The sequence below is a fragment of the Numenius arquata genome, chromosome W (genome assembly GCF_964106895.1).
Source record: "Numenius arquata chromosome W, bNumArq3.hap1.1, whole genome shotgun sequence".
Classification (NCBI taxonomy): domain Eukaryota; kingdom Metazoa; phylum Chordata; class Aves; order Charadriiformes; family Scolopacidae; genus Numenius; species Numenius arquata.
The window spans coordinates 24,061,155-24,133,243 of record NC_133615.1 but is presented as its reverse complement, the minus strand read 5'-3'; the positions used below and the strand labels follow the sequence as shown (position 1 = coordinate 24,133,243).

At 42.5% G+C, this 72,089-nt stretch overlaps 1 protein-coding gene across 1 annotated transcript; it reads right to left on the bottom strand.

Annotated features, from left to right (window-relative positions):
• Positions 1–25,300: 25,300 nt before the first annotated feature.
• LOC141476800 (3',5'-cyclic-AMP phosphodiesterase 4D-like) lies at positions 25,301–62,221 on the bottom strand. The gene is given in 11 exon segments (XM_074165601.1): positions 25,301–25,708; positions 26,283–26,465; positions 30,316–30,438; positions 31,543–31,658; positions 31,661–31,687; positions 49,734–49,833; positions 51,810–51,974; positions 52,064–52,162; positions 53,157–53,329; positions 57,372–57,465; positions 62,174–62,221. Coding segments are annotated over 11 exon segments (1,536 nt in total).
• Positions 62,222–72,089: the final 9,868 nt, after the last annotated feature.

Genomic DNA, 72,089 nt, shown 5'->3' with positions numbered 1-72,089 from the left:
TCGTTCAGCAATGTCTAGGGCCAGCTGGAGAGCTTTTACCTCTGCAAATTGACTTGATTCACCTTCTCCTTCAGTTGCTTCTGCAACTCGTCGTGTGGGACTCCATACAGCAGCTTTCCACTTTCGATGTTTTCCTACAATACGACAAGATCCATCAGTGAACAAAACATACTGTTTCTCATTATCTGAGAGTTCATTATATGGTGGGGCCTCCTCAGCACGTGTTACCACCTCCTCTGGTGGCATTGTGAAGTCTCTGCCTTCGGGCCAGTTTGTGATCACTTCTACAATTCCTGGACGATTTGGGTTTCCTATTCGAGCTCGCTGTGTGATTAAGGCAACCCACTTACTTACTCCAGGTAGCATCGGTGGCATGATGAGTAGAAGGAACTTTACCTTTGAACATCCAGCCCAACACTGGTAATCGGGGCGCCAGGAGGAGCTGTACTTCAGTACCAATTACTTCTGAAGCAGCTCTAACTCCTTCATATGCTGCCAAGATTTCTTTCTCAGTTGGAGTATCGTTGGCTTCAGATCCTCTGTATCCCCGACTCCAAAATCCTAGGGGTCGACCTCGAGTTTCCCCTGGTGCTTTCTGCCAGAGGCTCCAGGTAGGGCCATTATCTCCGGCTGCAGTATAGAGCACATTTTTAATGTCCTGTCCTCTTCGGACTGGTCCAAGTGCTACCGCACGCACAATCTCTTGTTTAATTTGCTCAAAGGCTTGTCGTTGCTCACGACCCCACGCAAACTCATTTTTCTTTCGAGTCACTTCATAGAGAGGTTTCACAATCTGACTATAACCTGGAATATGCATTCTCCAGAAACCCACAACGCCTAAGAAGGCTTGTGTTTCCTTTTTGTTAGTAGGTGGGGACATAGCTGTTATTTTGTTAATCACATCCATTGGGATCTGCCGACGACCATCTTGCCATTTAATTCCTAAGAATTGGATCTCTCGTGCAGGTCCCTTGACCTTACCTCTTTTCACAGCAAAACCTGCTTTCAGAAGAATCTCGATTACTTTCTTACGTTTCTTGAAAACTTCTTCTGCTGTGTTACCCCACACAATGATGTCATCAATGTACTGCAGGTGTTCTGGAGATCCACCCTTCTCCAGTGCAGTCTGGATCAGTCCATGGCAAATAGTAGGGCTCTGTTTCCACCCCTGGGGCAGTCGATTCCAGGTGTACTGGACACCCCTCCAGGTGAAAGCAAACTGTGGCCTGCACTCTACTGCCAAAGGAATAGAGAAAAAGGCATTAGCAATGTCAATAGTAGCATACCACTTGGCTGCCTTTGACTCCAGTTCATATTGCAGTTCTAGCATGTCTGGCACAGCAGCACTCAGTGGTGGTGTGACTTCATTCAGGCCACGATAGTCTACTGTTAGACGCCAGTCCCCATCAGACTTTCGCACTGGCCATATCGGACTGTTAAAGGGTGAGCGAGTCTTGCTGATCACTCCTTGGGTCTCCAGCCGACGAATCAGGTTCTGAATGGGAATCAGGGAGTCTCGGTTCGTGCGATACTGTCGCCGATGCACTGTGGCAGTAGCAGTTGGCACCTGCTGTTGTTTAACCCTCAGCAATCCCACAACAGAAGGGTCATCTGAAAGGCCAGGTAAGGTAGACAGCTGTGTAATGTCCTCAGTCTCTACAGCTGCTACACCAAAAGGCCATCGATACCCTTTTGGGTCTTTGAAATACCCTCTCTTGAGAAAGTCTATGCTGAGGATGCATGGAGCATCTGGGCCAGTGATAATGGGGTGCTTCTTCCATTCATTCCCAGTTAGGCTCACTTCAGCCTCCAGTACAGTCAGTTCTTGTCACCCACCTGTCACACCAGAAATAGTGACAGATTCTGTCCCTCTATGATTCGATGGCATTAGGGTACACTGTGCACCAGTGTCCACCAGGGCTCTATACTTTTGTGGCTCTAATGTGCCAGGCCATCGAATCCACACAGTCCAATAAACTCGGTTATCCCTCTCCTCCTCCTGGCTGGAGGCAGGGCACCTCTAACGTCTGTAATCGGCAGATGAGTTTCTACCTGGACCGGAGAACCGCCCCCTACAAACTGGAGCAGCAGTCCTCCTGGAATGATTCTGTCTTCTATCTGCTTTACCTTGCAACTCACTTACTCGTGCCTGTAGGGCCGAGGTAGGTTTTTTATCCCACTTACTCATGTCCTCTCCATAGTCACAGAGGCAAAACCACAGGATATTTCGTAGTGTGTTCTGTCTCCTCTGAGTCGGTCTCATAGGAGGGTGTCTTCTCCTGACAGCTGCAACATTGGTCCATGGTGGGGAAGAATAGGATCTTTCCTCCATCCTAGACAGTTTATCAAACAGTTTATCAAACAGTTTCTCATTTTTCTCAATCATTTTCTCAGTTTTATCAGTCAATTTTTCTACAGCTGCTACAGTTAGGGGACGAGAGAGACTGTCATCATACTGTCGCATTCTGCTAGCCACTTCACTTACAGTTAATGAATCATCATCAACTCCTGCCCAAATCAGTACCGACAAAGTGTGGGAATACATTGGTGGTGCACTCCGTGAAAACTTCTGCGACACAGGTTGTCTGCATGGCATCTCATCAGGATTTACAGTTTTATCCCAGTCACCATAAATCACCTCTTTCACAGCCAATTCTCTCAGGTACTTAATACCTTTCTCTATGTTGGTCCATTTACTTGGGCAGCATTCAATATCATCCTTAAAGGGTTATCATCTGTCCTTTACAGCTGATAAGAGTCGCCTCCAGAGACTGAGAGTCTGTGACTTTTCCCCAAGAGCTTTACCTATACCGGCCTCTTTGGACAGGTTTCCTAACTGCTTAGCTTCTGCACCGTCTAATTCCATGCAGCCAGCTCCATTATCCCAGCATCGGAGCAACCAGGAGACGGGTGTCTCACCATCATTATGGCTAAAATCCTTTCTTATATTCTGCAAATCCTTCATAGAGAAGGATTTAATGATTATCTCTGTGTCTGAGTCCTCCTCCCTTGCTGGCACAGGAGCCTCTCCCTTATCAGCTTTAGAAGGACCCTCCTCTGCATCTCCGTCAGAAAAGTCCTCTCCCCTGCTGTCTGGCCTTACTTGCTGTTTGTCACTAGGGACAGAGGGCTGAGCTGACCTCCTCCTTTTCCTTCTGGTCACCGGAGCAACTTGTACCGGTGTGGATGGAGTACGAGTAAGGTCAGTGTCAGTGCATGTCGCATTTCTGCGCCAAGATTTAAAGAGAAACCACCCCTGCAGCCCATTTAGCAATATCGACACTAAAATAATGATTTTAAGAATGCAACTGTCATTGATGCTATCCAAAGGGGCTGCATCCTCTGTCTCTGATGATGACATATTCGCATAAGCAGTAAAGGGTGAAGTAAACATTCCCAAGGTAAAATTCAAAGTATAATTAGCAACAGAATTCAGTACGAAATGCCCGAGGAATCTAGGTAAAGAAACCAGCCATTCAATCACGGTATGGATCAGGATCAAACACAATACCAGAATACCACGTTTGAACCACCGCATACAGACACAAAGAGCAAGTAAATTATACAACACATAAGGCAAATTATACAGTGCCGGATCAAGTAACCTGGACGAAATCCCCATCAAGATATGATACAATATCCTGTCTAAAAACACGATGTGAGCTGTCTGTTTTAATCCCGGAGAAAGCTGGAATTCAAACTATTTAGACAATCTACCAGAGCTCTAGTCGTACCACAGTCGACCCCCACGTTGGGCGCCAATAAATCTCTCGCGGTTTTGACCAGATTGACCAATCAGAGCGACAGATGGCCCCTCCCCCCCCCCCAAGGAAAAGAGAGGAGAGGAAGAGATAAAAGAGATTTATGAGTTTAGAAAAAACTAAACTACTTTAATGAAAACATTAATAAATAATGAAATAATAAATAATAAAAAAAAAAGGAAAAAAAAAGAAAAAAAAAATGTACAGTATATACAAAACCGTATCAAGCTCCCAGGGTGATGATCACGTCACCAGCAGGCACAGGGGAAAGTCCCAGGCTGGACTCGGTGATGGACAGGAGCTGGATTCCGGATCTGGAGTCAGGATTGCTCGGATCGGGATCAAAGGCAGACGAACAGACAGGGTCCTCCTCAGATGTCGGCCATTGAAGGAAGAGAGATGACCCTTTGATCCCTCAGCTTTTATACTGAGCATGATGCAGATGGGATGGAATACCCTGTTGGTCAGTTTTGGGTCACCTGTCCTGTCCGCTCCTCCCTACAGGTGTGACCCCTCTACGCTTTTCCGCTTCCGACCCTCCAACGGGGCAAATAACAAATTTACCTGACCTTGGTTGTTATAGCAATAAGTATAAGCAAGGGCCTCTCTGCATACCATTCCTTGGTATTATCAGGTCTTATCACTATGAGAGCGAGCAGTTTCTGAACAATATGCCGTTAATTTCAGAGTTTAGTTAGTTAGAAGAGGCCCAGCTAAAAAGGAAAAATTACTGAACAGAAAATTAGTTCTGTTTTACCTCAAACCAGGACACAACCCTAGGACAGGTCCCAGAGTCCAGTTTGGCCAAATAGGGAAGGGAAATTATCCGGGACGACAATGGCAAATTGATTTTTCAGAACTTCCAAGAAAAGGGGGGTTTCGATACCTATTGGTGTTAACTGATACCTTTTCAGGATGGCCAGAGGCATTTGCCTGCCGAACCAATAAAACGAGAGAAGTCGTTAAAGCATTGTTGCAAGAAATTATACCAAGATTTGGGGTTCCTGCAGTGATTTCCTCGGACCGAGGATCTCGTTTCACTGCAAAGGTTGTTTCAAAAGTAAGCAGATTATTGGGTATAGATTGGCAACTTCACACCCCATACAACCCACGATCGAGTGGTCAGGTAGAAAAGATGAATCATTGTAAAGCTAGGCCAGGAAGCTAACTTGGCCTGGCCTCAGTCATTACCATTAGCCCTTCTCAGGATAAGAACAAAACCCAGAACCAAAGAAGGTTTGAGCCCCTTTGAAATACTATATGGGAGACCATATAGTGTACAAGACGGGACATCCACAGAGTTGGGGAATGAAATATTGACAGATTACCTGATAAATTTACAAAAACAGCTCCGAGAGGTAGAAAAACTGGTTCTGGGAACAAGAGCTCGTGGGCTGGATGGACCAGTACACGAGATCGAACCTGGGGATTATGTATATGTCAAGTCTTTTACAGATTCACCACTGAAGCCAAAGTGGGAAGGTCCCTTCCAGGTACTGCTGACCACTCACACAGCCATAAAGATTAAGGAACAAGCCGCTTGGATCCATTGGACTCGAGTCAAGAGAGCTCCAGAACCCCAATGGACATCAACGCAGGCCAGACCCTTGAAACTTCGCCTCCAATGAAAAGATGGACACTAATGACATTAATAATCGTCAACATGCCAGGACTTTGTGTTTCAGGGGGAGGGACATGGGATATGAATACATATTCACGAAATCTGGAAACATTGGTAAGGGCTACTAATCTGTCAGATTGTTGGGTACGTACTACCCTACCCAAAGGAGAAATGAAATTGCCTCTATATGGGGTGGCAGCAAGCGACTGGAACAGTGCCAACGGGACCTGGCCCAAATTTTGGGCAAGAGGGGGAAACGAGTTGAACGGGTATTGTGAGTACGATGATAATATCTACCCCTTAGGACCCAGATTTGCTTTACAAGTGTTGAAAGAAGAGCTTGTTGTGTTAATTAGCAGTAACAATTGTACCTGGGAACACAGGGAATATAGACGAAGGGAGCCGGTGAATAAGACAATAGCCTGGGGATGGAGCAAGTTCATAGCTAAAACTCAGATTTTGCATCAGACTGCGCAAGATGACACCACACTCAGGTTTTCAGACCTTTGGGAAAAGTTAACCTCGTGGTTACCTAACCTGGCTTGGCTTAAACAACTGTTTATCCTTCTAGTAGCAATACTTGTGTTAGAAATCTTAGTGTGTGCATTAGCTAGATGTCTTATGTGTTGTACCAGGGGGGGCCAAAGATGAATACATTCAATGGAAGAAGCATCAGCTCCGTGAACGAGTGGAGTCAGGGAAGTATTTTAGAAATCAGATGGAGAAGGAAAGTGTGTTATAGGCAATTGTAAAAGAATTTACAAAGGTGGAAGAAAAGGGGGGACTTGATTCAGAGAATGAATGGTTAAAGGTTGTTAGTGTGGATTTAGTACAGCCTGGCAAAGAACAGAGCTCGGAGCCCAGGAGCCCAGCATTCCAAGATAAAGAAATGGCCTTGTGTATAAGATAGCGGGAACAGCCTGCATGCTAAGGAGGAACCTAACTGTCTGGGTAAAGTGTCCATCTGGTCGGGACCAGTTTCGCCGTTTGGGGTCCAGCCAACCCAGCATTCTAGGACAAAGGTAAAAGTACACAGTGAAGAAGACTGCAAGCCTTCCTCCAGAAGACCCTGGCCCACGACCACCAGGCGACAGTACGCATGTGGCAAGGGGAGGAGACTTATGATAATGAGTTCCTAGAAATAATTAGAATAGTAACGCCTTTTCTTAGAATCAATTATAATAACCCAGCCCACATTAATGAATATGTATGCTTTTCATCATAAATAGACGCTTGTTTTACAACCCGGTGTGCAAGTTTGGAGGAGCGATCCCCTTTGCACCCGGCGCCGCAATAAACATACCTGCTTTATAACTCTCTGCGAGTTGTAAGGTTTGTTTCCGCGCGTCATTAATTTTTTGAATTGTTCTTTAATACATAACAATCCTCCGATAGTTCGACATTTTAATGCAAACGCTTCACTCGAGGTACGAATTAAAGCCCCGGTTTTGGTTCGTGATCCAGAAACAGGTAAGATCATAGGACCATATCCTCTTGTTACATGGGGAAGAGGTTATGCTTGTGTCTCCACAGAAAAAGGTCCCAGGTGGATACTAGCGAATCCCTATCACAATCATCCAGTGACGACTCTGATCATCTCTTTGATCAACAAACTCCTGAACCCTCTGGGACTGTGAACGACTGAGACACTGACGACTAAGACACTGAGGGAGCCTCGAAGCACCTAGATAGGACCAGACTTTGACTCTTGTTACTTTGAAAGAACTTGAGACCATGATTGGGTGTCTGGTTTTGATAACAATAGGTATAAGACCCTTACCTCTTTGAGGCAGTCTTTCCCCCCCCCCTCTTCCTAAAGTAAATGTGTGGGTCACATTGGCAAATTTGACCGGACAAGACACTTTGTGTCTTGCTACTGCCTCTCTTTTGTTACCTGGAGTTGCTGCTGGGAAAGCATTAGCGACTTTAGATAAGCTTGGCTGCTGGCTTGCTAAACAGACTAATGCTACTAGTAATGCATTGTCTGGCCTTTTATTAGATGCTGATAGTGTTTGCCATGTTACATTGCAAAATAGAGCTGCTATAGATTTTTTGCTTTTAGCGCAAGGCCATGGCTGTGAAGATTTTGAAGGCATGTGTTATACTTGAATTTTAAGACAAATCGAGTCCGAAATAGATTTATTAAATATTTATTAAGGTAGGAAAGCAAAAGCAGCGCTGGGCGGCCGGGGAGTTGCAGCTCCACCAAAGACTCGCAAATTCAGGCAAGCTAAACAACTCCTTTTATCTTCACAGAGGTCGATTGCAACATCTTCCGTACGCCCCTCGGCTTCTTCCGAGGGGCTTCTTGCTTGGGGCAATTTCGATAAGATATCGTCACAGAATCAGCTTATACAATCTATTCTTTTCAGGGTTGATTGGTACAATGGCACACGTTAGCAAGACATTAACGGTTTAACATTCGCTCAAGGTAACATATTCTGATGACATTGTGGTTAAGCCTTTCTTGTCAAACAGGGTGTTCCCATGTTTGGTGTTGCCAGATAACATTGTGGACGTGTATCTTCTGGTTAAATAGGAAGTCCTCAAGACTGCTACAATGGGTTTGTTCCTCTTGCTTAACCTGTTTGATCAGCAAATTACCCTTAGTTACTTATTACAATCCCCCCTTCTTTTATTTATAAGTGATTTGCTGATCAAACCTAGACAATACCTCACAAGCGGCATCTAATTCAGGATTTTCGTTCGGTATAATTTTCATTTCCAGTTCTGATTGCTTCATCACCATTAGCTGCACTTTTTCTAACCTGCCTTTTAAAAAAGGTTACAAGTTTATTAATGACACAGGGTCCAAAAGTCAGAGCCAATAGTAACATTATGAGGGGTCCCGCCAAAGTAGAAATTAAGGTAGTCAGCCATGGTGACGGATTAAACCAAGATTCATACCAGGAGGACTGAGCCTCTCGTTCCCGTTTTCTTTTCTCTAATCCTTCTCTCAGCTTAGCTAACGAATCTCTTACTACCCCTGTATGGTCAGCATAAAAGCAACATTCTTCACCTAGGGCAGCGCATAATCCTCCGTTTTGCATGAACAAAAGGTCCAATCCTCTTCGATTCTGTAAAACTACTTCTGACAATGAGGTCAATGATTTCTCTAAATAGGAAACAGATTTTTCTATTCGGGCCAAATCTTTGTCTACTGCAGCTCTTAGAGATGTTAGACTCTGTTGTTGTTGTACCAAGGAGGTTATGCCAGTGGCGGTCCCGGCGACCCCTAAACCAAGTAGAGTAGCTATAGTAATTGCAGATATTGGCTCTCTTTTGTTGATTTTATGTCCTGAATTGCTCCAATGTAAATACATAGTTTCTTCCCCATGTAAGAGGATTCTAGGTACCACAGTAACTTGTACACAAAATTCTGAGGCATTTTTCTTGAGAACAGCAGTGGACAAACAAGGTGTTAATCCGGTTATGGAACAAACCCACCATGCCCCAGGACTAGGCAGAATCCATTTAATATCAGATGTAAAGTTTTGAGTTTGGTTAGTACATAGAGCTCTTTCCCCATTCATCACCTTTCCTATACACCAACCGCTCCCTCTGACCTGTTGGAGAGTAATCCCTGCTTTCCGTTCTTTCCAATTACATCTGGAGGGATTCTCCTCGGCAGAGGTATTAAAGGGAGATGGCACAGCTATCCCTTCATAAAAAGGGGGTTTTACATCATAACATAACCAACAGGAAGTGGTAAAATTTGGATTTGTTGCATTTAGAGCTTGATAGGCTGCCTTCATTACAGCCCATAAGGGTTCATCATCTTTGGGTATTTTCTCCACTTTATTTGTAGAGGTTAGGTATGTCCCTGGGGTGACTGAGGCTGTGGAGTTTCCTCCCTTTGGCTTTGTGATGACTCGATTGGGCCCTACTGCTTGTGGTATTTTAACTTCCCGTTTTTGAATGAATATTAGTCCTCCTCTATCAGTTCCAGATTCCCAATATCGCATTCCCCAGGTTCGTCCAAATAACCATCCATGGTCATTAGGCTGCAGGATTTCTAATATAACATGCTTACAGTTGCCAAGATGGGAGCCCTCTATGTGTCCATCCCAGCTAGAAGCTGGCGGGTTGCATCCTCTGGGCCCCCATATTATATTTAAAAATCTATCTTTACTGGCTACATCCCAGTTTGAAGCTATGGTTTCACATCCCCAATATGCACAGTAATAGTGATTAGGGAAATTGCAATAGCTTTTCCCTGGATTCGAACTGGGGCAGAGATAAAAAGGTTTTATTGCTCTTTCTTGTCGACCGGGTGGGTCTAGTTCATAAAAGACTAATTCTTCCAATTTAACTTGGAATTCTGGGGGTCCGGCTGTCACATTATACCGAACTTCTATTGAATCTTCCCATCGACCTAAGGTCCAATGGAAGGGTTGATGTTCATTTTCTAAAGTCGTGGTAATTAATACCATTAATAGGATACCAGCTTTCATTTCCCCCACTGTTCAGTACCTCTCTGCCTTCCTCGTCTACTCTTTTGCGGAGAGCAACGGGATATTAATATCTTCTCGGCAGCAGCAGGTAGTCTTCAGGGGGATTTTGCTGTTATCCTGTCAATAATTTCCAAGGTCTAAAGAGTTAGTTACCTCTCAAATATATTTCCACCTGTTTGGTTGTTGTGCCCGTTTCCAGGCAAATCTTATAACACACTGTCTTAAAACTCTATACCAGTCTGTTTCATATATTTCCCAAAGCTCGGGTATTGACAATTCCCACCCACAAAATAATTTACGAATCTCTGCTTGAGCCCGTTGTTCCCTGGTATGTGTCAAATTATTGCGACATTTCATACAATAAGGTTGTCTCTTAAATGAAACACAGGACCATTCTTTATCGCAATTTAAACATCGGCAAACAACCCAACATAAATGTCCGGAAGTGGGGTGTTTCACGCAGGGTATTCCACGGAGATCTCCTATACTGGGCGATTCAGGTATTTCTGTCTCCGTCTCACAGCAAAAAGGAAAAACCTGAGGAGTTCCTGTCAGTTTGTATAATCCAGCCCCCCCCGTTTGGTCAGGTATTCTCTCCTCACTCCAAGGTGCAAAATATACTTTTCGTAGGGTATTTCCAGGTGGTATTTGGAACCATTGATGTAAACTATTTCTTGCTTCCCTTCTGGAGTGGTTCATTTACCGGTCTCGTTTTTCCTTATCTTCATTCGGAGGTCTCCTGGTTCTGACGTTACGGTCCACCTTTCTGGGAAGATAGGTCCCTTAATTCTGCTGGCATGAGTCCATCCTTTTTCTGCTGTCCGTACAGCCGTATCTGTGGTAAGTAAAACAACAAAGGGTCCTTCCCAACAGGGTGTTAGGGAGGTTTCTTTCCAGGTTTTGATTAATACCTGGTCTCCAGGCTGGATTTGGTGTATGGAAATGTCCAAGGGAGGTCTTTGTACTACCAAACCCTTCTTTCTTAGTTCCTGTCTCCTTCTTGTAAGTTCTAAAATATATTCTGTTAAAATTTTATCCTTGACCTTTGGGTGCTCTACTAATAATCCAAAGTCATAAGGCATCCCATACAACATTTCAAAGGGGGATATACCAGTATCTGTCCTAGGTTGAGTTCTAATGTAAAGCAAGGCCAGCGGTAGACATTTAGTCCAATTCATTTTTGTCTCCACCATAAGTTTGGTTAGGTGTTTCTTTATTTCCCCATTCATTCTTTCTACTTTCCCGGAACTTTGTGGGTGCCAGGGAGTATGGTATTCCCATTTTGTACCGAACAATTCAGTTGTTTCTTTAATTATTTTGGATGTAAAATGTGGGCCTCGGTCTGAGTCAATTACCGCAATAGTTCCATACCTCGGAATAATTTCTTCCAAGAGGATTTTAATAACTGTCTTTGCAGTAGCCCTTATCACTGGGAAGGCTTCTACAAAGTGCGTAAGGTGATCAACCAAGACTAATAAATACTGATATCTCCCAACCTTCGGTAATTCAGTAAAATCCACTTGTATTTTCTCAAAGGGCCTTTTAGCCAGTTCACGACCCCCTTGAACCTTCTCCCTAAGTTGTCGTTTATTCACTTTGTGACAGGTTAAACATCCCTCTAAGATCCTTTTGGCTAATCCGTATATTCCGATGCAGGCATACTTTGTTTCAAACTGATCCACTAAAGCCTGAATTCCCCAATGGGTTTTATGGTGTAATTTATTTAGTATTCCTCTGGCTAATCCCTTTGGAAGAATTTCCCTACCATCTGGTAGCAGCCATTTATCACTATCTCTTTTTGCTCCAATTTGTTTTAGCTTATCCAATTCTTGGAAAGTGAAAGTCTTCTCTATTTTTAGCCTTTCAGGTTCCTCTCCCAAGGTCTGAACCATTAACAGGGCAGCCCGTTTTGCCTCTGCGTCGGCTAGATTGTTTCCTCTTACTGTATGGGTTAGTCCCTTCTGATGTCCTTTTACATGGACTATGGCTATCTTTAGTGGACCTCTTAAGGCCTTTAAAACTTCTTGGATTAGCTTTTCATGGACTAATCCCTTTCCCTGGGTGTTAATTAAGCCCCTCTCTTCCCAAATTTTTCCAAAGGTATGCACCACCCCAAAGGCATACTTTGAATCTGTATAAATGGTTCCAATTTTATTTTCTAAAAGTTTTAATGCTCTCATCATAGCATATAACTCACATGCTTGTGCGGACCAAGCTTTATTTAATGGTCCTGACTCTTTTATCTGAAAGGTATACCCGTCCACAATAGCATATCCCGATTTCCGTTGTCCTTCAACCACTCGTGAGGAACCATCCACAAATAATTTCTCCCCTTCGCCTAATTCATCTTCCTCTAAATCCTCCCTTATCTTAGTTTGCAAATTTATTAGTTGGAGACAGTCATGTGTCAAATCTTCCCTAGGTTCCCCATATAAAAATTGGGCAGGATTCTGAACAGAGGTGGTTTCCATTTCTAACCATGGGGAGTTAATCAAAATTCCCTCATATTTTAGTAATCGACTGTCTGTAAGCCACTTATCAGCTCGTTGTTGCAATACTCCTCGAATGTTATGGGGGGTGTATACCTTTAGTTCACCTCCTAAGGTGACCTTTCCAACTTCTTCTACCAATAATGCAGTGGCCACTATTGCTTGTAAACAAGTGGGCCACCCGCAGCTTACAGGATCTAGTATTTTAGAATAATATCCTACAGGCTTTCTCTGCCCTGCCCACCCTTGGGTCAGAACCCCATAAGCTGTCCCGTTATCCACATTGATAAAAAGTTGAAAGGGTTTACGGATATCGGGTAAACTGAGGACAGGTGCTTCCACCAGGTTTCTTTTCACGTTCTCCCAGCGCTTCTCATCTTCAGGGGTCCATTTTACTAACCCATTTTTAGTTAGTTTTTCGTACAAGAATTTTACTTTACTGCTGTAATTTTCTATCCACTGTCGACAATACCCTAACAATCCCAACAGCTGTCTTATCTGTCTTTTATTAGTGGGCGCTGTTAGGGATAAAATTCCTTTCACTCTTTCGGGATCTAATTTCTTGTGTCCCTTTGTGAGCCAATGTCCCAAATATTTTATCTCTTCTTCAGTGAACTGCAATTTGGACTTAGAAACCTTTAACCCCTTGAGGCCCAAAAAGTTTAATAATTTGATGCTCTCATTTCTGACTTCTTCTTGAGTTTTTCCTGCAATCAATAAATCGTCTACGTATTGTATCAGGATTAATCCCTGACTTAATTCGTAGGATTCCAATAATTGTTCCAGAGCTTGTCCAAACAAATTTGGGGATTCTGTGAATCCCTGGGGCAAAACAGTCCACCGTAATTGTTGTTTTCTATGGGTTTTGGGGTCCTCCCACTCAAAAGCAAAATAGTCTCTACATTCTTCTTCTAAGGGACAGGCCCAAAAAGCATCTTTTAAATCTATAACACTATACCATTTATATTCTGGACTTAACCGATTAAGTATAGTGTGTGGGTTAGCCACCACAGGGAACCGGGTAATGGTTCGTTCGTTTATGGCTCTCAGATCTTGTACTAAGCGATAGGACCCATCCGGCTTCTTTACGGGCAATATGGGAGTGTTGTGAGGAGACATACAGGGTTCTAAAAGTCCTTGGACCAAAAGTCTCTCAATTACTGGCTGCAACCCTTCTCTCCCTTCTCTGGAGATGGGATACTGTTTTATCCTAATTGGCTGGTCTGGGTCTTTTATAGAGACTGTGATCGGTTTGATATTTAATTTTCCCACCGATCCAGGGCTATACCAAGTTTCTGGATTAATCTTGGCTTCATCTTCAGCGGTTAATAAGCATAACTTTACTTTTAACATCTCTTGGTCTACTTCCAAATTAATTCCTAATTCCACCATCAGGTCTCGTCCCAAAAGGTTATATTCAGCTTCTGGGACCAATAAAAATGTTCCCACCCCATCTTTATTTGGGGCTTCTATTGCTACATTCCTTATCAGGGGCACCTTGAAAGGTTCCCCTTTTGCACCAATTACTTGGAGTTTATCCTTTGATTCAACACATCCAGATGGTAACTTTTGGACGGTTGATCTTTCGGCACCCAAGTCCACGAGGAACTCGAACACTTCATGCTGAGGACCCAATTTCAATTTTATCAAGGGCTCGGTAACCTTAGGGGTCCCCAGCAAATAGAGCCCCTGACCCCCCTAATCTTCCTTAAAAATCTCCTCATCCTGCATTCTTTTCCGACAATTTCTCTGCAGATGTCCCTTCCTGCGACAATAAAAACATTCTATGTCCTGCGAACCAAATCTCCTTCTTCTCGGTTCTACTGGGCCCTTCCAGGGACTTTCTCTTCTCTTTCCCTGACTTTGCCCTTCCCTTACAGCAGCCATCAGGATTCTGGCTTGTTTCTTCTGACTTTCTTCTTCCCTTCTCACATACACCTTCTGAGCTTCTCGTAGTAACTCATCTAACCCCCTCTCCTGCCAGTCTTCTACTTTCTCTAACTTTCTTCTTATATCTGTCCAAGATTTAGCTACAAATTGAGTTTTCAGCAGGGCTTGACCCACTTGGCTATCGGGGTCTAACCCAGAATATAGCTGTAAACTCTTTCTCAATCTTTCCAGCCATTCGGTGGGGGTTTCATCTTTCTTCTGTTGTTCATTAAAGGCCTTATTGATATTTTGCCCTCTAGGTACAGAATCCCTAATCCCCTGAATTATCATATCACGGAGATCAACCATGTTATTTCTATGTGCGGGGTCTTGATTGTCCCAATTGGGCCTCTGTAAGGGCCATTTTACATCCCCGGCGGGACCATGCTGATGCCTCTGATCCCAGTGTCTCATGCCTGCCATTCTGATCATTCCTCGTTCTTCGTTTGTGAACAAGATCTTTAAAATAGACTCCATCTCGTCCCAAGTATAAATGTTAGGCCCGAGGAATTGATCAAAACGTTCTGCTACCCCTAATGGGTCCTCTAACAAGTGTCCCATTTCTTTCTTAAATTCCCTCACATCCCCAGAGCTGAGGGGTACAGATACAAATCCAACTCCGGGTTGTGGTCCCCCCATAGCAGTCTCCCTTAAGGGATACAATAAATTTTCTTCCCTTCTTTCTCTGATTTGACTTCTAGTTATTCTTCGATTAGAAGGAGGAGTCTCTTCCTCAGGTTCTGTAGGTGCTATTGGAGGGAGATCTTGCTCAGGACCTTGTGGTGGCGGAGGAGGGGGGACATAGGGTGGGGGGGACACTGGAGGTTCGTCTATGTCCCACCTTTTCTTTTTATCATTTTTCTTTTCCTTTAATGGAAACAAATTAGCGGCCTGAGCCGTGCTCAGGATCCATAAAAAGGCATATTCACTCTCCTCCTTATTAAATGGTCGTTTGTTGTTAACGTATATGTTTAATTGTTGGCATATCCAATCCTCTAAGGATCCATGAATTGGCCAATATAAATCTTTTCTTATCTGTTTTCCTCCCCATATTTCCATACAATAATAGATCAATTTCTCCTTGGATTTCCCTTTTAGGGAAGGGGAACTATCCCAATATCGAATCATTAGGCCTAATGGGCTATCTTGGGGTATATCAGGGAGCCCACCCCCACCCCGTATCTTCTGTATGGAACCAGAAGCCTTACTTTTCTTCTGTCCCATCTTCCGGGAGTGCCTTCTCTCACTCAAGTTTCACTCGCTTCCCTCCGTTCGTGGCCCACGCCCTCGCGGACAATGGGAACCGCACTATTAGGAGGTCCACACTCACTTCGTCCGGTGGGCTACTAAGCCCAGTGGACGTCTCAGTCACTCGCACCCCGGGTACCCAATCCCCGACCGAACGGAACCGCAATATACTTACTCACTCCCGAGTCTTCGTCCGGCTCTTTGTGCACAAAAATTACGGGGAACTGCAGTTTCTCCTTTCTCTTTCTTTTTGCTTTCCTATCTCAGTTCGGAAAATCCAGGTGAGCTAAGTCGGAATCTCCTCCAGGACCATCCGAAGATGGGGGCGCCCTCCCAGAGTTGAATTCTGAGTTGGCTGTCTGGATCCGAGTCACGGCACCAAATTTGTTATAGTTGAATTTTAAGACAAATCGAGTCCGAAATAGATTTATTAAATATTTATTAAGGTAGGAAAGCAAAAGCAGCGCTGGGCGGCCGGGGAGTCGCAGCTCCACCAAAGACTCGCAAATTCAGGCAAGCTAAACAACTCCTTTTATCTTCACAGAGGTCGATTGCAACATCTTCCGTACGCCCCTCGGCTTCTTCCGAGGGGCTTCTTGCTTGGGGCAATTTCGATAAGATATCGTCACAGAATCAGCTTATACAATCTATTCTTTTCAGGGTTGATTGGTACAATGGCACACGTTAGCAAGACATTAACGGTTTAACATTCGCTCAAGGTAACATATTCTGATGACATTGTGGTTAAGCCTTTCTTGTCAAACAGGGTGTTCCCATGTTTGGTGTTGCCAGATAACATTGTGGACGTGTAACTTCTGGTTAAATAGGAAGTCCTCAAGACTGCTACAATGGGTTTGTTCCTCTTGCTTAACCTGTTTGATCAGCAAATTACCCTTGGTTACTTATTACACGTGTTGTGTCAATCTCTCTGACCACTCGGAATCGATCCATGCCAGCATTCAACAGCTTAAAGATGGAGTCTCTAAACTCCGACAAGACGATAGTTGGGATTGGTTAGATAAACTTTTTGAAGGATGGGGTCTATCGGGATGGTTAAGAAGTTTGGTAAAGACAATTGTATATGCTTTAGCCGTTTTTATTTTTTTGTTGCTTTTTTGCCTTGTCTGTTACAATGTTTGCAAAGGATAATAGCACGCTCGATGAAGAAGGTTCTTTTTGTACAACAGGAAGGGGGAGATGTGGGATGAGGCCTGAAGAGCAGAACCCCGAGTACTGCTCAATTAACAAGCCGGGACATGTTGGAACTTGTAGGCCATAAACCATGGGAAACTGAGGGTGGTCCTGACCATAAAGGGTTAGACAAGGACCTGAAAACAGGTACTTGACAAATGTTGCCACACTGAGATGGGCAGCATTGAGATGGGCAAGTTCCTGGCACCCTGCCTAAAAAGGCCTTAAGGATAAGCTATGGTTGTTGGGGTGATAATATATCACTGACCAATCAGATGCAGCCGCGCGAGCAGTGTGTGTTCAAAAGGACCAATCAGTTTAAAACACGCAGCCAAAGTAAGCATATATAAAGGAATGATGGTATACAATAAATGAACATTTTGCTTGCATCAAGCTGTGTCCCATCTCTCAATCACCGCAAGCATTGGCCACTTTTCTCATTCAGCAATGTCTAGGGCCAGCTGGAGAGCTTTTACCTCTGCAAATTGACTTGATTCACCTTCTCCTTCAGTTGCTTCTGCAACTCGTCGTGTGGGACTCCATACAGCAGCTTTCCACTTTTGATGTTTTCCTACAATACGACAAGATCCATCAGTGAACAAAACATACTGTTTCTCATTATCTGAGAGTTCATTATATGGTGGGGCCTCCTCAGCACGTGTTACCACCTCCTCTGGTGGCATTGTGAAGTCTCTGCCTTCGGGCCAGTTTGTGATCACTTCTACAATTCCTGGATGATTTGGGTTTCCTATTCGAGCTCGCTGTGTGATTAAGGCAACCCACTTACTTACTCCAGGTAGCATCGGTGGCATGATGAGTAGAAGGAACTTTACCTTTGAACATCCAGCCCAACACTGGTAATCGGGGCGCCAGGAGGAGCTGTACTTCAGTACCAATTACCTCTGAAGCAGCTCTAACTCCTTCATATGCTGCCAAGATTTCTTTCTCAGTTGGAGTATCGTTGGCTTCAGATCCTCTGTATCCCCGACTCCAAAATCCTAGGGGTCGACCTCGAGTTTCCCCTGGTCCTTTCTGCCAGAGGCTCCAGGTAGGGCCATTATCTCCGGCTGCAGTATAGAGCACATTTTTAATGTCCTGTCCTCTTCGGACTGGTCCAAGTGCTACCGCACGCACAATCTCTTGTTTAATTTGCTCAAAGGCTTGTCGTTGCTCACGACCCCACGCAAACTCATTTTTCTTTCGAGTCACTTCATAGAGAGGTTTCACAATCTGACTATAACCTGGAATATGCATTCTCCAGAAACCCACAACGCCTAAGAAGGCTTGTGTTTCCTTTTTGTTAGTAGGTGGGGACATAGCTGTTATTTTGTTAATCACATCCATTGGGATCTGCCGACGACCATCTTGCCATTTAATTCCTAAGAATTGGATCTCTCGTGCAGGTCCCTTGACCTTACCTCTTTTCACAGCAAAACCTGCTTTCAGAAGAATCTCGATTACTTTCTTACGTTTCTTGAAAACTTCTTCTGCTGTGTTACCCCACACAATGATGTCATCAATGTACTGCAGGTGTTCTGGAGATCCACCTTTCTCCAGTGCAGTCTGGATCAGTCCATGGCAAATAGTAGGGCTGTGTTTCCACCCCTGGGGCAGTCGATTCCAGGTATACTGGACACCCCTCCAGGTGAAAGCTGTGGCCTGCACTCTGCTGCCAAAGGAATAGAGAAAAAGGCATTATCAATGTCAATTGTAGCATACCACTTGGCTGCCTTTGACTCCAGTTCATATTGCAGTTCTAGCATGTCTGGCACAGCAGCACTCAGTGGTGGTGTGACTTCATTCAGGCCACGATATTCTACTGTTAGACGCCAGTCCCCATCAGACTTTTCCACTTCTGACCCTCCAACGGGGCAAATAACAAATTTACCTGACCTTGGTTGTTATAGCAATAAGTATAAGCAAGGGCCTCTCTGCATACCATTCCTTGGTATTATCAGGTCTTATCACTATGAGAGCGAGCAGTTTCTGGACAATATGCTGTTAATTTCAGAGTTTAGTTAGTTAGAAGAGGCCCAGCTAAAAAGGAAAAATTACCGAACAGAAAATTGGTTCTGTTTTACCTCAAACCAGGACAGAAGTCAACAACCCAGCGTTATTCGCACAACTTAAAAAATTATGGCATTATGTTTCCTATCGTAAATTACCCTATTATATCATGCATATACACAGAGGTCACACACCTCTCTGCTGGGACCCCTAGCCGAGGGCAACCGTGCTGCTGATAAAGCCACAGTCACCCTCGCCACACCGCAATTATTTCAACAAGCACAGCTCTCACATAACTTTTTTCACCAAAACAGGAAGGCTCTGCAAAAGCAATTTCAGCTAGCCACAGACCAAGCACGTAATATCATCTTGACATGCCCTGAATGCCAATCTATAGCCCCGTTGCCACAATTGGGAGTTAACCCACGTGACACCTCACCACTGCAAATTTGGCAAACGTTACACATTTTGGAGAATTTGGCCGCCTACAGTATGTACATGTCACTGTTGATACTTTTTCTAATTATATCTTTGCCACTGCACATACAGGAGAAAAGAGTCGAGATGTCCAACGACACTGGCTAGCAGCCATCGCTGCTATGGGTATACCAGAAACCATCAAGACAGACAATGGCCCTGCGTATGTATCTAAAACCACGCAACTTTTTTTACAGGAATGGGGCATTCGTCACATCACTGGAATTCCACACTCCCCTACAGGGCAGGCAATTGTTGAGCGTGCCCATCAAACGCTAAAGCAATTGCTAATTAAACAAAAAAGGGGGAGTCTGGAAGTTCCACCACAGGAACGACTATGGAAAGCCACTTTTGTTTTAAATTTTCTAAACAGAGACAATAGCGATATGACACAAGTAAGTCGACACTTCGGAGCTTCCCCAATGTTCAAAACACGGCCAATGGTCCATATTCGTGATATGGCCACCGGACAATGGGAAGGCCCTGTGCCATTGACAACTTGGGGGCGAGGATATGCTTGTGTTTCCACAGGAAATGGTCCCAAGTGGATCCCAGCATGATACGTTCGACCGTATCTAGAAGCTGAGTGTGTGAGCCGATGCAGGCAGAACGCAGGAACAACCACAAAACCATGGATTAAGGGCAAAGAACAAATTTAATCTCAGTACCTCATGGATCGGGGAACCTCTGAAGCAGCACCCGGGCAGAGGCAGGCAAGCAGGGGACACAGGCACCGCGGAGCGAGAGTCCTTATTAGCACAAGAGTCCTTATTAGCAAGAGAGTCCTTGTTAGCAAGGGAGTGAGAGAGCGAGAGAGCTCCCACTTGCTGTTTGGGCCTGTATTTCAAGGATTCTGGCAGGCAGAGTTTTCCGCTGTGCTTTGATCTCTTCAACAGCAGGGCAGGAATCTCAGGCGTGTTCGATAAGGTGCCCCTGAGTCCATCCCAGGCCTGTGTTATCTAAGTGCAGATGTTCTACTTGTTGAGCACACAAAACTAAGCAACAATTAGTGTGACATATGTGTTTTCCAGCACCCCACATGCGAGTCACTTGAGCGTGTTTACAGTCCTCCTCGCCAATCTTCCGTTACTTTCCCACACCGAGCATCGCGAACAACCATCAGCAACGACGGAGCAATGAATCTTTTCTGCTCACAAAAGTATCGCTGGTTTTGTTGATGATTATGTTATGTTTGCCATGTTTGTTTTCCTGTGTTCAACGAATCATTGACAAAAGCATAAATCAAGTCAAGTCATGTATGCTCAAATGCACACTGTACTTGCCTTGCAAAGCATGATGCTAGAAAAAGAAGTGGATGTAGAAACCAGCCATAGCATAGAATTTGCGTGGAAGTAAACTAATCACATTATATGAGAGAGTTAAAGAAATCAATAAGTTTTAACATTAATAGTATAGGGTCAATGTAATCATGAGGATGTAATATACGTGTAATCATTATCTGATATACTAACACAAGCATTATTTTGTATATTAAACAAAAAAGGGGGAGATGTGGGTTAACAGGATGTTGAACAGATTGTGGAAGAAACAAAGACCAGAACAAGGAATAGAATAAGCAGGAATACTAACAAAAGACAACCCCTGAACAGCGCCTAACGACCCTACTGATTAGAGAAGAATCCGCCAGTCCGGCAGTTGGGGGTTGCAAGAAGGTGTCCGATTGGGCAAGAAGATAGCACTGATGGACTTAGTGATCTGAAAGACTATATAAGCTGAGTGTTGGTTGTAATAAATGATTCTGGTTGCAGCCCCGACCTGAGTCTGTGCTCTTCATACACTACAGATTGACTTTTCTGATTTGCCCCAAATTTATTTTGTGTGCAAAACACTGTATGATGACAAAAATATCGTAATATTCTGGCAATATGCTTTCTCTTAAAATGTCACAACTATTGCATGTATGTAGAAAAATCCCACCAACTTGCAAAAGAAAATCAAATACAGTAACTAGGCAGAATCAACCCAAGCTTTTATTTCCATATATAAAAATGTCATATGAAGGTATTGATGTTCAGTACTATCCCATAGGCTGTAAGAGGTTAAGAAACCAATGAAAGAATCACAATGTGCAATGTTCACACAAGTTGCCACTCTGAAGAGGAAAAATCAAATTAAAACAATAACAAAAATTGTTCAGGATTTCGGTCATTATAGCGTCCCTTTTAGACTGTTTAAAACAAAAGCAATCGGTTTCCTTTGGGCCAGGGCTGCTAAAATCTACAGTTTGTGTCAAAAAGGAAGCTGGTTTTCCTTGAAAAGGCATCTCTCCTTTCACTGAGAAGTCGCATGCTACAAGGGCTGGGCATCACTGGAATGGAGAAGAGGTATTTACCTTGCTCTGGCAAATTCATTGCTATCAGCTCTAAGTAGTCTGGAGCAACGTGATAGTCAAACAGCAAGAGATACCGAGTCCAACCTGAAAATCTAATACTAGTGTTATTAAAAGATCTAAAGGTTTCCCATTCTCCTGTAGATCTAGTGCATTATGCTGTACATACCTGTTTAAAGCCTTAGATACATCTATACAAAATAAAAGCTTTGGCTGTTTATGACACTAATATTAGTGTTGGAAAGCATTTCCAAGATTAAAGTTGTCTTTTCTCCTGCTTTATGGATTCTGCTTATACAGTGATAAATACTAAATAAAGAATGGATATTACAGACAATTGTAAAATAAGTGTATGAGTTATACTCTTTTAATTCCAATTATTGGATTATGCATTAAAATCAAATGCTTATTAGAGATGCTTTCCAAAGCTATTTCAGTACAATTCAGTACCGAAATACAGCATCAATTTTTTTTTAGGGGCAAGTAATGGCTGCGATAATCCCTGATGACAGCCTGTAAAAAAATAATCAGAGAGGCAATAGCACCAAAAGTTTGGAAAAGCTTAAACTTCCAGTAGGGTCATGAATGAAAGCTCATTGTAGTATCATGCATACTAGCTCGTTCTAGTAACCCCATCAGTTAGCAACTAAATATGGTAGAAATGCCCAGCCCTAGCCCCATAGCTACCTTAATTCAAATGCAGCAAAACAGAAGAAAATATTGTTTAAAGTTAAGGCACAGCCCAAAGACCAGCAGCAGCTTTTTTTATGGCTATATCTGTATGTATTTTATATTTTTCTTGAATCTTCCATAAACAAGCTCTAAGGTGACAGAATATATTACAGAAGAAAAAATGTACAAGGAATATGTATACACAGTAATCATTCTTTCACCAAGAGTTTCAAAATATAGCAACGCCACCCTGACAAGGATGATGTTATAATAAGAACTGATAATTTACAATTAACATTACAGTATGTACATTATAATAAATACATGGTTGTAAACAAACAAGATTGTATTATAGGTAAGGTCATTTGGTGAGAAAAATACATGGCACAAATAAAATAAATAATGTGTTTGAAAAGAACTGTCAAAGTTTTCTGTAAAATCCATTTTTTAAGTTTTTTAAACTTCTGAATGCTATTTGTTCTATCTGTATTCTTTCATTATTGTTTTTTAACAATGACACAAAACAATTTAAGAATTCAAATACAGCATTATTGAGTACAGTAACTTGCAAGGTAAAGTGTACTGTTATAAGCAATGTCAATTTTCTTTTTTTCCCCACTCAATACCCAACTCATTGCATTTTCTTATGGCAAAAATATTCAGAACACATAAAGCCACTTGTAAATTGTATTGTTTTAAAACACTGTGCAATGCTAAAACATACTTTGGCAAAAGAGGAAAAAAAAGATTGTATGGTGCATTATATCCCTGTCTCTAAGAAGTGATATAATTTTCTATTATTTGATTGTCCACATGTATGGGTGTATATCTCACAATATGGTGTTATTCTCTTCATTTACTTTCAATTAGTGCAGATACAAAAGCTTTTCAGGTCCCTATTGGTTATTTTAGAATTTATATTGCTTTTCCATTATTAAGGTTCCAGGCACTCTTGGGGATTGAAAGGATTTTTAGATGGATCAGGTTCAGGAAGGAATGATGAACAACAACAAAAAAAGTCAAAAACTGAAAAAAAAACCAAAAACCAAACCCCATGAGTTCTCTTCATTATCTTTCCTCCTTCAATATCTTGTGTGCTAAGGCCTTGTGAGGGCTAAAGGTAGAGAAAACTATGACCTGTATATATAAGAAAGCAAAATGCATTTAAAAGCTGAATTGTTAGCCAATCGTTTTTAAACAGGTTTTTATTCTAGATCTCAGACACTTGAAAAAAACCCTGTATTCATATCTGCAAATTTACTACAAAATGAATCCAAACAGGAAATGGCTATTTCTGTTTTCTTTTGTTAAGAAATCATCTCGATATTGTAATTTTACCAGAATTTTACAGAGTGGGAGTCTGCTAACTTCCCTAGGCAACTATTTCCCATCTTCTACACTCAAAACTAAAATTTTAATGAAGGGTAAAGCAGAGGAGATAAAAGTCCTTCTTTTGTGTGAACGAAGAACAGGACTGGAAAATGAGAAATATGAACTCCTACCTCCCTTTAACTTTCCAAGTTACAGAAGCTTTCAGTATCAATCAAATTGAAAAGCAGGATTCCCTGAGCACAAGCTAGACAAAGGATGAAAAGATCCGAGACTGAAACAATGTGGAGTAAACTACAACTCTCATGATGTATTGCTCATTTACTTAAAAACATAAAAAGAAAAGACCAACCTGGCTCTTCTTGCAACAAAAACATGAAAAAATAATGTTAATCATTATTTTTATGTTGTACACATCTCAGATTAGCAAACTGTTTAACTAGATAGCTGACACAGATAAAAAGTCATTAAGAGACAAAATTGGAAATATTACACTAATGCTTTTTTCACCAAAATAAATATTCCATACATTGTATTATCCTGTTCTGATTTAGCAGTCTATAGCTCCCAGCCAAAAATGGTCTGGAAACCATGTTTCAGAGGGATGAATTTTATTAATGTAGCAGAAGAGCTGCTTTTGTATTAAAAAGACAATTAATTCCCTTTCATATAGGCTCTATTCCTGTAAATTCTAATCTTAGTGGTCCAGCTGGTTTCACTGGGACCACTTCTGATAGTAAGACAGAATTGGCAGGATCAGGCCACTATCAGGACAAAAGCACAACATAAGTTCGTCTAATATGTTTGGGAAAATTATGATGAAAACAGACAAAAAAAAGCCATTATACTGAAAGAGTTTTATGTAACATAAAGGATATTCATAGAACTCACCAATATATAAAATAATAGATTTTTACAGCTCAATATTACCATGAAATTCTAAGGTGCAAAGAAAGAAGAAAAAGGAAAAAACCCTAGAAGTATTATCCAGCGTAGCACAGATTTGTACAGAAAACTTGCAAGTTACTCTTTGAAAAAAAATAACCAGTCAGGTGAAGTCTGAAAGTGGTTTTGTTTAAATATAATACCTCAGTACATTTAATAATAAAAGTAAACTCTACAAAAGACCTCTCTTTTACATATTATACAAAATGCAGAGGTTAGTGCAACCCACTGGGTCACGTGTTTTTCAGTCACATATCAGGAAGACTTGAAATTAGAAAATTATGCAATTTCCAGAGCTCATCTTCCTATTGGTAACAGATTCATCTTTTGTCCCTTCATTTACGTGCAATTGTTTTCCAGTAGGAAGCTCAGTTTATTTTCTGTTTCCTCTGACGATGAACATTATCCAATGTTTTGCTTGTGAAATAAAATGAATTCAAAACCTAACAAAGCATACCAGCATTCAGTTGTCAGATGGCACTCCTCTGAAAACATTTGCTTTATTTAATCAGATCTGCCAAATGGAGAACTTATTAAAATGTAGTTTATGGATGTTCTCCCCCTGCTTTCTGATGCCATGAAGGTGAAAATTCTGGTTACAATATTCCTGCGTGCCAAACTGAGTCATCAAGATCAGTTTTGATCAACAAATGCCCTGGCAGATGACAGTGAGTTGCGACCACAATTGTAGTGTATGACATACACTTTGGAAACCATTACCTAATTAAAAAAAAACAACAGCACAAACACAAAACAAAAAAAACCCCAAAACAGAGAGAAAGAGGAAAAGAAAGGGAGAGGGCAAGAAAGAGACTGCGTCTTCATTGTCATGTGTCAAGAGAATGGTCTTCTTCCACACAAGGTTCTGTCTGGTTCTCGTCATCTTCTACTTCTTCCCCTACTTGCTCATCAAGAGAAATTTCAGTGTATTCTGAATCCTGGGTGCAAAGAGTCTTGGAGTCACTGCAGCTGGTGTCTTCTACTTGACTTCCACTGTCCTTTTCGGTGTCTGACTCACCGTCTTCCTCAAGTGTTAGTTCAAACTGGAATTTTTCAGTTTGGCCCTGTCTACCCTCTTCCTGGTCATCAGGTGCAGGAGAGGGACTTTGAGGGATTGTGCTCTGGTACCATTCTCTATTGTCCTCCAGTGTATCTAAGATATCCTGGGCATCCGGGTGAACAAGATCTGCCCATGTTTCCCACAGAGGATGAACAATGTAGTCTATAAAACCCACCTGTTTCAAGTAATACAAAAATAGGATTAGCTCTTATTCACAAAGAAATAAACAACTATGCTTATAAGTCACACAATGTCTGAGAAAGACACTAGACATACTACCCCCCTTAAGGTGGCTGAAAGGAACCCATGCTGTTCTATATAGTAAATAGGGTCTTTTACATTTCAAAAGTCTGAATTGGGATATTGGACAAGGATTTGGAAAGGATGTTTGGAATGAACAGTTCATTTGAAAACAACTCCACTGCATCTAGAGAGCCAAACAGCTGCTTTATATTTAATTCTGCTTTTGAAGGAAACCCTAATGAGCAATACTCTCTTCTGAAACATATGTTTCATTACAGATTACTACAGTGATGGAATCCCTTCAGCAAACGCACTGACACATGCTATGTTTTCACAGTAAGAATCTCAGCTCCCCTCACTACTCAGGAGCTGAATTAATTAACTAGAAGGAAATAAAGGAAATAGTGCATTCAGAAATTCATCAAAATATAACGAATGTCTATGGACCACCCTTTTCTGTTAAAATGTCTTACTGTTTTATTTAACGGCCTACTCAAATCAATTACCTGTGATTTTTCTACAGATGCATTGTGCTTATCACACATGGGACTTATTTCCATTCCCTTCTCTCTTTCCCGATCTCCTTGATGGAAAAATTCCTCCATTATTCTGTCTGTCCACTGGTGGTAGAGATGGAGTGGCTTGGTTGGATTGCTTAGATCTGCACAGTGCACCATATTCTGAAGAACCTAAAATATATTGAACAACTGTGGTGTTATTATGTCGCGACGGAGGGAAGACAGGGCCACTCAATATGAGTGATCAGCAAGCTTCGTTTATTGATTCACACAGTTGCCTTTTATGTCCTAACATAATTAGCTCATACATATTACAAAAGTTAAGCTCATGATTGGTTAGTTCTTAGAAAGATCAACTCCGCCCTTGGTTCCTTCTTTACAGTTACTTTCATCCTCTTTTCCCATGCCTGAGCAGCTGCAACCTCCCTGTTATCATACAACAATTATAGTCAAGGACAAGGTGTCCTTGCCAGCCCAGCAGTTACGGGGGCTGAATCCGATGTTCCTCAAGCTTTTGCTCGGCCAGCTGGATCATGTCTACGTAACCCTTCTCAGCTAGCCATTCTCCCACAATTCCCCCGTTTTTATTTTGAATGACACAGGCTTGGTTAAACATCCGTAACACAAGGGTTTTCATACAAGACAACATACAACTCACACAAAGCAACGCTATTAGTACAATGATTAAGACTAGCAATCCTGTCTGTAAAAGGTTTCTCAGCCATCCGGACAGACCCAACCAGTCTCCAAGAGCACCCCTATAAGGCACGTAGTAAATGGGGAGCGGGGTGTTGCTAGGCTTGCACAAAAGCTGGTCGTGTTGAGTGACCGAGCTAAAGTTATCCACACATTTTCTCATGGGTCAAACATCTCGCTATATGGGATGGCTCTTATGCTTACAACTAAGGCAACTACTATGAAGCTTTCTATACCTAAATTAACCATTTTCTCTGTTTCAACTTCTAAGCAAATAGCATGCACATAATACCTAGGGGTTACAGACCCCACAGACTGTACAATTAATTTCTGTCTTTGCGACCTCGTGGTTCACACTCAGGCGCAGCGGTCTCAGTCCGTTGGTTTACGGTGATTAGTCGGGTCACCTTCAGCGGCGACTTCAGGGTGGTCGATGGCGGGCCTTACCCAACGGCTGGGAACCCAGATGGTACCTTGTCCCCTATGGTCCATCGTAGAAGGGGTGATTTGCGAGCAAGGGTCAATCCTCCTACTCCCGCGACCGTGGCGCTGCTCGCGTAGGTCGGCCATTGAGCCGGCCACTTATGCGTGCTGATTATGGAAATGTCAGCGCCAGTGTCTAGAAGAGCAACAAGTGGTATAGTTAGGTTGGCGTATTGCACAGCAACCGGGCGTTGTGGCCTTTGGCGCAAGCCGACAGTTAGTAAGGCCATTTGTCCTGTAGATCCAAAGGCTCCTTGCCCTCGTGGCTGCTCTTGCAGCGGTGGAAGGGCTCCCGCAAGATGTGGTAGGGGAATTAATTGCGCCACCTTGGTGCCTTTAGCGATGAAGAGCGGTGGAAATAACGTGTGGGCCATGATCTGGATCTCACCGTGGTAATCCTTATCAATCAGTCCCATCAACACATTAAGTCCCAGCATGGTGGCCGATGAACGGCCTATAAGTAGTGCTCCGACAGCTTGTCCATTGATACAGATTGGTCCTTGAGTGCTAGTAGCAATCCGGACAGGCTTTGAGTCCAACAGGGTACAATCTACTGCTGTTGCCAGGTCCAAGCCGAGGCTTCCGCTTGTGGCTGGTCTGAGCTGAAGGGATTGAGTGCTGCCGGATATGCAGCCGCTTTTTGTGTCGGCGCGGGGCGGCTTTTCCCGCTGAATCGTCCGTTTCCCGGTTTGGAAGCGCGACATGCAGTCTCATTGTGGTTGTCCGACTGGCAGTTTCTGCACCATACTGAGCCGGCGTTGCAGTTCCGTCTGATGTGTCCAGCAGCACCGCAACGGTAGCATCGTGGGCGAGATGATTCACTAGCATTTAATCGTAGAACGGAGGCTTGCAAAGGAGCAAGGGCTGCAAGAACTTGACTCTGCGTAGCCTGCGCGTGTTCCTTTAAACTATTCCCTAGTTCCTTTACTGCTTCAACTAACATTGCCTGTGGCCCTACCGGTACCTGAGCCATCCTTTCTAGTCCTTCCTCGATAGTCCATGTCCCTGGCAATGTAGCCAAGATGTTGCGTGTGGCCGGATTACTATTTTGTATAGCACACTGCTTTAGTATAGTGCCTCTGAGATAATCGGGCACCCCGGCCGCCTGTATGGCGTCTGCTACTCGATCTATAAATAGGCCAAATGGTTCCTCTCTTCCTTGCTTAATACCCATATATCCCATATATGAAGGGATTCTTTTTTTTTTTTTTTTTGAGCGAACTTTTTTTTTTTTTTCTTTTTTTTTTTTTTTTTTCTCAGCTCGGTTTGCAACGGGGCGTTAGCGACTGCCCGCCATGGCTTTATCAACTTTTTGGCTGATTTATTATCGCATGTAACTTCGTCAAACAATTTATCCTCATATTTACACCATTCCTCGTGTTCAAAAACCGTATCTGGATTATCAAAGCAACCTCTCGCTACTCCATATGCTGATAACCCAGGCAACTCCCTTTTACAATCTATACCCTGAACGCTCCGCTTTTCTAAAAAGCATTTGAGCAAATCGTACGCCGCTTGTCTGTTCATACCTTCGTTATCTATACCCTGAATGCTCCGCTTTTCTAAAAAGCATTTGAGCAAATCATACGCCGCTTGTCTATTTATACCTTCGTCAGCGCGCTGTTGCAGCCTTCCAGACTTCGGCGGCGCGTAGCCGGCAGGACACTCTCTATAGGTGCTCCTGGGCGCGGGGACCTTTTCCTTTAATCCCTTTCGCTCTTGGGCGCGGGGACCTTTTCCTTTAATCCCTTTCGCCTCCTGCGCTGCTTACAGGACCAGCACTGAGACTCCGTTGACCGTGGCTCGCAGGTTCAGCCCTCTGTAGGGTCCCTGTTCGGGCGCCATTTGTCGCGACGGAGGGAAGACAGGGCCACTCAATATGAGTGATCAGCAAGCTTCGTTTATTGATTCACACAGTTGCCTTTTATGTCCTAACATAATTAGCTCATACATATTACAAAAGTTAAGCTCATGATTGGTTAGTTCTTAGAAAGATCAACTCCGCCCTTGGTTCCTTCTTTACAGTTACTTTCATCCTCTTTTCCCATGCCTGAGCAGCTGCAACCTCCCTGTTATCATACAACAATTATAGTCAAGGACAAGGTGTCCTTGCCAGCCCAGCAGTTACGGGGGCTGAATCCGATGTTCCTCAAGCTTTTGCTCGGCCAGCTGGATCATGTCTACGTAACCCTTCTCAGCTAGCCATTCTCCCACATTATTACACTGGAGAAAAACAGCTTTTCCATTTACACTTTTGGTGGCTGTGAAACAGAATCATGAAAACACATGTAGTGCAAGATTTATTCTGAACAGGAAAACCTTATGTGCTTGGGTGTTTTTCCACACTTGCAGTAATAGCCATGAATTACCTAGCTTCTGCTGCACGTATAAGAGACAGAAAATATTTTAGAGAAAGACCAATCAGGTGCTGATAATTTGAAGGGAAGGCCAAAGCCACATTCAGTCCAAAAGTACTTTACCACCTCATTACTCTCTCAGAGAGTCACTCAGTACCTAACAGAATATGTTACAGGTAGGAAACATAGGCTGCCCAGAGAGGTGGTGAAGTCTCCGTCTCTGGAGACATTCAAAACCTGCTTGGACACGTTCCTGTGCAACCTGCTCTAGGTGGACCTGCTTTGGCAGGGGGGGTTGGACTAGATGATCTCCAGAGGTCCCTTCCAACCCCATATCATTCTGTGATTCTGTGAGAAGAGGGAAGGGAGTGAGTCACGGTGTGAGAATGGACAGCTGATTTAACCCCATGCTGGGGAATGGGCTGGCCAATGTTATTAAGGATGTAAGTCAATATAAGTGACCATTTGCAGATTAATTTTCTTACCTGAATCCTGTCTGAATAGTTATCAAGAAGAAGAACACCAGAAGTTGTCACTTTTTTGGTTTCAACCATAGTTTTTAAATCAGCCAATAGATTCATATGCTTGGACATATCTGTTGCAAGTACCTTGAAAGAAGCAAACAAATAAATGAATATTATGTAAATTATTCTACTGATTTTTTTAAAAAATCTTTGAACATAGAAATAAACAGTTCTGGGGGGAGCCCATAACTCCTGTATCTGAATACACTATAAATGTCTGAGTCCTGTATGTCATTAGTGTCCAAAATAATAAGTTTTAATTTTGATTAGTTTAAGAATACAAAAAAATGATTGTTCAAAATTATTCAGAAAGATCTGATCAGCCTAAGCTCATCATCAATTCAGTAGTAAATTTCTAACTGTGATGGTGAAATGGCATATTGATTCGGAGAATGAATGGTTAAACGTTGTTAGTGTGGATTTAGTACAGCTTGACAAAGAACAGAGCTCGGAGCCCAGCATTCCAAGATAAGGAAATGGCTTTGTGTTGTAAGCACAATGTATAAGATAGTAGGAACAGCCTGCACGCTAAGGAGGAACCTGATTGTCTAGGTGAAGTATCCATCTGGTCAGGACCAGTTCCGCGGCTTGGGGTCCAGCCAGCTCAGCATTCTAAGCCAAAGGTAAAAGTACACGGTGAAGAAGACTGCGAGCCTTCCTCCAGAAGACCCCGACCCACGACCACCGGACGACAGTACGCATGCGGCAAGGGGAGGAGACTTATGATAATGAGTTCCTAGAAATAATTAGAATAGTAACGCCTTTTCTTAGAATTAATTATAATAACCCAGCCCATATTAATGAATATGTATGCCTTTTACCATAAATAGACGCTTGTTTTACAACCCGGTGTGCAAGTTTGGAGAAGCGATCCCCCTTGCACCTGGCGCCGCAATAAACATGCCTGCTTTATAACTCTTCGGGAGTTGTAGAGTCTGTTTCCACGCGTCAATATACATCAGTATGAAAACAGCTTGAAAGAGGACTGTATACCTTCCAAAAATGTATAGATGGTTATTGAAACTGAAAAGAACTTCTATTAATGTCTGGACAATACACAATAAAACTTCAAACTTTTACTTCATTGGTTATGGGTCTAACGACATGTAATTTATCATAAAATATTTCTGTGCTTTATTATTCAATTTGCTAGCACTATGGAAGAGGGACTTCTCAAGCAGAACTCACAATGTCAATGACCATTTTCCTCAATGATCGCCTCTGTTTTTTGGTCAAATTCTGGAAAATGTCGCAATTTTCTTCCTGCAGCAGCTTGAAGCCCACAGCTAGGTGATGATTCTCCAGTCATTGTACATCAAGGCGAGTTCAGAATCTGCAATAAGTGTCACAGGACAGAACATTACTAAAGCCCATGCTTCTACCAAATCCCTTATGATTTTTCAAATTCATTACATTCATAACAAGATTTCATGGAATCACGGAATTGTCAGAGTTGTTGGAAGGGACCTCTAGAGATCATCTAGTCCAACTCCCCTGCCAAAGCAGGATTGACTAGAGCACATTACTCAGGACTGCATCCAGGTGGGTCTTGAAAATCTCCAGGGAAGGGGACTCCACAACCTCCCTGGGCAGCCTGTTCCAGGGCTCTGTCACCCTCACCGTAAAGAAGTTTTTCCTCATATTTGAATGGAACTTCCTATGTTCCAGCTTGTGCCCGTTGCCCCTCGTCCTAATGCTGGCAACCACTGAAAAGAGTCCAGCTCCATCCTCCTTCAACCCACCCTTTAGGTACTTGTAAACATTAATAAGGTCTCCCCTCAGCCTTCTCTTCTCCAGGCTAAAGAGTCCCAGCTCTCTCAGCCTTTCCTCATAAGGGAGATGCTCCAATCCCTCAATCATCTTTGTTGCCCTACGCTGGACTCTCTCCAGTAGTTCCCTGTCTCTCTTGAACTGGGGAGCCCAGAACTGGATGCAGTATTCCAGTTGTGGCCTCACCAGTGCAGAGGAGAGGGGGAGAATGACCTCCCTCGACCTACTGGCCACACTCTTCCCTATGCAGCCCAAGATTCCATTTGCCCTCTTGGCAACAAGGGCACATTGCTGGCTCATGGAAAGTTTACTATCTACCAGGACCCCCAGATGCTTCTCCTCAGCAGTGCTTTCCAGAAGATCCACCCCTAACCTATATTTGTGCCTGGGGTTCTACCTCCCCAGGTGCAGGACCCTACACTTGCCCTTGTTGAACCTCATAAGGTTCTTCTCTGCCCAGATTTGAAGATGATCTTTTAGAAACAGAGTTGCTGTAGTTCACACACTATTGAAAGATACAAAATTAATTTAACAAATCAAGGCAAAGTAATATAAATATAAATATAAATATAAATATAAATATAAATATAAATATAAATATAAATATAAAACCAGCTTTGGAGTGAAGCATGTACACATACTTTGAGTGGAAAGTTAGAAAAATACAAGGTATTTTTCAGAATACATTTTCATAATTGCATGAGGTCACATGGAAAATATTATATTCATAAACACACCTAATTTAAAACACACACTGATGTTTTCTCTTCTCATCCCTCCCTCCCTCCCATCACAACTACTAAAATTCAATTGGTTAAGTCAAGTTGAACCTATCTTGTACTCAGAACTGGGAAAACACAGCTGAGGCTTTGCTGCAGGTCAGACAGAGAGCACACATCTTGGTTTTCAAATCATATCCTTCTGCAGTTAGCTAAGGCATTCAGATGCCTAGCCAATTAGGTCTAGGGGTCCATGACAACATGATGTTTTGAGAGGAGGCTGGTAGGATGGTAATAGTTATGCTTCTGGTCTTTTTCTTGGAAGGTCATGTGGCTTGAAAATGCAAGCAGTGGCTTTACTACTGCCTTGTACTTGAGCATGATCAACACCTGATGCTGTAATGCTGCCTTCTCTAACAAAAGTATTCTTAACTTGGTCACTCCATATGGCTGTGAGAATAACACACACCTTCCTAGCAATGCCTGTACTAAGGCACACATATAAGGTCTGTATTTGCCTGCTTAGGCCCACTGAACAGACAGCTTTGACAAATAAAAGCAGTTACAATTTTCTGCACAGCTTTAGATTCTACCCAGGGATACCGACAATCAGCTTGTGTATGTTTTAAGACACAGCTTGCAAATGAATCTGTCATCAAAAATGAATACTTTTTATGCCATCACATTTGTCATGTGCTGATATTAATTTCTATTTATTAAAGCTGTTCTATCTTAAATCTAACCATGTGTAAGTCTATTCTACTCTTTTCCCTCTTTATCTTCTTTTCATCGAATCATAGAATGGTTAGAGTTGGAAGGGGCCTTAAAGATCATCGAGTTCCAACCCCCCTGCCATGGGCAGGGATACCTTCCACTAGACCAGGTTGCTCAAAGCCCCATCCAGCCTGGTCTTGAACACTTCCAGGGATGGGGCATCCACAGCTTCTCTGGGCAACCTGTTCCAGTGCCTCACCACCCTCACAGGAAAGAATTTCTTTCTAGTATCTAATCTAAATCTCCCCTCTTTCAGTTTAAAACCATTACCCCTCGTCCTATCACTACACTTCCTGACAAAGAGTCCCTCTCCAGCTCTCCTGTAGGCTCCCTTCAGATACTGGAAGGCCATTAAAAGGTCTCCCCGGAGCCTTCTCCAGGCTTAACAACCCCAGCTCCCTCAGCCTGTCTTCATAGGAGAGGTGGTCCAGCCCTCTGATCATTTTCATAGCCCTCCGCTGGACCTGTTCCAACAGGTCCATGCCCTTCCTGTGTTGAGGACTCCAAAGCTGGACACAGTACTCCAGGTGGGGTCTCACCAGAGCAGAGTAGAGGGGCAGAATCACCTCCTGTGACCTGCTGGCTATGCTTCTTTTGATGCAGCCCAGGATGCGGTTGGCTTTCTGGGCTGCCAGTGCGCACTGCCTGCTCATGTTGAGCTTCTCATCCACAAGCACTCCCAAGTCCTTTTCCTCAGGGCTGCTCTCTGTTGCGGCCGTGCAGAACATCTGGAAGATTGATCAAGACTGATTTTGGAGCCCTTCTGAGCATGTCGCAGATCAAGCAGAACTTGATCAGAACTAAGACTATATTGCTATAAGAATAAGATTGTTTTGAGCTGGCTGGGCAGAAGAAAAAAAACATTGTGTGTGTCTGTGAAGGTCAGGCTGGAAAACCGCCTGGAGGAGTGTGTGTAGAGAGATGTGGCTGACAACAGTCACATTCTGTGAGAATGGGAATGCTCACCCTGTTTGGCAAAACAGCTCAGAAACTAGCTCTATATATATAGCTTTGTGTATGTGAATAAAGTGTGCTTCTGCTTCTGCTGCTGCTGCTGCTTCTGCTTATAGCATACAATTGCATCCTGATCAATTATCGCTGCAAATTGGTGCCCCGTGTGAGGCTCGTCTTTTTCGGCGACACACAACCCAACGGGTGAGTATACAGTTTTTTATTTCGTGGCCACAATTCCTTGTAAAAAGGAACAGTAATGCCTGTTGAACAGGAAAGTTACGGGGTTGTCATTAGAAATGGGACAGACTGCATCTCATGAACATAAATTATACTTAAAGGTTTTGCAACAAATTTTGCACGTTGCTGGCTATAATACTAGCGAGAAGCAATTATCTCAATTGTTATTACTAGTAAAGGAACATTGCAATTGGTTTCCATCTGTGGGTACCTTTGATAGTTCAGAATGGGAAAAAGTAGGAAAGCATTTACAAAATAGGGAAGAGCTGGGTTTTGATATCCCGGAATCGGCACTAGTAACCTGGTGTTTTTTATATTCAGCACTAGCTCAGTTAAAATCTAGTGAGGCTATTGTAACTAAAGATAGTGAAGGCAAAAATGTTTATAAGGACGTTGAGACTTCCTCAAATGATCAAATAATCCCTTCGATCCTGGTCCAGTTGACCCAGAAACTGAACCTAACTTATATCCACCATTACCCCCCTGCTCCCCAACAGTTGAATATGCCATTGTCAGAAAAGAGGCCTTTGCCAATCACCCCCACAGCACCTACAAACCCCTTTTTGGAAACAGAACCTGAAAAGCTTCCAGCAATGCAAAAGTGCAAAGAAGCAGCTTTAAAAAATGGGGATTTTTCTTTTGCATTTCCAGTGATATATAAAGCTAATCACCCTCCCGCTCATGAAGGATTACCTTATCAAGTTTTCAAGGAACTTAAAATATATAAACGAAAATGGGCTGCAGCGTTCATTTAGAGTAGGCATTTTAGAAGTACTAGGAAATGCTTATGTTATGTTACCATGGGATTGGAACGTACGGAATTACCAGTGTCTCTTCTAATACTTAATACACTTCATCAACCGGTCAGATTAATTGGACAGATTGACGATAATGCTAAGGTTTTTTATCTTGAATGGCTTTTCTTACCTAATACCTTGAGAAAGACTGTTTCTACCTTTTTGGATCTCCTTATCTGGCTGATGATGAAGGGTAGAACTCGTACCCAGGAACTAACAGGATATGATCCTGTTGATCTTTACCTACCTGTTACAGCACAAGAATATACCTTCCTATCTCAAAATTCTCTGCCATTTCAAATAGCATTGGCTGATTTTGTGGGCAATATTCGTTTTTCTCTACCTTCTTGTAAGTTACTACAGCAACTGCAAACATTGCCCCTTTGTCCCAAGGTGTCCCGGTTTGAAGTAAAACCGAACCAATTTTCTGTTCTGTAACTTTACATCCTAGCTAGGCCTCCTCTAACTCTCTGAAATTAACGGCATATTGTGGAGAAAACTGCTCGTTCTCAGAATGATAAGCCCAATGTTTGTGCTCCATGCCAAGGAATGGTATGCAGGGAGGCCCTTGCTTATACTTATTGCTATAACAACCAAGGTCAGCCAATTTCGTTATTTGCCCCCTTAGAGGGTCGGAAACGGAAAAAACGTAGAGGGGTCACATCGGTGGGGAGGAGTGGACAGGACAGGTGACCCAAACCTGACCAACAGGGGTATTCCATCCCATCTGCCCCATGCTCAGTATAAAAGCTGAGGGATCAAAGGGTCAACCCCCTTCCTGCGATGGCCGACGTCCAGAGAGGACTCTGTCTGTTCATCTGCCTTTGATCCCGATCCGTGTGTTCCTGACTCCAGAGCTGGAATCCAGTTCCCATTCGTCACTGAGTCCAGTCTGGGACTTCCCCAGTGCCTGCCGGTGATGTCACTGACATCCTGGGAGCTTGATACGGTTTTGTATATATTGTATCTATTTCATTATTTTCTTCTTTATTTTTATTTTAATATTAATTCTTCATTAAAGTAGTTTAGTTCATTCTAAACTTCTGAATCTCCTTATCTCTTTCTCCTCCTCTCTCCTCTTTTAGAGGGGGGGGAAGGGGGGGGAAGGGCCATCTGTCGGTCTGGTTTTGGTAAATTCAGCCAAAACCATGACACAAGGAAATTCTATCTCCTATGCCTATTTCTGGGGCCCGCACTATATTTCTGGACGGGTCAGGGAAAACTGGAAAAGCTGCTGTTGCCTGGAAGACAGACATGCACTGGGAACATTCTGTAACGACTTTCTCTGGCTCAACACAGCTAATGGAGCTTGGGGCGATACTGCACGCTTTACAGATTTTTCCAAAAGAACCTCTGAACATTGTTTGTGATTCTGAATACGTGGTAAACTTAGTGATGAGAATTCCCTTTTCCTTTATTAAGGAAGTGGATAATAAAGTTCTTTTTCAGATGTTTTTGGCACTAAAGCAAATATTGGAAGGTAGACAAGATCCTTTGTTTATTACACATATTCGCTCGCATAACACCCTGCCAGGTCCTCTAACAGAGGGTAACGCAGTTGCTGATTCTCTCACTGCTACGGTACTTAAATTGGACTTTGCCCGTGCATCACATTCCTTCTTTCATCAGAATGCACAAGGCCTGAGTAAACAATTTCAAATTCCTTTAACGCAGGCAAAAGACATAATCCGTGCCTGTCCCGAGTGCCAACGCCTCACACCCTTGCCTGCTCAAACAGGGGTTAATCCTTGTGGCTTGCGATCTAATGATATATGGCAGTCGGATGTAACTCATTATTCTCCTTTTGGGCACTTGCAGTATGTTCATGTTTCTGTTGATACCTTTTCCGGCGCACTATGTGCCTTTGCACATACTGGGGAGAAAGGGCGTGATATTTGCAGACATTGGACTTGTTGTTTCGCTATTTTGGGACTGCCTAAGGTCATTAAGACTGATAATGGCCCCGGGTACACTTCTCAAACTACCCGTTCCTTTTTACAACAATGGGGTATAGATCACAATTTTGGCATTCCACATAATACCACAGGACAGGCCGTTGTTGAACGTAGTCATGCTCTGTTAAAACATATGCTTCAAAAACAAAAAAGGGGGAATATGTCACCCCAGGAACAATTGGATAATGCTGTTTTCACACTTAATTTTCAGAATATGTCGTCATCTCTGGGGCAACTGACAAGTGCCATGGAAAGGCATTTTGCAATACCAGAAGGTTTCATAAAACACCCAAAAGTTCTATACAGAGACCCTTTGTCTGCTATCTCCTGGAATGGACCAGTGGAACTGATAACGTGGGGGAGAGGGTATGCATGTGTTCTTCTTCCAACAGGGCCATGTTGGCTTCCTGCTCGGCACGTCAAGCCCTATCATGAGCTGGACAACCGTCACAGAGAACCCTATACCACAGATGGAGACGATGGATCTGAACAAGGACAAGAGAACTCAGAAATGGAAGAGACGGTGTAGAGATGACCCAATCACATGGGGAAAATGAAAACAACTACAACAACACGCAAGTACCATGATGGCAACTGTGGGTGCACCCCCAACCTCAGTTAACACCTTTCTGGCCTACCTAGCTATCATTAGCAGCAACAGTACAGTAAGAGTTGTTTTGTTGTTGCACTTGATAAGCTGCATTGCGAATGCTCAACATCTTTATTGGGCACATGTTGTAGATCCCCTTTTGTTTAAACCCATAATGTGGTGGGATCCTGAAGTTCCAATACCTAATAACGACAGCAAATGGATAGGGGGAACATGGCTTCCACCAGCGGGTTTTTTAGAAAAGGAAAGGATTGGATTCATAGTAATGATATGCATATCTATCACACGGACCTGCCACCTCTGTGTGTAGCTACTAAAAAGTTACCTGTCTCATGATGTTTCTCATGGAAGTTTCATCTCTCAGAAGTTTCACCTGTTTTACCAACAGAGAGAAAATGAAAAGACGGTGGTGGGGAATTTAACTTTCATTTCCATACCTGGCTTAGAACATGCTAATATTAGCACTAATACAACGCTGAGTCCCCCTGTAAATATTCCAGCATGTAAAATACCAAGGGAAACGACACGGGATGTGGTGAATCTTAGTTGGATGCCTTGTAGCCTGCCTGAACCGGCGACACAACAAGCGGAAGCTATCAAATTCTGGGACTGGGGTCCTCATGGCCATCTAATAACCAAGTCCTCTCATACTGTAAATTTTTCGCAAAAAAACAATGAAACCCTGATATGGTCTGAAGGAGGATTGTCAGGACCTGTTTTACAGGCTGAATTTAATAACACTGTCAGTCCTTTCTTTACCAAAATCTGGCGCGTGGCTGCACCTTTTTTCACAAGGCATGTGGCTCATGGTGTATATAGTAAAAAAGGTTCTGTTTATAGTTTAGATTTAACTCACATTCACAATAACTCTATTATGATTTGTACCTCTCACCCTTATGTATTTGTAGCATCAGCACATGTTACTATTTCACAAATCAATCACACTTTCCAGGTAAACTTGAGTAAGCCTTGCTATTTTAGTTGTCTTTCTCATGAGAATATTTCTGTACATAATCTATCTGTGATATTACCAATGAGACGCTGAGCTGAAGTATGGCTCCCAGTAAATTTAACATGCGACTGGGAAGGAGAATCAGGATTGGGCCAATTAGCACGCGTCTTAAAGCAACAGTAGACTAGAAGCAAGAGATTGGTTGGCTTATAGCTTTTATTGTATCTGCAATCATTGTATTAGCCACTGCAGCCGTAGCAACCACAGCATTGACTAAATCTGTACAGACTGCTCATGAAGTAGCTTCGGCGTTAAGTAATGTAACACAAGATCTTGCTATGCAGACAAGCATTGATCAGCAAATTTTGGCCCGTTTAGATGCTCTAGAAGCAGCGGTAATTTGGTTAGGGGATAGGCGGAGTGCTCTAACCACATGCACACGACTGCATTGTGATTGGGAATATACAGAGAAGAATTTATGTGTTACTCCCCTGCAGTGAAATCAAAGTATTTATGAGTGGCATCAAATTAAGCAACATATACTGGGAGCCTTCTCGACTAATGTTAATGGGATGGTTCAAGACCTAAACATAGCCTTACAAGGAGAATTGATGGAATTACAAAAATTGGCACAGAAAAATGTTTTAGATGAATTATCGGACAGTATAAAATGGATAAATCCAAAAAATTGGTTTACAGGCCTTAATCTGAGAATATGGATTTTCGTGGGGTTGGGTTGCACTTGTGCTGTTTTTTATTCTTGCAGTTATCAGAGTCATCTGGGGAATGGTGCACGGCCTCTGAAGAACCAAAGTCAAAGTACTCGCCGCCCTTGCTGTGAACCCTATCTTCATAAACAAAAAAGGGGGAAATGTTGTGTTGGGGCCGTGCAGAACATCTGGAAGATTGATCAAGACTGATTTTGGAGCCCTTCTGAGCATGTCGCAGATCAAGCAGAACTTGATCAGAACTAAGACTATATTGCTTTAAGAATAAGATTGTTTTGAGCTGGCTGGACAGAAGAAAAAAAACATTGTGTGTGTCTGTGAAGGTCAGGCTGGAAAACCGCCTGGAGGAGTGTGTGTAGAGAGATGTGGCTGACAACAGTCACATTCTGTGAGAATGGGAGTGCTCACCCTGTTTGGCAAAACAGCTCAGAAACTAGCTCTATATATATAGCTTTGTGTATGTGAATAAAGTGTGCTTCTGCTTCTGCTGCTGCTGCTGCTTCTGCTTATAGCATACAATTGTGTCCTGATCAATCATCGCCACAGCTCTCCAGCCATTCTCCGCCCAACCTGTATTTGTGCTTGGGATTTCCATGTCCCAGGTGCAGAACCCTGCACTTGGCTTGGTTGAACTTCATGAGGTTTGCACGAGCCCACCTCTCGAGCCTGTCCAGGTCCCTCTGGATGGCATCCCTTCCCTCCAGCGTGTTTTAAATTCCCTCTAGCTCAATGGAGTGCCTATAAAAGCTCTGCTCTTCAGATTTCATTAGCCTCATTATGTATTCTCCTGCTGTATTGAATACACAGGTCTTGTGAAACAGGAAACCCTTCCTCTACCTTTCCTTATCCTGATGGCAGTAAAACCATAATAGCAAAAAGAAAAATAAAGCAAGTCTTTTAAATGATCTCTCTTTCATCTTTCATAGAACATTTACAAAGCTTGCCTATTTGTTATTTTTCTTACAAAGACAACAGGCACTAGTTTATTTTCCTTTCAAACAGCCTTCAGATGAGCCTCAACTGCAAAACACTCAACATTGCCAAACTACTTTGGAAGGGTTGAATCTACAGACAGAGCTAAAATGTGCTCAGCTTTGTAATGGAGGTGGAAATGGAAGAAAGCTCACCCTTGGTAATCTCTGTAACACATTATAAGCTTCAAGAGTACTGGTCTGGAAGGACACAGGAACCTTACATTGTAAGGTTCATTGGAAAACATAAAACCAGATGGAAGCAAATGATCTTCTAGAGGTTAGGAAAATCTGGAATTTGAGAGACTTCATGTGTGACTTTTGTACAAGCCACGTGGGCGTTGATTCTTAAGCTCTCAATGAAAATGATGGGTATTAGATAGATAAATAAATCTAAATTAGATGGCCTTTATCTCTGTCCCTACAGTTTGTTCTTTGTACACATGTCGTGGTTTAGCCTCAGACGGCAACAAAGGACCACGTGGCAGCCGCTCACTCAGATCAGGCCCTCCCCCCGCCAGCGCGGCCGGGAGGGGAGAATCGGAGGAAAAAAGCAAAAAACTTGTGGGTTGAGACAAAGGCAATTTAACAGAACAGCAAGGAGAGCAAGAAACAACAACAATAATAACACCGACAGAGGAATATACAGCCACGAGTACGATACCACCGCTTGCCGACCGCACCCGGGACGCCCCCCCCGACCGCTCCGCTCCCCTGGGGGGATGACTTCCTCTTCGCCCCCCCCCACCCCGCCCCGACTTCCTGCCCCTCCCCTTTCCCCGGGTAGCTCCTGTTACCCCCTGGGCATGGCTCACATGGGATGGAATACCTGTGTCCCTGCTAGGTCCTGGGGAGAATTAACCCTATCCCCGCCAGACCCAGGACATCATCCACCCCTTATTCCATACCATTTCATGCCATGCCCAGATCTTACAGTTTCCAATTAAATACTATCAGTTTCCCCTGACATACATATATATATATATACACATATGTATATCTCCATACAGGCGTAATGTCCTTAATCTGTGGGCCATCACTCTAAAATGTCCGTTGAGTTCATTTAGTCCATGACTTTGAGCGCCATCTGTTAGAACAGTCCCTCAGGGCATGCAAGATGGCGTGTGTGGAGCTGGACTGTCGCATGCTGTATTCTTGGGGCTTGTGGCTGATGTATCCGGTGCGGCTCATGTCCATGGTCCATGGGTTGAAGATGTTGATCTCAATTAAGTTGCTGGACGCCAGCTGCTGAGGTCAGTTCTGGTCCCTTCGCTGCTGCACTTTACTTGGTTTTTCATCAGAGTCCATCTGTCATTAGTTTGGGTGATTCTTACTATAGTACAACCAATAGCAGTTACAGAAAATGAGATGTACAGTGGCAGGGTCATTTAGCAATTAACATCATACAGTTTCATTCACTGGCTATTCTTGCCCAAAATCAGGTCCCCGTGTGGTACACATCGAACTTCCCCATCCTTCCGCATCACCCACCAAGTGCACCCAGGTCCTTGAGCAAAGGCAATCCCACGGATGGGTTTGCCTTTGCCTAAGGCAGGACTAACCCAGACTGTCTTCCCTAACATATTCTTCATGTGCACTACGGGGACTTTATCTCCCTCCACAGTACGTGGAGGTTTTGATTGGGCAGGGCCAGCTCGGTTGGTAGATCCCCTGGTGTTAACTAGCCAGGTAGCCTTTGCCAAATGTGTATCCCAATTTTTTAAAGTCCCACCACCCATTGCTCTCAGTGCAGTTTTTAACAGTCCATTGTACCGTTCTGTCTTCCCAGAGGCTGGTGTATGATAAGGGATGTGATAGACTCATTCAATACCATGCTCTTTGGCCCAGGTGTCAATGAGGCTGTTTCAGAAATGAGTCCCGTTGTCCGACTCAATTCTCTCTGGGGTGCCATGTCGCCACAGGACTTGCTTTTCAAGGCCCAGGATGGTGTTCCGGGCGGTGGCATGGGGCACAGGGTATGTTTCCAGCCATCCAGTGGTTGCTTCCACCATTGTGAGCACATGGCGCTTGCCTTGACGGGTTTGTGGGAGTGTAATATAATCGATCTGCCAGGCCTCCCCATATTTGTATTTCAGCCATCATCCTCCATACCAAAGAGGCTTTAATCGCTTGGCTTGCTTGATTGCAGCGCATGTCTCACATTCGTGGATGACCTGTGCAATAGTGTCCATGGTCAAATCCACCCCTCGGTCACGAGCCCATCTATATGTGGCATCTCTTCCTTGATGGCCTGAGGAGTCATGGGCCCATCGAGCTATGAATAATTCACCCTTATGTTGCCGGTCCAGATCCACCTCGGCCACTTCAATCTTAGCAGCCTGATCCACTTGCTGGTTGTTCTGATGTTCCTCAGTGGCCCGGCTCTTGGGTACATGGGCATCTACATGATGTACTTTCACAACCAGATTCTCTACCCGGGCAGCAATATCTTGCCACAATTCAGCAGCCCAGATAGGTTTGCCTCTGCGCTGCCAATTGCTCTGCTTCCACTGCCGTAACCACCCCCACAAGGCATTTGCCACCATCCATGAATTGGTGTAGAGATAAAGTACTGGCCATTTTTCCCGCTCGGCAATGTCCAAAGCCAGCTGAATTGCTTTCACCTCTGTAAACTGGCTTGATTCACCTTGTCCTTCAGTGGCTTCTGCAACATGTCCTGTAGGACTCCACACGGCAGCCTTCCACTTTCTATGCTTTCCCACAATCCGGCAGGACCCATCAGTGAACAGGGCATATCTCTTCTCATTTTCTGGTAGTTCATTATACGGTGGAGCCTCTTCTGCACGCATCACCTCCTCCTCCGGTGACATTCCAAAATCCTTGCCTTCTGGCCAGTCCATAATCACCTCCAGAATTCCTGGGCAACTGGGGTTTCCCATTCGAGTTTGCTGTGTGGTCAGTGCAATCCACTTACTCCATGTAGCATCCGTTGCATGATGTGTAGCAGGGACCCTTTCTTTGAACATCCAACCCAGCACCGGCAGCCGAGGTGCCAAGAGGAGCTGTGCTTCCGTACCAACCACTTCCGAAGCAGCTCGAACCCCTTCATATGCTGCCAGTATCTCCTTTTCTGTTGGAGTATAGCGGGCTTCGGATCCTCTGTAGGCCCGACTCCAAAACCCTAGGGGTCGACCGCGTGTCTCCCCTGGTGCTTTCTGCCAGAGGCTCCAGGTAGGGCCGTTCTCCCCGGCTGCGGTGTAGAGCACGTTTTTAACATCTTGTCCTGCCCGGACTGGCCCCAGAGCTACTGCATGGACTATTTCCTGTTTAATTTGTTCAAAAGCTTGTCACTGCTCAGGACCCCATTTAAAATCGTTCTTCTTCCGGGTTACTTGATACAGAGGGCTCACAATCAGACTGTAATCTGGGATATGCATCCTCCAAAAACCCACAATGCCCAGGAAAGCTTGTGCTTCCTTTTTACTAGTTGGTGGAGACATAGCTGCTATTTTATTGATCACGTCCATTGGGATCTGACGGCGTCCATCTTGCCATTTTACTCCTAAAAACTGGATCTCCTGTGCAGGTCCCTTGACCTTACTTCGTCTTATGGCAAAACCTGCTTTCAGAAGGATTTGAATTATTTTATTCCCCTTCTCAAAAACTTCTTCTGCTGTGTTGCCCCATACGATGATGTCGTCAATGTACTGCAGATGTTCCGGACCTTCACCCTGTTCCAGTGCAGTCTGGATCAGTCCATGGCAAATGGTGGGGCTGTGTTTCCACCCCTGGGGCAGCCGGTTCCAGGTGTCCTGGACACCCCTCCAAGTGAAAGCGAACTGTGATCTGCACTCTGCTGCCAGAGGGATTGAGAAAAATGCATTAGCGATATCAATTGTGGCATACCATTTGGCTGCCTTGGACTCCAGTTCGTATTGAAGTTCTAACATGTCCGGCACGGCAGCACTCAGCGGTGGCGTGACTTCATTAATGCCACGATAGTCCACAGTTAGCCTCCACTCTCCATTAGATTTCTGCACTGGCCATATGGGACTGTTAAAGGGCGAGCGAGTCTTGCTGATCACTCCTTGAATCTCTAGTTGACGAATCAGCTTATGGATGGGGATCAGAGAATCTCGGTTAGTTCGATACTGCCACCGATGAACTGTTGTGGTAGCGATTGGCACCTGTTGTTCTTCGACCCTCAACAACCCCACAACAGAAGGGTCCTCTGAGAGACCAGGCAAGGTAGACAACTGTTTAACTTCTTCTGCCTCCAAGGCAGCTATGCCAAAAGCCCACCGGTACCCTTTTGGGTCCTTAAAATACCCTCTCCTGAGATAATCTATACCAAGGATGCATGGAGCGTCTGGGCCAGTCACGTTGGGATGCTTTTGCCACTCATTCCCAGTTAGGCTCACTTCAGCCTCCAGTACAGTCAATTCTTGGGATCCCCCTGTCACTCCAGAAATACAAATGGGTTCTGTCCCTCTATAGCTTGATGGTATTAGGGTACACTGTGCACCTGTGTCCACTAAAGCTCTATACTCCTGTAGCTCTGATGTGCCAGGCCATCGAATCCACACTGTCCAATAAGCTCGGTTGTCCCTTTCCCCCACCTGGCTGGAGGCAGGGCCTCTCTAATCCTGGTCATAGTATCCGTTACTCACCTCTTGCAGAAATGATCTGGAAGTTCCTTCAAGGGGATCAGAAGTAGGCTCAGGCCTTCTATTCTGTCTGGGGAACTGCACATTGGAAACCAGGGCAGCACTTTTCCTGGGGAGATTCCCTTTTTGTGGTTGTTCTTCCTTGCAATTTCTGTACCCGTGCCCATAGGATCGAAGTAGGTTGTCCATCCCACTTCCTCATGTCCTCTCCGTGGTCACGCAGGCAGAACCACAGGGTGCTTCGTGGGGTGTACTCCCTGTATTCTCTATCTTGAGTGGAAAAACGTCTGTTCCTAACAGCTGAGATACTGGCTCGTACAGGTGGGGAGGACATATTCTCTTCAAGTTGCTGGACCTTCCGGGACAGTTTCTCCACAGCTGAGACGAGGGGAGAAGATAGATTTTCTTCATATTGCCGGAGTCGGGCAGCCACCTCATCCACTGTTGGTCCCTCTTCGCCTTTCCATTCCATCACTGCTAATGAGTTGGCATATGATGATGGTGCGCTCCGTACAAACTTCTGCCACATGGACCTTGTGCATTGGATCTCATCAGGATCTGTGGGTAACTGGGCATTGTCCAGGTCATAATAAATCATCTCCCGCATGGCTAATTCTCTCAGGTACTGAATACCTCTTTCCATGGTGGTCCACTTGCTCGGATGACATACAACATCTTCACTGAAGGGATACCTTTCCCTTACGCCTGACAAGAGTCGCCTCCAGAGGCTGAGAGCTTGTGTCCTTTTCCCAATTGCCTTGTCAATGCCCCCCTCTCTAGACAGAGATCCCAGCTGCCTGGCTTCCCTACCCTCCAATTCCAAGCTACCGGCTCCGTTGTCCCAGCACTGGAGCAGCCAGGTGACAATGTGCTCACCTGGAAGTCGGCTGGAATCTTTTCGCATGTCCCGCAGCTCACTCAGGGACAGGGATCGAGTGATTATCTCTGGTTCTGCCTCTTCCTCTTGTTCTCGTGACAACCCTGGATCATCGTCATCCTTCGCTGAGCGAACTGATTTCTTGGTGTATTTCTTCTTCTGGATAGGGGCAACTGATACGGGCACAGGTTGGTTTTCTGGTTCAGTTGCAGTGCCTGCCACTGGGGCTGGAGTAGCCACCGCGCCCGCCGCAGGGGCCGGAGCAGCCACCACGCCCGCCGCAGGGGCTGGAGCAGCCACCGCGCCTGCTGCAGGGACTGGAGTAGCCACACTGCCTGTCGGCCTGGTTTCCATCTCTTCCTCCTGAGGATGCTGCACAACATTGAGCAATGCTTGGTAGATACTGGCCAGGGCCCAGCACAATGCAGTGAGTTGTGCCTCTCTGGAATAGCCACAGCATTTTCCTTTCAAATATTCTATCACTTTATCAGGGTCCTGTAATTGTTCGGTGGTGAAATCCCAGACCATTGGAGGTGAAAAACTCTCTGGATACCTGCCCATGTTCTCCCACATGCCATGGCACCCATGACTCTCCAGCCTCGGGGCAGATCTCTGGGTGGTAGTCTTAAATAGTTGCTTAACCCTAAACAAAAACTGAAAAACATTCAGGAGACCTAGCAATAGGACCAAGCTGGTCTGCGTGTCCCAAGAGTATTCAAAATTCTCAAAAACTGGCATATCCAGCACGAAAGAGAAAAGGGAGGTGAAAGAGCTGGGAAAAGTATCCCCCCCTGCTTCCCCCATAGACTCAGTGTGTTTATTAATAAATTCCCCGAGATATGGGCAGGAAAACAGTGCCAAATAAACAACCCAATATAACCATCTGAACAGTGATGCTATCATATCATAAGTTGATATCACACAGGACAGCAAAATTATAATCCTGATCCCTCTCCCAGAAGTGATAAAGATCATCACGGGGAGTACATAGACCCTGTAAGAGTTTACATAACACAGCCATGAAAACAAACGAAGCAACATTGTCCCCAGTAAATAATACAATAAATACCGATAACAAATTCCTTTTAACACGCTCTGGTCAGATCTGTCTTTATCTCAACCCTCCGAGTTGCCCCACGTTGGGCGCCAAAAAGGACTGTCGTGGTTTAGCCTCAGACGGCAACAAAGGACCACGTGGCAGCCGCTCGCTCAGATCAGGCCCTCCCCCCGCCACCGCGGCCGGGAGGGGAGAATCGGAGGAAAAAGGCAAAAAACTCGTGGGTTGAGACAAAGGCAATTTAACAGAACAGCAAGGAGAGCAAGAAACAACAACAATAATAACACCGACAGAGGAATATACAGCCACGAGTACGATACCACCGCTTGCCGACCGCACCCGGGATGCCCCCCGACCGCTCCGCTCCCCCGGGGGATGACTTCCTCTTCTCCCCCCCCCCCCACCCCCGACTTCCTGCCCCTCCCCTTTCCCCGGCTAGCTCCTGTTACCCCCTGGGCATGGCTCACATGGGATGGAATACCTGTGCCCCTGCTAGGTCCTGGGGAGAATTAACCCTATCCCCGCCAGACCCAGGACAACACATAACTCAAAAGTGATAAAATTCCTTTGTCTCTTTTCAGCTTGGCAACAGCAGTTCCAATTAGTGATGTTACTAGATTGACATGGAAGCCTTCTCTATCAAAAGCTGAATTGAGAAGAACAAGTCATTTCTTCTAAGCCACTAAATAAGCAGCATAATAATCACTCCTAACTTATCTGAATTTCAACTGTCTGCCTAAAAGCAAAAGCTTTATGTATCACTACTGGTCCCTTCAACTAGCCAGTCATACTGTTTAAACCTAAACAACTCAGTGGTTTCCTCATAGCACCCCAGAGCCACCAATATATCCTACTATTCAATTTCTGATTAAACAAAAAAAAAAAAAACAACTTTACTTTCATGTGCCTACTCTTAAGAATTTGGGTATTACACACTGGTTTGTGCACAAAGCTTGATTCACTCTCTTCCTATACCACGTTGCTGAACTGTACTGGTTACACCAGAAATCTAGAGTCAATCCCAATCCTCCTCCTTGTAGATGAGTCACCAAATTGAATTTCACTTCAGGGTAGCACTCAGGCCATTAAGGCAAATAAAATTAGCTGCAGGCTAGACTGGAGTGGAAGTCTTATTTGAATGTACAGCAGCAATGAGTCAGAACAGGAACTCCCTGCTTCAAACTATACTGCTGATATGGGGTCATATTATTTTAGTACCAGTGCAATAGATTCACCCAAGTGTCAGATACACAACCCTAGGTATGTTTCCATTTCTGTAGCTTTTTCTTCTTATGTGCTTGGATTCTTAGTATTATTTCAACTTTTATACTTCTGGCTCAGTTATTGTAAAAGAAGCCATTGGAGGGCAAAAAAAATAACATCGTATGATGGAAATGCACTGACTTACAATGTGCTACCCACTTATAATAGTAACATACGTCACTGAAATCAAAGCAGATTACATTGGGGCAACAAGCCATTCAGTAAATGTGTCATGATCAGGTTCAACGAAGCTAACACTGTTTTTCTTGTAGTAGAAGATTAAAGAAGGGGAAGTGGTTCATGCAATGCTGCAGAGAACAGCCTGGAGGAATGCAGAATAAGTATCCTGGGTTTCAAATTCAGAGATGCCGTTAGGGTCTCATTTCATTAGGGCATTTTCCTCCACACATGGAGCACCAGCAAGAGACTCACAAAAAAAAGAGAAGAGATTTGCCATAGCCTGCAGAGACAGGCTGAGAAAATTCAGTCCAAGAGGCATGAGTATGCAGAGATCAGAAAACAAGTACAGCAGCCAGGAAGAGACAGAGATGGGCCTGCCAGTCTGCTAAAAAGAAACTTGTTTTCTAAATTTCTTTAAAAGTTATGGCTATCTTTGGTCATACGATATGCTTCCAATATAAACACAGAAACTGTTTTCTTTCTTTTTTTTGGATATTTTATTTAATCTTCCTTCATTTTTCTCCTACAACTTTATTTATTTATTTCATAGTATAGAATTGTTATGGTTGGAAGAGACCTTTAAGAACATCAAGTCCAACTGTTAACCTAGCACTGCCAAGTAATGTAAACCAACTAACTTCCAGGAAAGAGACCACATCCAATACACTGGAACAGTGCCAGGATTATAGGTCATGTCTTAGTAATTTTTGCTAGAGGGTACTATGTATATTATTTCTAAAGTTACAAGCAATGCAAAATAATATCCTGTTAAAAATACAAACACCTATCCATTTACTGAGAAAAGGTACAGATAAAAGCAAACAAGTAATGAACTGCATATTTTTCAGGTGCTATGTGTAGATCTTGCAGCAAATTTTTGAGAAAAAACACTGAACATCAAACTTACTTGTGTTGATAAGAAACTGGTTTGAAACCCCAGGATGATCTACATCATGTATTGCACTGGCAAAAATTGCTGCAAGAATCTCCAAGTCAGTAAACACTGCCTAGAAAATCATGAAACAGAAATGACAGTCATTAACCAATGAAAAAATGTTCTCAATAAAAAGGACTCTACTTTGAATCTAGATCTGAACAAGCAAAACACATTTGGAATCTATCAGGGAGCTTAGATTTTACACAGACTATCATAACCTTTTGCAAAATTGTCAATTATGTAGAATTTCATAAATATTTCAAGTTGTGCCATCAAAGTAAAATTATCCTTGCTTCACACTGACAGCATCACTAAATTAAGTAACAACTGAAGGGCTTTTTTCAGCTTCAGTCTGTAAATAAATCCACTTTTATTAGATCATTAAGTACAGATTTAGGTTTCTAACCTACAGCACAAATTGAAGTTAAAAATTTCAGTCTGATTCCTACATATCATGGTATCATATTACATCTGACATGTCTACATTGCCCAATGAACACAGTTCTGTATTTGAAAGACGCACATCTCCTAAATGATGCTAAAGAAAAGGGTGACAGACTACAAGGCATCTTACTTAACATTTATTGATTTTTCTTCTGTATGAGATTATTAGGGAAACAGGAAGAGACAATTGCAAGGGACCTGGCATGTCACTGAGTCCAGTCCCCTGTTGTCACAAGCACACACACATTATAACTGATCAAGAACAGCTCAGAAGTGTGTAGGTCAGCAATGGCACCAGGCAGATATTGCTATTTTACTGGCTAAAGCTCCACTGAGAACAAGGCCATGAAAAACAGTTGATCTGGAAAAAAAAACCAAAAACGCTCTTTACTTTGAGGGTGACAGAGCACTGGAACAGGCTGCCCAGGGAGGTTGTGGAGTCCCCTTCCCTGGAGATTTTCAAGACCCACCTTGATGCAGTTCTGAGTAATGTGCTCTAGGCAATCCTGCTTTAGCAGGGGAGTTGGACTAGATGATCTCTAGAGGTCCCTTCCAACTCTGACAATTCCGTGATTCTGTGACTATCAGTTCGGCTATTTGGTGAAGCTAGTGGTGATTTAAGAACATAATCTGATCTTCCTTCTTGAGATAAAGAAAACCTTTCCCAGGAGAATTCCTGAGTCTTTTGAGACCTGCCAATAGTCTTAAGGTCCACTTATAACCTTCTTGTTAAGGAGAAGGTAAAGCAGAAGCATTCAGTAACAAAAGATTGCTCATTATGAAAAATAGTCAAAATGCAGCCCCCCCTTGAAAATGAGGGTAAATCCTTCTGAACTACTAAAATTTCAACTACTTGCTTTATCTGCCTTTTTCCAACAATTTACTGGGATATGTCAATGTTTTCTATACTAAGGGCTGAATTGTGCTTAAAAAGGGGAAAGTAATCTCTATCTTTCACTTCTTTTCACTTCAGAGATTTAAGCATTTTCAACAAAAGAAATCCTCAAAAAAGAGCATATGAAATGTTATTGCGTTCCAAATAATTTTGAAATATTTATGAAAAAAATGAGGTAGTCCAGTGAAAATTTAGTACATGTTCCACTGCCTGAGAAATAAACACAAAAGGAGCCTTTCAGGATCAGAATGAATATGAACAAGGGAAAAAAATGAAACCAACCAACAAATGGCCCTACTGAGGGAATCCCATTTTATCACTATCTTTCCTAAGCAATTTCAACTAACTGTGGTTAGTGAGAGTCGCACATGGGATATAATGACAGAACAGGATGTAGTATTAATAATGAGATGGTGGAAACAAGTTATGCATTGCGTTAAAATGAAAAAGGTTGTGACAGCAGAAATCTGCAAGTATAAAACCATGATTTAAAAGAAAAAGATGTGACATTTTCTGCACAATATTTACATGTAAATAAACTTTGATCCTCACAAAATATCTTTAAAAGAGCACAATTACTGAAAGAAATGTAAAGATTTCTTGAAAAAAATACTGCCAAAATCAAGATCTTTAACATTTAGTTTACAAGAGTCTTAGTATGCCCCTTTCTCTCATGCCTGCCTCTTTCCCACCTTACTGTAGCTTACCTCTAATGCTGGGGTTGATAGCAGGACATGGGTTGACTGAACAGCATCTGCAGCATGTATGTTATTGTGATATGCCACATCTGCATGGTAATGGTCTTCTACGGTCATCAAGTAAGTTATTAAAGTGTCTACTGGAATTTTAAATGTTTTTAACAAGTCCCGTTCCTAGAAAAGGAAAAGAGAAACAATTAAGATTACGAAGCACAGAAAAATATCGAAGACAAGCAAAAAGCAGTATGGCTACTGCTACTTGCCTGAAAAATGGTGCGCATGATGACTGTCAAAGGTCTGTTTCCAGATAATTCTGCTACCCTGAAAACCTGAAGGCCCCATTTGTTCACATTTTCTAGTTCCTAGAACAGAATCAAGCAACAGACACGTTGAAATCTAACACACATATTCCGGTGATTTTTGATTGAAACAGCTACAAACAGCAAACTCGAAGATTCAGGCCTTGCCACTGTGAAAATTATATGCCAAACTCTAAAAGGGAGAAAACTGCTGCTACTAATCTTGTAATATTTGAATTTGCAGCTACCAACTTTCGAGATTTGAATTCACTAGTCAGGAATGAGTGCCTCTTTTAAGTAAGTCGATTGCTCCAGAGGGAAAAGTATCTTGAATGAGCTGAACTGACACACTTCGCTATCTCACTGCCCAGTGACAGCATAGTTCAGGGAGGAGGAAACCTCCAGAGAGAGATTCTGTGCTTCTGCTGCTGTTTCCCTGGTTCTCAGAAACAGACTCCTCAAATAAAGGGGGAGATTCTTGAAAACGTAAAGATAGGCATATTTCAAAATGTAAAAATCTAAAATTGAATGAATAATCACTTTATGCCAGTTTTAGATTATTGCCAAATAGTTAGCTGCTGGTGTGAAAATCACGGGAAATGTCACTTAAAACAAAACCACAACTGATGTACGTAAAGTGATACAGCTTAAGACAGGACCTCCAAGGATAGTTCTAATGCTATATACAGTTGTGCATTTTCAAAAAAGAAACACAGGGCTGCTATATATCTCATTCCTCTGATAGTATATGGTATGTTTACTATTAATTCCTCAGATATTATTTATGAATAAACAGCTTTATTAATGCATATACAAATGCTAATTTACATTTCATCTCCAGACAGCAAACATTCCTGCTGAAAACCTGTTCATGCAGAAATTAATCCTCATGGCCTGATTCTGATTTTGTTATTCTTCCATTTCACCGGATTTATATTATTTCAAGTGGGACCAGCCTTTGGTGCCACAGCTTGAAATCAATGGTTATAAGCAGAGGATGGGATAATACTGACAAGTCAACCCTCTATTTTAATTCAAGGATTTAAATATTCCTTACCTTGGCAGGAATATCTTCTTGGTCTGTTTTAACTCCAAATCTAGGGATACTGGAATTAGTCAAGCTGGAGCTGTGTGGCAGTTTTTTTACTCCACTGATCTGGGACATTGGCCTCTTCTTTTTCTCTTTTTCTTTCTGCGTTGGAGAAGGGATTTCAACTTCATGTTCTTTGTCTTCAAAAGAATACAGAAAAAAAGAATAATTTTGAAAGGAGTTACAAATATTTTTGTCCACTTTGCTGTTGAGTTGCATATTATGGATATTGTAATTCTTAATTTTTTTTTCTTTTTTATTTTTACGTTTGGAGATTTTGCAACAGATAGTTCATATCAAGGGCAGTAAAAACATGAAAAGGTAAACAAAGACCTCAATATAAGCAGATTTCTATTTCACAAATTGCTGCATTATTTCTGAACTGGCTTTAAATGTGACTTGTGACTGTCTAATTTCCACTTTTCCTGCACCCCTAGCACTGTAGATAGGGTTAATCCTTTCGTAGATCTTTACAAAACATTTCAGGACTCAGAAGACCTAATACTTAGGGACCGGTCCTGTTTGTGTTAAGACTCTGCACAACTCAGAAAGACTTTTGCCAGTGGAGCCATATCAACAAACACTTTGGATGTAGAGGCAGTTCATGCCAGCAATGCAGTTCTTTTCTGCACCTCCCAATCAGAGTAAATTAAACTGACAAAAGGACTGTTTTGCTAAAAACCAACATTTTCCTTTGGGCTTTTGCCTCCATAGCAGTATCAGTGGTATCACTTCATATACCACATCAACATATGTGCTAGCAAAACCTTCAAACAATATAGACAAGGATTAAACTGAGAATAAAGTATATTTAGGCCATTGCCAGATGATTGCTGCAGAAACAGTATGGGGGTGTGGAGCACTGCAGACATCTGTGATCCCCAAAGAAACGCAAGTTAGTGCAACAAAGGACTCTCCTGCCAAAACTTCTAGGAATTTGCATTAATTTTTGTTCATTCTATTCATACGATTTTTAAACAGAGTTTTAATTACTTCCTCCAAATTATCTCTTCTCTGCTGAAATATACCTGCACCTTTTCTAGTCCTCAAGAAATCTTCCAGCAAAACCAGGAAAATCCGAAACAGATGTTTCTAATGTAGAAGCCTAGCAAAAATGAAAAGGGGCTCTTGAAAATATATGTCCATTTTTAACTTCCTGCGATGGTCATTTTCAATAAAGACATTGAAACCAGACAAGGGTAGCAAGTCCATTCCTAATTCCTAGAATGTTATTGTGTTTGCTTCTTCACTTTCCTCTTTTTTTTTCATTTCTTTTTTAATTACCCTTTAGCAGCCTGCATTTACTGGACACCTCAAATTCCAAACAAATCACAGTGAAGAAGAGACTGTGAAAATGTCACCAAGCTTTAGCCTGCAGCGTTGAGTTCCCTGATTGCCCCCACCATACTTCACTACTCTCCTCATACAGACAATCAAAAAAAAGGGGAGGAGCACTGCAGCTCTTAACTGGTGCAAACCAACAACAGATGAGGAGCAGTGACTCGTGTTCATGCTTTGATGTTTATGGTTTTGGTCACATGCACAAAGTTTAGACCCATCAAAGGGAGGTTCATAAGCTGAGCTGTCAGACTAACTCAAGTGAAAGGAAGTGTCTGTCTGAATGACTTTAGATCTCCAAAGGAATTCCACGGGATTGCCTGCACTTTTGTAACTACAAGCACACAGAGCAAAGGATCCTGGGCCCATCTGAACATCCAGAAGAGACAGCTTGCCATTTTGACCCCGGTTATGCTATACCCATTGACAGGTTCTTTTACATTTTCTGTTCATAGGAAAACAGGTTAATTACACCAAAAAAATAAAAACCTTACATATTATCATACTCAATGTAGGGGCCTTAATTTTTAGACAAGGCATATATTTGTTGTCATTATGAATAACTTCATACATGTTATGTAGCCCTATTTGAGTCCATCTTTTTTTGAAGAACAGTAACAACCGGCTTTTTTCATGACATGTTCCTAACTTTCAAATGTGAGAAAGTCTGTAGATGTTCAGGAGATAGGTTATGTATTTAAAAAGATAATTAATTAACTAGATTCATTAAATCTTAAACTGCATATTTTGAAAACACTCTATTCAAGCAATATTTCTGTAGCTGATGCGTTTTCCTCTGTTTTCCTCCTGTTGTATTCCTCTTATACCTACATTTTAAAGTATCCTAGGTTTTCATTTACATGCAGCCACAAAAGAATAACCAACTTGGAAGTGATTGTCTTTCCAGCACTCTTTCTGCTCAAGACTGAGGTCTCATGTGAAACGCTGACAGATACATTTGCTTACCCTGTCAAAATGAGCCTTAAGTTTTTGAGTAAAAGCAAGCAGAAACTGATGCATCAGTCTTTTCAGTTAACCTAAGCGGGTCATCTTCTCAGGCAACTGTACACTGTGACTTTCAGGGCTCCTGAAGCTGTACGATATTGCTTCACCATAACAAAGGCTCATTACTTTCTTATCGTCTGAAACCCCATTGTGCCACAGTTCTCAGGCACACTACTGCAATCATGGGTAAACTGAACAGACAGATTAAGCGATCCATTTAGGATACGGTGACAAGCAGGATAAAGTGTACTTAAAAAACCCACTTCTTTCAAAAAAAACCACAAAAAGCTCCAACTATGGTATCTCACACAAAAAAACCAAGATGTATCTTAACATGTGTGACTGGCACGTTTTAAAGTACTTGTTATCCTAATTTAGGCGTATTCAGCTGTGCCTCCCCTTACATGCACAGTCTTTATGAACCAATGGTGTTTTGCTCAAAACATGTTTGAGATTGGCATATTATTGTCCTGGTTTGAGTGACACAGGACTAACTTCTCCTCTAATGCTGAGGAAAACTGCACTTTTAGAAGATCCTACTGTCTGAATTTGTGAAAATATTTACTTCATAGCCTATGAAGTAACTAGGCTATGTGGGATTCAAGGTCTCTGTTTTCAAACCTTGCCAGGTACAGGGATGAGGAGGAGCGAGGCCTGGGCACTTGACCCAGGCTGGCCAACAGGATTATTTCATACCATGAACATCACATTCAATATAAATTAGAAAGTTTGCCGTGTACTTTGCTCTCTCCTTTGATGGCAGCGGTCCAGAGAACTTCTTGCCCCAGTGCCGGACCCCTGAGGCCTTCTCTTCCTCCTGAAGCCATAGCGCTCGCAGTGTCTGACATTTGCTGTCCACTGCTGGGAGTGCACAGCTTCCTACTGATAGAATTGGCTGAGCATATTCCTTGTAAATTTTATATTGGTATTGGGATCAATACTGGTTCTTTAGTGTTATTAATGTTAATTATTTAGTCTTATCCTATTAAATCTATTTATATTTCAACCCTCGTGTTTCTTTGTTTTTCTCCGATTCCCCTTCCCAGGTGGGGAGGGGTCATTGGGTGATAGAATAATTGTCTAAACGACAATAAATTGTTATGTGTTTCTCAAAGCATAACAATTATCTTTATCTTCATGTTCAAAATCAACAGTATGGAACTGATTTTTATTCCATTTCACCAGTTTTAGCAAAAAAAAAATAAATACACTGCCTTCTGCAAAGTCATAGAGGATGAACCATGCTCTTTGCAATATTGTGTCAAGCTTTTTTTAATGCTCACATCCCACCATGCAAGCTCTTGAGCCACACAAATTCTGGTAGTTGTCTGTTCAGATGTTGACTTAGCCATATTCATCAATCCTTTCATGCACAGGCAGGGAATACCAAAGCATCAGAACTGTGTGCTATGAGATTTTATGAGGTTACTTGTGCTTGTGTGCTTCCAGCACACTGAAACCTCTTTGCGGTAACTTTCATTCTGGCCATAAGGGAAACAACGGAAGAATTTTTTTTAATATATGAGATAATTCATTGATTATATATTCGTTTCTTAATATGGTAGCAATATAGTAGCTGTAAGGCTACATGAAAATATGTATATGAATATTTATCTGTAACTACACGCACAGGGAAACCACATACACAAACTAAATGAGCTGTGAGGAAATGGATCTAACATGATCTCTCTGCTCATACACTGAACAATGCAATACTAAATGTACAGTTTCTGAAAATATAAATTAATATGGAAAGTTACTTGCTTTTAAGCTCTATCACAGCCCAGAAAGAGATAAAAAACCAAAAGGCAAAAAAGTTAACTCCCATCACAGTCTTACCTAAGAATGTGTTCGATATATATTCTGAGACCCGATTGCCTGACCTGCTCATTTCAGATAGATGAGTTAGCTCCCAGTTGAGCATTCTTTTAAACTGGAAAACAAAACAAACAAAAAGTGTAAGTTAGCGATCAAGATGTATTTTAGTTAGGATGGAATAGATACGACATTAAGAATATATACTAAATTAAGATAACTGTAAAAGTAAAAATCATATATAACATTGCTCTACTCTACTAATTCATGGATTGGACAACATAATTCTTAACCTCCTAAAATACTCCATAGTGAATCAATTACTAAGGCACAGGGTCCTACTAGTAACTGAAAACTATAAGACTATGCATACACACAAATAATTAATATTCCTGTCTTTTCTCTCCAAATTAAAATAAAAAAAATTGAAAATACAAATGTATGTACACAGGACCCCTTCTCTACTAGGGGTTTCTTATCATATTCATAAATTAATCTATTTGTTCATTTTTGCAATACATTTGGTAATCTTTCAGTTTCTTTCCCTCTCATCATTAGTCTACTCAAGTGTATTTGACAGCACTGCTCAAAAAAAATCAAAATATCTTACTGGTTTCCTACACATCAATATGAATAGAACTAGGTTTGTTGTCTTTTACTTAAAATTATACTAGATCAGCACAATGACTTGCCCATTCCACAGTCTCAGAAAATTGTCTGTATCTGTATGAAACATCAGAGTAGAATACACCCATCTATGGAAACTTCTTTTCCCCCTTAAGTTAGCAATTCACATAGGCACCACTCTATTGGATACAAGTGGATATTAACATTCCACGAAACATGTAATCGATTATGTACTCATCATCGAGCCTTTTTTAATTCATTCTAGACTCAGGGTTAAATCATATCTTGTGTCATTGTATTCGACAGGTTAATTGTATAATACAGCTCTAGCTATGTTTTCATTGACTACGTGTTTTCATTGACTATAGCTCTGCTTTGATACTATCAACAAATAGAACTCAGCAGTATTTATTAGCAATTCAAACAACTCTTTCCAATGTAAATCACCATCCGTCACTACGGAATTTTGCCTGCCATTGTGCCATCCTTTCATTTTGTTTTTAGATTTCTCAGTCATCTTTTCTCTTAACAAAGCCAAATAATTTGTGCTATTTTCAGAATCCTCTTCCATCTTGTTCACCCAGTTATGATTATTTATTACATCAAGCAATAGCTATCCTTAGTATATATCCCTGTAAACATTCATCAATGTTGAAAACTGGTAATTTATTCTTCTATATTGGATAAAGCACTAGACTAAATATTAACCCCCTACTTTCCATCCCATTGAAGGAAGTGATTATTCCAAAGGGGCCTTGCATAATGAAAGGTGTTATTTTCTTCACAATGTCTTTGTAAGTCACCAAATACTGTATTGCTCATAGCGCGCCAAATAAAAATTACCTTTAATATAACACTCTAACCGTTAGCCACTGCATTTTCCTACCCTCTTGACATGTGATCAGCTCAGGAACTTCCTGCCACAAAGACTGAATTCTACTTTTGTCACAAGCCGAAGGCTCAGCTTTGATTTCAGATACAGCTGTGCGCTAGCAAGTGCTCAACAGATTTATGAAAATTAGAACCATACTATAAACAGTTATGCATACTACAGGGCTATATATTCTGCATGAAACCAGTATCAACTTCTACAGTGAGATCAGATGTTTGTCACCAAAGTTAAATGTTAAAAAAACCAAGTAAAACTTGTCAAGCAGTAATGGGACTGGTCCAAAAATCCAAATAGTATTTTTAAAAGCCTTTCTTTAACTTTTAACATGCATTTAAGTCACACTTGCCTGCTTTTTTTCTGCACCCATGAAGGTGATAAAATAAATTATTTAAGGCAAAAAACGAAGATCTCATAAAATGACTTGCCTCCAGACAGTATCCAGAAACCACAGCTTTAAATTAAATATGCCGTATAGGAATCTTAATAAAATGTCAGAAATTGACAAAATTGCATTAATTTCTAGGCCTGTCATCAGTATATCCATTACTGCTCCAGTATTCTCTCTCCCTTAATTTAATCCAGCTAGTTCACCGGATCTCGACTAAATAGATCCTCATCTGTCTGATTGCTTCCTGATAAACCCTCTTAGATGACATCTGACTGCGATATTTTTTTTGCAGCTGCAGAGCAACACTACTGGGTCACATTCTGCACTTTGAAAAATCATCTAGCCACCACTGGTATGTACTGTTCAAGAACTCCCCTTAAAAATTCCCCAGGTTTGAAAAAAGAAAAAAAATGGTGTTTGTTTGCACTATGTTCTGCAGTTACCTGACACAACAAATAGGAAAGACTTTTTTTTTTTTTCGCCAAAACATAAATTTAATTGCAGGGAGGAGGTAGGGAGAAGGACAAGGTTTACCTTACTTGGTAATACCGGAGGCTAGTTCCACTTAGAAAAAGCAGACAGAGGACCTGGTGATGATAGTAAAGGCATTATATCTTCTCAAGTGCTTAACTGGTGTCCTGTTTGTACGCTCACAGTTAAACTCCCTCTAATGACTAGCAGCTAGGAGGCAACATTTTCCAACCTGGTCAGACTGGCAGGAACCATTGGGAGTCTTTTTTGCCCTCACCTGTGGCTTAGTGTTTGGTCTATTTCTGCATTGCATAGAAATGATACCATATAAATGCAAAGATTTTAGTACATCTTGCTGACCCCAGTCTCTCCTGTTGTTTTCCTATAGCAAGTACAATTTTGGCTTTTGATCTTTTAGGTCTATTGCATACTGGGAATAATCTTGTGGAACATATGGAACAGATGTTCTTTAAGAATTTCCAACTAAATGTTTATTGTATGGATGTCCACAGCGATTGGAAGGGGCATGACAGTCTTTTCTAATCCTATGTTCCTGACTATTCTGATGCAAAGCCTTGCCTTCCTACCTCCCATCACCCCGTAAGTCACCAGAACATAAAAACTAGGCTGTCAGAATGAAACCTGTGGAACACTCTGTGTTGCTGCTGAATACAGGCATACAGTAAAATAAGTCCCCCAGCTTCTGCAAGGCTCTCCTGCTAACAGTGAATTCAATGGGAGAAGCTTTTGGCTTTGAAGAATGGTAGAAGCATGATTTTCCTCATATTCTTTTGCATGTTGCTGATGCCACAGCAACAAGACTTTAATTATCATTTATTTTGAAAACATTTGGACTGAGCAGGGTGAATGTCATAAAAAGCACATCATCTTTGCCTCTTGTCACATTTTTCCTATAATGTGTATACTGTGAATTTAAAAAGCACTGTACTAAAATTGTGTTCAAGTGCTATTTAGCTTCTTAACTAAAATCATTGTCTATACAGAGTATAGGACACTGATTACATATGGAAAAATATGTCCTCTGTATAAACAATTACAGCTACCATGCTCTCTGTTGAACTTCAATTAACAGGAAATCTATCCATTTTAAAGGCTAAACAGTAAGAGTGAACATTTTTTGAAGATTGGCAATTGAATTTTTGTGATTTAGCAAGTAGGAACAGCAGCTGCCTGGAAATCCAGTAAATACTTCCAAGCAAATTACAATAAATACCTCACTTTTAGCTGAATGGAAAATAATTCCATCTTATTTTTTGGTAAACGAGAAATGAATCCACCTAGCTAGCATAATGGCATCCAACCTCTTCACAGATGACTGAACAAATTCCTGGAGAATATACTGTAACAATTCTGCATTAGCAGAGAATGGTCACAATGACCTAATCGGACACAATGACCTAATGAGGGTTTTACATTTCTACTTTAAAAGAAATAAACTATGAAAAAAGTAGGTATCAATACAAATAAGCATAAGAGATTCGGTCATGTATGAATATAATGCTTGTATTATTTTTATTCATTTAATTCAACACTTGCATTATTTAGTTCAGGAGAACTCAGAATTTTCTTTAAAACAAGATGATTTGAAACAGTTATTGTATGTCAAGCATGGGATGATGTTTCTTTTTTTCTTTTTTTACACACTCGATAACAATTATAAAAGCAACATCATTTTTTTAAGCACAAACACACAAGTAGGGCTAAAACAAAGCCCAAATGTGGTTTTGTATAAAGTGAATTTCAATTCTGTACGTTAACAGGCATAATGATTTAATTCCTCGGTGCAAAACTTTTCCATAAAAGAGATAACAGTTTATTTAATTTCATTTTCTAGCAGTACTGCAGTTTCAAGCTAGTTCAAAGCTGCTCCATGTAATAACGTAGATCAATATTAGAAGATGACAATTTTTAGTCTGCCAGTGTTTTAATCAATAAGCTGTCACACACAAGCTACCAGGAGATGCTGCTGGAATGTACTGTTGATAATTTCACATTTCTTCAGCTATTAAAACCAGTATGAGTCATACATTCACCCATTATCCTCAGCCTCTTTACTCATGCTCTCTCATATTGTATGGTTTCTCAGTTTTGAGGTTGCTTTTTTTAAAATCTTTTAATGTCCAGAAATATAGTTTTGTAGCAATCTTTTTTAAAATAACACAAAACTCTTCTAAATTTCTTTGGCTTTAGACTTGGTCTGGTTATGCACTGAAGTAACATTATTTTAAAAGTCCCAGCATAGTTTATAAGAAAGACTGTATACTGTGAATTTCATTCCCATTGCTGAATAAAGGCTTGCTTTTCTGACTTTTTACTTTATATTCATATTACTCATAGTCATATCACTCACAAATACTCATGCTATCCAGTATTCATGCAATCATGCGCCACAAATCAAGGTTCTTAAAACATAAAACAAAATCCTACCTTTATATAACCCCAAGAAACTGAGAGTAAATAGTTTGCCTCAGGCATTTTTGATTTTTCTATACTACCAATCTAAGCTAATCAGTTCTTTGCTATCTGCTACTGCAAAAGATGTCCAAGAAAAATTCTCTCCTAATTATTTTTGCTGATCTTCAGGTTCTCAGCAACTGTGTGCACAGGAGGCATACTGTAATGAAATCCAATTGTGTGGTCTTCTGATTGTATAAATTCCATTTGTAAAACTCCAAGCATTCAGAGGCAACACTGAAGAGACACGTTGTCCAAGTTGAAGAAATATCTGAAGAGCTAGGGATATGCATATCTCCTGAACACCAGGACTTAATGAATAATATAAGTCAAGATGCTCAGCTGCTGGAAAGACTTGCTCTATCAACAGCTACCAAATAAGGACCTGAAGGGGAAGCCACAAATGGTGCCAGTAATCCCTCCCATAGAGTCTAACTAGCAGCCAATAGTATGTCACCCTAAGAGATATAAATGTGAGGGGCTGGTGACATGATGTATGGTAATTTCCCATTAGCCAGCACCAGGGACTCTCCTAGGCATGGGGTATTTCTCTTTTTATAGCAAATACCATTTAATAATGGCATCCCTGCCTGCAGCATTCACACGCTGTTCAAAAATAATTGGGTTAAGTTCTCCTCATTTCAGCAGCATTTACTAGCTCTCTTCAATGGATGTGCTATGCAAGCAGTTAAAATGAGTATTCTGTATCTTCATGTGGATTGCCAAGTGTTTTTATTTTTTCATATGGAAGGGAAATATATTTAAGGTGTTTTTTTAATGAAGAAAAAACAACAGAAGTAAAGCTATCAGGATTCTTGAGCAGACTGTGATGTAATGAAACAATGAAAATGTTTTTGGCTTTCATTTCTTTTTTTGAAGATGTTTACAAGTCTGCAGAAATACTACATGCATACTTTATTGAATCTGCGAAATTCGTGTAGCACGTAAAATAATGAAAAACCGTTTTCCTCCAATGTACTTATATGTTACTTATATGTTACAACAATTTTTTTTAGCTGCATATTAACTATATTGATAGTAGGAAATGACATCTGATATTGACAGTTTATTACTAATTTGCATGATTTTTCTGAGACCCATAGCCTCAATCTCACAAAACTACCAATTTTTGTGATACAATTCACTAGTATGACTTCACTGGCGTGGCCTCTGACTTCAGCTAAATGTAAAAGTATAAATTTCTAAGGCAGTCAATCAGAGTTGAGAAATTCACAACAGCACTGATTTACAGTAATCATTTTAGCTCATTTTCATCCTCAGTTCCCAAGTTGGAATGAATGAAAAATTAGCTTTAGAGGAGGTTACAGTGGATAGATGAGTGCACAGCAAATATGTCCGACACACAACTAAATACCTCGAGGTAATTCAAGATAAGAAAAACAGAAGTTAGAGATAAGTGGAAATCCAGCAACGTGAAAGGGAACTTCTTGTTTTCATACACACATACATCCATAAAGATAAAACATGGGGTAAGAAGGGAATAATGACATTTTTCTATTATGGTTCCAATCAAGAAAGGAATATGGAAATGAGAAAAGCATTATTTGAAAAGACAGGAACTGAGTAATACAATAATTCAGGAAAAAAGGAAGTTTTTAATGAGCACTGTTCTGTATTCAGAAAGAATCAAGGCAATGACCTTGAAAGGCAGAAAGACAGAATCATAGAATTGTCTAGGTTGAAAGGGACCTTTCAGATCATCTAGTCCAACCACCAACCTAACTGACAAAAACAAAAAAACACATCTCTAAACCATGTCACTAAGCACTATGTCAACTTGTCTTCTGAATACCTCCAGGGATGGTGCCTCAACCACTTGCCTGGGCAGCCTATTCCAATGCTTAATAACCCTTTCAGTGTAAAAATTTTTCCTGATATCCAGTCTGAACCTCCCCTGGTGCAACTTGAGGCCATTTCCTCTTGTCCTATCACCTGTGACTTGGGAGAAGAGACCGATCCCCACCTCTCTACAACCTCCTTTCAGGTAGTTGTAGAGAGCAATAAGGTCCTCCCTCAGCCTCCTTTTCTCTAGGCTGAACAACCCCAGCTCCCTCAGCCTCTCCTCATAAGACATTCTCCAGACCTCTCACCAGCTTTGCTGCCCTTCTCTGGACCCGCTCCAGCACCTCAATGTCTTTTTTGTGGTAAGGGGCCCAAAACTGAACACAGTACTCGAGGTGGGGCCTCACCAGTGCCGAGTACAGGGGGACGATCACCTCCGAAGTCCAACTCACCACGCTGTTCCTGATACAGGTCAGGATGCTGTTGGCCTTCTTGGCCACCTGGGCACACTGCTGGCTCATGTTCAGCCAACAGTTGACCAACACCCCCAGGTCCTTTTCTGCCAGGCAGCTCTCCAGCCACTCATCCCCAAGCCTGTAGCGATGCATGGGGTTGTTGTGACCCAAGTGCAGGACCTGGCACTTGGCCTTGTTGAACCTCATCCCATTGGCCTTGGCCCATCGATCCATCCTGTCCAGATCCCTCTGCAAAGCCTTTCTACCCCTCAGCAGGTCAACACTCCCACCTAACTTGGTGTCGTCTGCAAACTTACTGAGGGTGCACTCGATCCCCTCGTCCAGATCATTGATAAAGATGTTAAACAGAACCAGCCCCAATACCGAGCCCTGGGGAACACCACTTGTGACTGGCTGCCAACTGGATTTAACTCCATTCACCACTACTCTCTGGGCCCGGCCCTCCAGCCAGTTTTTAACCCAGCAGAGAGTACTCCCATCCAAGCCACGGGCAGCCAGTTTCTCCAGGAGGATACTGTGGGAGACTGTAGCAAAGGCCTTACTAAAGTCCAGGTAAACAACATCCACAGCCTTTCCCTCATCCACCAAGTGGGTCACTTTGTCATAGAAGGAGATCAGGTTTGTCAAGCAGGACCTGCCTTTCATGAACCCGTGCTGGCTGGGCCTGATCACCTGGGTGTCCTTCATGTGCTGCATAATGGCACTCAGGATGATCTGTTCCATGACCTTCCCAGGCAGCGAGGTCAGACTGACAGGCCTGTAGTTCCCCGGATCATCCTGCTGGCCCTTCTTGTGGATGGCCATCACAATTGCTAGACATGAGTCAGCTGGGACTTCCCCAGTTTGCCAGGACTGCTGGTAAATGATGGAAAGTGGCTCAGTGAGCACTTGCGCCAGCTCTTTCAGTACCCTCGGGTGGATCCCATCAAGGGGACTTGCTTATATCCAGGTGTTGGAGCAGGTCCCTCACCACCTCCCTTTGGATTACAGGGGCTTCATTCTGCTCCACCCAGAAACAGACGCAAACCAACAATCTCGGGCACTAGAGCATGCCCTGAAGTGCCATGTCTACACGTTTCTTAAATGCCTCCAGGGATGGTGACTCCACCACCTCCCTGGGCAGGCTGTTCCAGTGCCTGACCACCCTCCCAGTAAAGTAATTCTTCCTAATATCTGATCTAATCCTCCCCTGCCGCAACTTCAGACCATTTCCTCTGGTCCTGTCATTATTCCCTTGGGAGAAGAGGCCAACACCCACCTCTCTACAACCTCCTTTCAGGTAGTTGTAGAGGGCAATGAGGTCTCCCCTCAGCCTCCTCTTCTCCAAACTAAACATGCCCAGTTCCCTCAGCCTCTCCTCATATGACTTGTTCTCTAGACCCCTCACCAGCTTGGTGGCTCTCCTCTGGACACGCTCCAGCAGCTCAATGTCCTTCCTGTAGTGAGGGGCCCAGAACTGAACACAGTACTCGACGTGAGGCCTCACCAGTGCCAAGTACAAAGGCACTGTATCAGCCTTGCTGGCCCTCCCCCTGATTCTTACCCATAGGCACTCAACCCTACTATTACCCTCAATTAGTTCTTGACATTTGTAACCCTCCCTAACATACAGGGCCACCCCTCCTCCTCTCCTGTCCCTTCTGAAGAGTTTGTAGCCATCCATTGCAGCACTCCAGTCATGCAAGTCATCACACCACGTTTCCGTGATGGTGACTACGTCATAGCTTTCCTGCTGCACAATGGCTTCCAGCTCCTCCTGTTTGTTGCCCATGCATTAGTGTAAAAGCACTTCAGCTGGGCTGCCGATCCCACCACCTTTTTGGTGTAGGAAGGCCTAACTTCTACCTGACCATTCCCAGGCACAGCCATAGTTCCTAATCCATCGATGACCCTTGTGTCTCTGCTGATGGATTCCCCCCCTTCCCCCTTTGAACTTAGTTTAAAGACCTTTTGATGAGGCCTGCCAACTCCTGCGCAAAGACCCTCTTCCCCTTTTGAGACAGGTGTACCCCATCTGTTTCCAGTAGGCCTGGTATCATGTAGACCTTCCTGTTCTCAAAAAAACAGATGATGAAGTCCCTTAATAACCAGAGGCAATGTTAGCCATTATTTAATCAACAAGGCTGTACAACTTTCCCCACAAGGGTCATAAAAGAGGTGGCAGAGATCCCAGGAACTGTAATGTTCAGCTTTAGTAAATTTTGGAAGACTGCAAAAATGTTAATTTTGTGTCAAAATTTGCAAGCAGGATGGCTAGGATACTTCAGGCCACATCACAAAACATCAGTCCTGGGTAAAATAATGGAAAAGCTGAAATACACACATTTTAGGCATTTGCTTGATAGAGAACTAAGAGACAGGAATGCAATACATGCCAATCAATATCATTTTGTGTCTTTGAACATGTAATATTCTTGGACTGTTATACAGTACTAAATCAAATGTTTTACAATATTCTGGGATAGCAATCGCAACACTGAGAGAGGACACATTAAATGGGTTAAGAACCTGATTATTGACCCATTTCTGACAACCATCAACAGGTGTCTTCATGTAATGGAATAGTTTTAAGTCATCTGCCACAGCTTTCCATGTTTAGGAGACTTACCATAGAATTAAGTGTATTACAGATGGATACGTCCTGTTATGAATTTATTATATTTTCTTTTAATAGAGCATATCTCAATAGAAATTGATCCCACTTCTAGTTAACTTGCAGCCAGTCCCCTGCATAGCTGCAAAACTGAATGTAGGCAAGCTAAGCCATGATGGAAAGTGATGCTACTCATCCTGCCTTGGAACTGTGTGAGCAGTGTGGTGGCCAGCACCCGCCTGTTGAGCTGTGGCTCACCTCTGAGCAGTTCAGCTGCAGCTTCCCTGTGGCTGTCAGGTTATATGCCTGGTGGCAGAGCTGTGCTGTGATGGGGACTGCTGCTTTATCTGACTCTCCAGCCAAGGGAGACACTGCTGTGCTAGTGGAAGTTCTGCCTGTCGTTGTCTCTGCTTGCTCACTCCAGGTGTTGAAATAGACCTGCACAGGCAATAGTGTCTGCTGTAAGTCATAAGCAGCAGAGCAACACTGAATCAAGCTGATGTGCAGGGCCTGTTTATGAGATTATCTACAAATAAAATTTAAGCAGCTTACCACTACTATTAAGTTGTAAGCCACTAATATATGATCAGCTAATGAAATTGAGCTGACTGAATACTTCTATAAGGTTGCTCAGCAAGACAATGTTTAACTAAACCTTGCACTCGTAATTGCTAGGGGAAAGGCTGCTGGCTTATTTATGCATTTTTGCTGTTGGCTTTATTAGGGGAGGGAAAGCAAAAGGACAAAGGAAAGTTAAACTCGAAGCAGACCTTCCAGTTAAATTTGACTGACTGATTTGGATCTTTTATTATAGATAATAAATATCAGAGTTGCAATTAATATACATATGTAGCTTTGCATAGCAATAGCTCATCTTTCCTGGTCGAGGATAGTTTCTAATTTGTACAAAAAGTATGGAATTAGCTAACGGATATATTTAAAACAGCCCAGAATATAAAATACGTAACATCAATATCCGAGTTAGCTTTTCTCCTGTGAAACAACAAAGGTCTTTAAGGTCTTTTTTTCATCTACTTCTACTACAAGTTATGATTTTTAAAAAATTGCCTACACTATGCAACAATGATATGCCATGAGATTCACATCACTCGATTTCTAGATCAGAAGTATTTCTGATTCACAGGTTGAAGAACTGAGTTGGAGCGGTTAAGATGTGCTTGTGGCAGTCCAAGTCGTTGACTGGCTGGAAACATACTTCAGAGCATCTTGCTGCTGCTTTCATGTGTTCAGCTGTGCTGTCCAGCTAGTGTCTGCATGCACAGCTCAGTGGCAGGACTTCCCTGTGCTCCCCACTGCATACTTTCATGTGTAAGTTAGCTTTTCAGCTAGAAAGATCAGTCATTAGCAGGTTTCTGAACATCAGAACGCAATCCACTCTCATCAGCACTAGATGTTGGCAAAATATTAACAAGGCAGCAACTACTGCACCAGCCCAGGCTGGTTTACAAGCTCCTCCATCATTCTCCTTCACTAATTTAGTGTCTGTTAATGGTAGCTTTTGCCTGTCTGTATTCATAAACACCCTACACTAACCAGTGGCATTTTCTTTTTGCCTGAAGTTTGTCTTTTTGAAGTAATTTACAAGCAGGTTTTTCAAAGTCATATGAAGAAATAAAAATGAAGCCAGCATTCATTTTATTCTGGATCTTACAGACGTATACAGTTAACTGCAACCTTGTAACCGTTCTGTTGTATCAGTCATATTCTCCAGATACATGAGGCCAGGAGTATCACGGATTATCACGGAATTGTCAGAGTTGGAAGGGGCCTCTAGAGATCATCTAGTCCAACTCCCCTGCCAAAGCAGGATTGACTAGAGCACATTACTCAGGACTGCATCCAGGTGGGTCTTGAAAATCTCCAGGGAAGGGGACTCCACAACCTCCCTGGGCAGCCTGTTCCAGGGCTCTGTCACCCTCACCGTAAAGAAGTTTTTCCTCATATTTGAATGGAACTTCCTATGTTCCAGCTTGTGCCCATTGCCCCTCGTCCTGTCACTGGGAACCACTGAAAAGAGTCCGGCTCCATCCTCCTTCAACCCACCCTTTAGGTACTTGTAAACATTAATAAGGTCTCCCCTCAGCCTTCTCTTCTCCAGGCTAAAGAGTCCCAGCTCTCTCAGCCTTTCCTCATAAGGGAGATGCTCTAATCCCTTAATCATCTTTGTTGACCTACGCTGGACTCTCTCCAGTAGTTCCCTGTCTCTCTTGAACTGGGGAGTCCAGAACTGGATGCAGTATTCCAGTTGTGGCCTCACCAGTGCAGAGGAGAGGGGGAGAATGACCTCCCTCGACCTACTGGCCACACTCTTCCCTATGCAGCCCAGGATTCCATTTGCCCTCTTGGCGACAAGGGCACATTGCTGGCTCATGGATTATTTACTATCTACCAGGACCCCCAGATCCTTCTCCTCAGAAGTGCTTTCCAGCAGGTCTACCCCTAACCTATATTGGTGCCTGGCATTCTTCCTCCCCAGGTGCAGGACCCTACACTTGCCCTTGTTGAACCTCATAAGGTTCTTCTCTGCCCAGCTCTCCAGCCTGTCCAGGTCACGCTGGATGGCAGCACAGCCCTCTGGAGTGTCAGCCAGCCCTCCCAGTTTGGTATCATCAGCGAACTTGCTGAGGATACACTGTGTCCCCTTGTCCAGGTCATTGATGAATATGTTGAACAAGACTGGGCCAAGTATTGACCCCTGGGGGACACCGCTGGTTACAGGCCTTCAACTCGACCCTGCTCCATTAATCACAACCCTCTGAGTTCTGTCACACAGCCAGCTCTCAGTCCACTTCACTGTCCCCTCATCTAGCCCACACTTCCTCAGCTTCCTAATGAGGGTGTTATGGGAGACAGTGTCAAAAGCCTTGCTGAAGTCAAGGTAGATGACATCTGCTGCTCTCCCCTCATCCAGCCAACCAGTTATAACATCATAGAAGGCTATCAGATTGGTCAAGCATGATTTACCCTTGGTAAATCTGTGTTGACCGCTTCCAATAACTTCCTGTTCTTCAACGTGTTTGGAGATGACATCCAGAACGAGTCGCTCCATTACCTTCCCAGGGATGGAGGTGAGACTAACTGGCCTGTAGTTTCCTGGGTCCTCCTTCTTGTCCTTTTTGTAGACTGGAGTGATATTGGCCTTCCTCCGGTCCTCAGGCACCTCTCCTGTTCTCCATGACCTTTCAAAGATGATGGAGAGTGGCCCAGCAATAACATCTGCTAGTTCTCTCAGCACTCGCGGGTGAATCCCGTCAGGGCCCACGGACTTACGGATGTCTAGTTTGGCCAAGTGGTCTCTAACCCAGTCCTCCTCTACAGAGGGAAAGTCTTCCTCTCTCCAGACCTTCCCCCTTGTCTCCAGGGTCTGGGATTCATGAGGGGCCGCTTTAGCAGTGAAGACTGAAGCAAAGGAGGCATTCAGTAACTCCGCCTTCTCTGTGTCTTCCACCACTAGGGCACCCACCTCATTCATCAGTGGGCCTACATTTTCCCTAGTTTTCCTTTTTCTATTGATATACTGAAAGAACCTCTTCTTGTTATCTTTAACCGTAGTGGCCAAGTTGAGTTCTGCTTGAGCTTTGGCCCTTCTAATTTTCCCCCTGCATAGCTTCACTACATCTTGGTATTCCTTGATATTGTTTGATGAATATAATGATGTGTGATTTTTAACTGGATTAGTTTACATGATTGAAAAGATTAAAATACTTAAGACAAGGACCACGGACTGAGTAGGTGGAATTTTATCATGAAATACCCTTATCTTGTATACTGATACCAGTCAATAGATTCAGGAAGGCAGCACTGCACCAGTTTGTACTGAAAAAGTTATTTTAATTGCAGGGACTAGAAATGAAGGTGCCAAATATATTTTTCTTACTCTTTCTCAAGGTATCGGTGTATATGATGCGCTGTAAAATGTAAACTGAAATGTACCACACCCTTTAAGGTTTCTTATATGTAGAAACAATGATTTTTATAATACATCAGCCATCCATTGGAGCTTCAACGGGTGGTCTAAATGAAGAGTAATTTTTGCAAAGTGAGGATATGATTCATGTGTACTTGCTGACACAAGGAAGCAGCTATTAGTTTTCAGAGCTGATCTGAACAACGAAAGTGTAAATGCCTGAGGTGACTTCATCCTCAGGACACTGGAAAAGTAGTACAATTCCAGCAGTAAAGAATGGCGAAAAGAAGGCACAATAGGGGTTAGTGTAAGAACAAAAGAAATATCAAGATAGTGCTGTTTCATTAATAGAGCAAGAAAGAGTTTGAAGAGCAGAAACAACTGAAAAGTAGGCTGCTGAGTAGATGATGTGGATGTTCTAATGTTTTAATGAAAAATGGGCAAGACAGACTAGAAAATAGACTTTTCTTTATGTATGCAGTCTTCTGAGCAGATAACATATTTTCTGTGCTTGAAATTTGCCAAACTTTATTGGGGCTGTGATAAGTAATGACAACTACAAGGAACATTTTATTTTTTTTAATTTTTTTTTTAGAAAAAAAGGTTTTATTTTTCTGTAAATGATTTTGGAGGATGATGACTGGGCTCTGAGCTTTGCTAATGCTGGGTTTGCAGGTGGTTGATGTTCTTGAGTATGTCCTCAGTATCATGAATCTTTGGCTGTTGTTGGTAAGCTTTATAGTCACAAATGTGGCATTGGTGACTTTGTTTCCTACTGTATGGTGGGTAAGCCCTGATACATTACAAGTGATGCGTGGGTAGTGTGAGTTATGATATACCTTTGGTTTTGGCCATGTTTTCCCCATGCACAAAGGGACCTCCTCTCCAAGTACACGTGAAACAAACAAAATGTTTTCAGTTTAGTAGCTGAAACAAATGAAACAATCTATAAAAACCAAAAATTACATTTGAAATTTAACAATGAACAGGTTTGTAAAGATATTTTTTACTGTGCTCTTGTTATGTGAATTAAAATGCTTGCCTCTGATGCTCAATAGCAGCATCTCAGAACCAGAGGGACAGACAGGT